The sequence below is a fragment of the Theobroma umbraticum genome, unplaced genomic scaffold (assembly GCF_002168275.2).
Source record: "Theobroma umbraticum cultivar Fairchild unplaced genomic scaffold, ASM216827v3 scaffold_56.0, whole genome shotgun sequence".
NCBI classification, from domain to species: domain Eukaryota; kingdom Viridiplantae; phylum Streptophyta; class Magnoliopsida; order Malvales; family Malvaceae; genus Theobroma; species Theobroma umbraticum.
The window spans coordinates 3,678,902-3,750,990 of record NW_018397256.1 but is presented as its reverse complement, the minus strand read 5'-3'; the positions used below and the strand labels follow the sequence as shown (position 1 = coordinate 3,750,990).

At 32.2% G+C, this 72,089-nt stretch overlaps 4 protein-coding genes and 1 non-coding gene across 9 annotated transcripts; 2 read left to right on the top strand and 3 right to left on the bottom strand.

Annotated features, from left to right (window-relative positions):
- Positions 1 to 16,289: 16,289 nt before the first annotated feature.
- LOC149527509 (small nucleolar RNA R71) lies at positions 16,290 to 16,396 on the bottom strand. The gene has a single exon (XR_016350944.1). It is a non-coding gene; the product is annotated as a small nucleolar RNA R71 (small nucleolar RNA).
- Positions 16,397 to 26,145: 9,749 nt separating this feature from the next.
- On the top strand, positions 26,146 to 29,933 carry RLF (reduced lateral root formation). 4 transcript variants are annotated; one of them, XM_021421494.2, is made up of 6 exons: positions 26,146 to 26,344; positions 27,018 to 27,140; positions 27,318 to 27,711; positions 27,827 to 27,961; positions 29,235 to 29,285; positions 29,635 to 29,933. In XM_021421494.2, the coding sequence occupies exons 2-6, from the start codon at positions 27,099 to 27,101 to the stop codon at positions 29,721 to 29,723; spliced, it is 711 nt and encodes a 236-aa protein (XP_021277169.1). In that variant the 5' UTR covers positions 26,146 to 26,344; positions 27,018 to 27,098; the 3' UTR covers positions 29,724 to 29,933. The 4 variants fall into 4 exon arrangements, with proteins under 4 accessions (XP_021277169.1, XP_021277165.1, XP_021277166.1 ...); XM_021421490.2 differs by having other exon boundaries at positions 26,146 to 26,388; XM_021421491.2 differs by having other exon boundaries at positions 26,146 to 26,388; positions 27,003 to 27,140.
- A 1,497-nt stretch (positions 29,934 to 31,430) lies between these two features.
- LOC110411012 (Peroxidase superfamily protein) lies at positions 31,431 to 34,095 on the bottom strand. The gene is made up of 4 exons (XM_021420998.1): positions 33,872 to 34,095; positions 33,553 to 33,747; positions 32,214 to 32,379; positions 31,431 to 32,106 (listed from the first exon to the last, which is right to left on the bottom strand). Exons 1-4 carry the CDS (start codon positions 34,085 to 34,087, stop codon positions 31,700 to 31,702), a joined length of 984 nt encoding a protein of 327 aa, XP_021276673.1. The 5' UTR covers positions 34,088 to 34,095; the 3' UTR covers positions 31,431 to 31,699.
- Positions 34,096 to 35,545: 1,450 nt separating this feature from the next.
- Positions 35,546 to 44,888, bottom strand: LOC110410450 (Galactose mutarotase-like superfamily protein). 2 transcript variants are annotated; one of them, XM_021420140.2, is made up of 9 exons: positions 44,478 to 44,888; positions 44,204 to 44,332; positions 43,210 to 43,266; positions 42,970 to 43,130; positions 42,700 to 42,840; positions 39,973 to 40,075; positions 39,792 to 39,891; positions 38,951 to 39,198; positions 35,546 to 36,018 (listed from the first exon to the last, which is right to left on the bottom strand). In XM_021420140.2, exons 1-8 carry the CDS (start codon positions 44,568 to 44,570, stop codon positions 38,984 to 38,986), a joined length of 999 nt encoding a protein of 332 aa, XP_021275815.1. In that variant the 5' UTR covers positions 44,571 to 44,888; the 3' UTR covers positions 35,546 to 36,018; positions 38,951 to 38,983. The 2 variants fall into 2 exon arrangements, with proteins under 2 accessions (XP_021275815.1, XP_021275816.1); XM_021420141.2 differs by having other exon boundaries at positions 44,204 to 44,278; positions 44,478 to 44,878.
- A 5,201-nt stretch (positions 44,889 to 50,089) lies between these two features.
- Positions 50,090 to 51,787, top strand: LOC149527508 (uncharacterized). Its single transcript, XM_089782553.1, has 6 exons — positions 50,090 to 50,382; positions 50,486 to 50,680; positions 50,780 to 50,911; positions 51,002 to 51,140; positions 51,225 to 51,329; positions 51,407 to 51,787. Exons 1-6 carry the CDS (start codon positions 50,090 to 50,092, stop codon positions 51,785 to 51,787), a joined length of 1,245 nt encoding a protein of 414 aa, XP_089638679.1.
- Positions 51,788 to 72,089: the final 20,302 nt, after the last annotated feature.

The following is a 72,089-nucleotide window of genomic DNA, read 5'->3' as shown; positions in this document are numbered from 1 at the left end:
CAAGAGCAAATGTTTCATCATCGTCAATGCCTTCCTCTTGGTTATATCCTTGTGCCACTAACCTTGCTTTGTTTCTAATGACATTACCTCTCATCTTGACTTGCTTTCTAAACACCTATTTTGTGCCAACAATTGGGTGATTTATTGGTCTAGAACTAATGTCCACACTTGGTTTCTTTTAAATTGATCAAGCTCTTCTTGCATAGTTAATATCTAGCTTTTTTTCTTTTTCTGCCTTTTCAAAGCTCTTAAGGTCGATATGAGAGATAAAAGCAGAGAATTTTGAGCCCTTTTTTTATTTTGGAAGCCTTCAAAACTGATTCTTCGCTGTTGGGAGGGCTTTTTATACTTGAAAAATCAACTCTGATGGCAGCTAGATAGATTCTGACTGTTGAAAATAGTTTGAGAGCAATTCTAGCCGTTAGTTTGTCTTTTAGCGTTCAGTTCAAACTATCAGATAGAATGTTCTTAGTCGACTAATTATTATCACTTAGTCAACTAAGTCGTCTCTTTCTCGGAACCTAGTTTCTGGTAGTAATCTCTTAGTTGACTAACACTGTCTCTTGGTCGACTAAGTGTTCTCTATTTCACGATTTGCTTAAACCCGCCAACTTTTCTTTTGAGTTTTATCCAACCAACTCGCTTGATTATCCAATTGAAAGACTTCTTGTTTCATTGCTCAATTGTAACTCCTTATTCTTATGAGTTTTTATATTGTCTTTTGAATGATTAACTAATTATTTAATATATATTTGTCCTGCACACTCAAGTAGAAAAGTTAGATATAGATAAATGGGAATGTTTTATTATCATCAAAAACTAATGGAGTCAACAAATCTTGATCCAATCCCTATAGAAAGGATTGAATTGAATCTCCTAAGATTTAAATATGGTTGTGACTAGCTTCATAGAGTATGGGTAATGTCCATGTTCGACTTTTACAAGCCTTATCATGACTCTAAGTCAAGGTGATATTGCCAACATCTTTGCTCACATCTCATGTGACAAGGAGATCACAAAACGCTTGATACCTTGTGATTGTTTAAGTCTCATTCCATACTCTACTACAGTGTTGGGGTGATTACCTCGCGTGAGAAGAATAATCTATAAAGTCAGGTGACAAGAATTATCTGTTCTTATAAAAGTCTCAATAAATAATATACTGAGAGGGGGGATGAATTGGTATTTAAAATTTCTTTTAAAAACTAAATATAAAAATCAAAACTTTGGCAATCAAACATTTCTTCTTGTGTCAAAAACAAAGTGTATGATTTTCATAAACAAGTTTTCAATAATGAATTGAAATGAACAAGTAACAAATCAAGATAAAATTTTTTCTAAGTTAAATTCAACCAAAGCATAAATAATGAATTAAGGTAAAATATTTTCCTAAGCTAAATGCAAGCAATAAATCCCAATGTGGAAAGATTAAAAGCAAGAAACAAGATTTTTGTAGTGGTTCAGCTTTCTTTTATACCTACATCTACTCCTCTAGAATACCAAGAAATTTCAAATCCAACAAGGAAAATGAGGTTTTTATGAGATCAAGCAGAACCTTCATAATAGCTTTTTATAGGATCAAGTGAAACCCTTGATAATTCTACTTAATAGAGTTATTTGATCACATTTTGAGTACTAAATAGGCTAAGTTCTTGAGATATAAGTTTAGAATTAGGTCTTTTTAGTTGTTTTTCTTAATTTAGTTTAAATCATGTCGAGTTGTTTTAATTTAAGTTGTTTTATTTTAGTTTTATATTAAGTTGCTTTTAGTTTAGTTAGCATTGAATTAGTTTTATGCATTTGTAAGTGTACAAATGAAAAGGCTTTAATTGATGAAGAAGAGTGCAAGAATGGCTAATGCTTCTCTCGTACATGTTTTAGTATTTTGAGCATAATTTTCATTCTAGAGGTTCAATTGATGTGATTCTTCAGTCATTGGAAAACTAAAAGACAAGGTTACAAATTTAATGTTTACTACTTTGCCTAGTTTAGTGTTTGACCATTGTGATGAGAAAGTGATATGAAATTTGCTCCCCAGTCTTCCCATTTTCGTTATATAAAAAAAAATTAAATGGTAAAAGAAGATCGAATTGGATCAAAAAATTGAGTGTAAAGTAAAAGTAGACCAGTGAAAAATAATGAACCTTCATCCTATAACGGCATCATACACAACTAGAGAAGTAAGTGCAAAATATAAAGATAGGGAATAGAACAGAACTAGTGGAAAAGTAAAACTAATAACTTAACAAAATAGAAAGATAACCATTCAAAAAGGCATAAACAAGAGAACATTAATGTAAACAAGATGAGGATTAACATCATTAGCTGTTCATGAGAATAAAATAGCATAAAGCATCAAAAAATCCAAAATTGGTCTCCAAGGACCAACTAACATCAATACATAAAATCTCAAAGAGACAAAATGCAAAACAATGTGAATGATTGGTAATGATGAAAATGGCATGACAATGTGGCCATCGAATCCAAGCAAAGCAAAAAGAGCTGAGAGTAGGTAATGTCCCATGTGAGAAGCTTAAGAGGCTGATGGGAAGTGAGCTCGGAATTGCTTCTCAAGCAGTTGCTAGCAGTAAAGTAACTCCCAATTTTGAGCCTCCAAGGCATCCAGCTTGTTAACCACATGAACATCCATAAATTCCATAAAAGATAATAGGCAAGAATAGGCTTCCTCATTGTCAAAGGTAGTGGACATAAGTGGAAAGCTAAGGCCAACACTAAGGTGTACACTCAAATTTGCACTAGGGGTTACACTAGGCTCAACAAATGTGTCCTTGTTTCCTTCATCCCCAACAATATTAGGTTCATGGATGGTTGTTTTGTGAACCCAAGAATGGTTGACATACAGAAATCTAAGTTTGTTGATGGCATGCTCATTGATTTTCGTGCGTATCACATGTTGTTTTGATGGGTCACACGTAATGTTGATGCCCATGGAGTCAATGACGACACTAATATCCATGCCATAGCTAAGGCTTCTTACACTTATTATAATTTTTAACATATCATCAAGTATGAACTAGGCTAGGTTGGCATGGTGGTTAGATTTAATACGATACAGAAATAAAAAATCCTCACTCTTGACGATAGGGTAATTTGTGCCATGAGGGTGAAAAGTATAGGACACTATAAGGTAAAAATAATGGTCATAAAAGGAGAGACTCTTGACACAAGTTGTATTCTTGTCATTAGTGGGAAGGTAGGTGTACACGGTGGACAAAATCTTATTAGACAAGACCCCCTCAACATAGCCCAGGTCTTTTTGACGAATAGCAAAGTTTAAGACAAAATCTAGGGTATGTTAGGCGGTCATGATTTTCTTTCCCATGACATAGATGTAGAACCTATCAATGTGTTTTATGGGTTCGCTATCCTCATAATCTTGAAATTTTGTGATTACATTAAAGTAAAACACCCTAACTAAATCGACATATTAAGTTTGGTTCATTGACAGGTAATTAAGCTAGCCTAGTTCTCAAAAATTATCAAGATATGGAAAAGTAATGCTTTTGAGATAGTTAAAGTTGATTACCCATCCTGTCTTGATGTCTCGCTTGGTGTAATCTTTGTCGAATTTGCTCTCTACGGAAGGGTGAGAAAAATTCTGCTTGAAGGAATAGATGTTGTTGCGCAGTGTCGGTGGCGGTGGTGGTTAGAAAGAGGTGGAAGCATCTGGGGTTGAGACTTGGTGGCGGGAGGTGGTGGATTTGGTGCATTTTGGTCGAGGGGCCATTGAAGTGTTGATTTTGTGAAAAAAGGAATTGGTAGAAATAGTCAAAATGGCTAGGAAGACTTGTAATAAGACCATTTTCACCAAAAAATCAAGAAATTTTCAAAAATTCAAGAAAGGAGAACCTAAGGTTTCAAAATGGGAATTTTGGGAGTTAAGGGAAAATGTAGTGTTTTGGGGGAAAAATGGTGTTTTGATCAATAAAAAGTGGTTATAAATTATTTAATCAGACTAGATATGAAAAAGAACAAAAAGGATTAAAAGGTAGATAGAATTTGGAAGAATGAAAGTCGGGAAATAGGGAGAGAATGAGTTGATAGACTCATAAAACCCCAGAGTGTATCGATATATATACTCTATATCGATACATTCGTGGTAGAATGTTTTATTTTTAGTTATTGGACTAAATGTATCGATACATTATATGATGCATCAATGCATGTTCTTGCATGTATTGATGCATATGGCCATGTATCGATGTCTGTAACACAGGATTTTTATTTTGACTCTTGGACGAATGGTATCAATACAAGGATAGATGTATTAGTACATGTTCTTGAATGTATCGATACATGGGTTAATGTTTCAATACATTAACTTACTATAGCCTTTAACAAATTCATTTTGGATTTAAAAAAAAATCATGATTTGGCCTGGACACTTGGTATAACCAAAATGATGTGAGTTGTTGATTTGAAAACATTTGAAAACAAAGTTTGGAACCAGTGCAAGACTGCCTCAACACTCTTCCATAAACCTTAAAAATTAGATGGCCATGGCATGAATGTAGAGGAATATATATGAATGTGTATACATATTTAACTGAATAACAATCATACAAAAGAGTATTATAGACATGCAAGTTTGCGTTGACACAATGAAGATTCAAGTTTCATGCATGAAGTCATTTCAAACGTCATCCATAATTTGGAGCAAAAGAAACACTATGAATGTTAAAGGAAATATGGGTGCAAAATATGGATGTATACATTCTTGTCATATCCAACAGTAGGCAAAAAATAATAATCAAAGGTAACCACCAGCTAGAGTTATTTTTTATTTTTTATAGTGGATTTATAAGACCTGATTCATTTCTAATTCTACAAAATCATTCCCTATCAAGTGCTTTTGTGAAAATGTCAACCAATTTGTACCTACATATTCCAGGACAATATCTTATTTTTGAACGTGATCTCTATTAAAGTGATGTTTTATTTCTATATGTTTAATCCTAAAGTGATGGATGGGAGTTTTTGTGAGATTTATGGCATTAGTATTGTCACATTTTATAGGAATTCTTTCCATAGCTAGTCCATAGTCTTTTAATTGTTGTTTCATCCATCGCACTTGAGAACAACAACTTTGGACAGCCACATATTCAGCTTCGATGGTGGATTGGGCTACGCTATTTTGTTTCTTTGAGAACCATGAGATCAACATACTATCTAAATATTGACATGTACTTGATGTGTTCTTTCTATCTATCTTATAGCCACCAAAATCAACATTCGAGTGTGAGTGGAGATCAAAAGTGAAATTCTCTGAATACCATAATCCTAGGATAGATGTGTCTTTCAAATATCTAAAAATTCTTTTGACAACACTTAAGTGTAGCTCTCTAGGAGATGATTGAAACCTAGCACATAGACCAACGTTAAAGCTTATGTTTGGTCTACTAGCAATGAGATAAAGCAAGGAACTAATCATAGATCTATAGAGCTTTTGGTCAATAGACGTACCTTTTTTATCCTTGTCAAGCACTATTAAAGTACTTATTGGGGTGTGATATATTCTTATGTTATCCATACCAAACTTTTCAAGTATATCTTTTATATACTTAACTTGACTTATGAATTTGCCATCTTCTTTTTATTTGATTCGTAATCCAAGAAAATAATTTAATTCACCCATCATGCTCATCCCAAATTCTCCTTGCATATTCTTAGCAAACTCTTGACAAAGAACCTCATTAGTAGCACAAAAAATAATATTATGAATATAAACTTGCACAATTAGATTGTCTTTGCCTTTGTTTTTTATGAAAATAGTTTTATCAATCTCCCCTCTATTAAAATAATTTTTGATTAAAAATTTTGATAATGTTTCATACCAAGCTCTAAGAGCTTGTTTTAAACCATACAAGGCTTTTCTTGATCTTAAGACATGATTTGGCAAAGTTGGGTTTTCAAAGTTGAGAGGTTGTTCAGCAGACACTTCCTCATTAATTAATCCATTTAGAAAAGTACTCTTAACATCGATATAGTTTAAAGTTCATATAGCATGCAAAGAAAAATAACATTCTAATTGCCTATAGTCTAGCTGCTGGAGCATAAGTTTCATCATACTCTATTTCTTCTTCTTGACTATATCCTTTAGCAACTAACCTTGCTTTATTTCTAGTTATAGTTTCATTTTCATCCATTTTGCTTCTAAAGACCCATTTTGTCCCTACAATTGGGTAGTCACTCGACCTAGAAATTAACTCCCACACTTGACATCTTTCAAATTGATTTAATTCTTCTTGCATGGCTACTATCCAATAGTCATAATCTAAAGCTTCATCAATGTTCTCAGGTTCAATTGGTGAGATAAAAGCAACATATTCATAAACATTTTGAACTTTAGTTCTAGTTCTTATCCCTTGATTTGGATCTCCAATGATTTTGCTTTGATCAATCTCGTTTCAGACCATTGGATAGCTAGGCTCATCTTCTTTAATCATTGGTTCAATGTTTTGCTCTTCCTTTTGTGGTGCCTCTTCATTTGTTTTGGATCCTTCAATGTTGAGTTCAAATTCTTCAATTTGTTCTTAAAGGATATCTACATCATTATCACAATTTTCCTTTATAGGAAGGAGTTAGAATAATCAAATAATACATGAATAGATTCTTCAACAACTAATGTCCTCTTATCGAGTACTTTATAGTCTTTAGAAGTGAAAAAATATCCTAGAAACATTTCTTCATCACTTATAGCATCAAATTTACCGAGGTTATCCTTTCCCTTATTTAATACATAGAATTTACAACTAAACAAATGAAAATAAGTAATGTTGGGTTTCTTTCCTTTATAAAGTTCATAAGGAGTTTTCTTCAAAGCTGGCCTAAGCATTACTCAATTTATGATATAACAAGAAGTATTAATGGCTTTGGCCTAAAAGTATCAAGGTAAATTTTTTTTGCATAGCATGGTTCTAACCATTGCTTCTAAAGTCTTATTTTTTTCCACTACTCCGTTTTGTTGTAGAGTCCTAAGAGTTAAAAAAATTATTACTATATGCATTTTCTTCACAAAGTTACTCAAAACTTAGGTTCTCTGTTATGTTGTACCATTTCTCATTTTCAACTTTTTTACAAAAGGAAGTGAAGATTTTTAAAGCTTATCCTTGTGAGTAAGAAAAAAAACCCGAGAATCTAGTCATCCACAATTACTGGTCCATAATTTTTTCCACCTAAGCTAGTGGTCCTAATTGGTCCAAAAAGATCTATGTGAAGTAATTGTAAGGTGCTAATAGTGGTTACATCGCTTTTGGATTTAAATGAGCTTTTTTTATGTTTGCCTTTAGCGCAAGCATCACAAAGTTGATTATTTTCAAAGTTTTACTTAGAAAGCCCTATCACAAGATCTAGAGATAGTAGTTTTGAAATTGTGTTCATGCGTTAGCATGTCCTAGTTTCCTATGCCATAGCCAACTATCCTCATTTTTTTTAGCCATGAAACATACATGGTTAGAAGATAAATCATCCAAGAAAACAACATATGTATTACCTTGTCTATGTCTAACAAATAAAGTTTCATTCATTTTAACAATAACAACATGACAAATTAATGATTCAAATATGAGTCTAAAACCTTTATCACAAAGTTGACTCACACTTAACAAATTATGTTTAAGACCACTTACAAATAAGACATTTTCGATTTGAGAAGTATAATTTCGACCAATGGTACCAATACCTTCAATGTGACCTTTTGAGTTGTCACTAAAGTTTACATTTCCTTCATTCTTTGGTCTTTATTCCTTAAAAAATTCTTTAGTTTTGGTCATGTGTCTACAGCATCCACTATTAAGTTACCGTTTTCCTTTTTCTTATGTTTTTGACTTAAGCAAGTGTGCTCCTCTTACAAAGATAAAATTCAAACAGTTGACTTTGATACCTAAATTTTCTTGGGTCTATATGAGTTAGTGTCTTCGGTTCCTTTGAAAACCCACTTCAGCTTTACCACTTTACCACACGGAGGTTTGGTTCCTTTTAGAACCCATACACTTTTGATTTTCTTACTTCTATAAGTGGTAGTTCTTAAAGGACAAGAATGAGTGGAATGTTGTACTTTATGACAATAAATGCATCTAGTTAATGAGCCAAGTGTTTCACTTTCTTTAACAAAGAAATTTTTAAAATGAGTTTGCTTTTACATACCATCATATCCTATTTTTTCTTTGTCAAAGAAAGCTCTTTGTGTTTCTAACATGTCTTTTAATTTTTGTTGACTCATGTTGAATTTGAAAAGGTAGCATGCAAATTCTCATTCTTCTTTTTAGCTCATTTCTTTCAATTTCCAAGTCTTTGACTATATTTTTTAGTTCTATTTTTGTCCTGACTAAGAACTCATTTTCTACTTTAAGCTTGGATATGCTGTTCTTGTATTTCAATGTCTTTTTTTTAATAACAAAAAAAGTCATCATATGCATCTTGTAGTTCATCAAATGAGTATGAGTCTTGATCTAAAGTGCATGAACTAGAATCAGGAGAGGTAGAGCATACCTTAGAGTTTTCCAATGCCATGAACCAAAGGTTGGCAACTTCATTTTCTTCATCTTGAGAGCCATCACTATCGCTCCAAGTGGCAATCATGGCTTTTTTCTTAAAGTTCTTTGGGGCACTCTTCTTGTTTGGACATTCATATTTAAAGTGTCCCAATTTTTTGCATTCATAACATATTTAGTGGCATTTGCTATGTTATCTTTTTGGCATATCTTTTCTAGAAGGTCTCTAACCTTTATAGTTTCTTCTTATGAATTTACTAAACCTTTTGGCTAGCATGGCTATATCCTTATCTTCATCACTTTCATCTCTTATGTTCCTCTCATTTTCTTCAATTATAGATTTTAAGGTTATCCCTTTCTTCTTAATGTTTTCTTTCTTTTCATCATCTAGAGCACTTTTAGTCTCTATGATTTAGAAACACTACAAAGTATCTTTTTGACTAATTGAGCATGTGATAAGTCTTTACCTAAGGCTTTTAATTCTCCAACTATGTTTATGAATCTTTCATACATTTGATTTATTATCTCACTTTCTTTTATCCTAAATAGCTCATAATCATGCGTGAGAAGTCCTATTTTAGATTCATTCACTTGATTTGTTCCCTCATAAGTTGTTCCTAGGGTATCCCAAATTTGTTAGCAATCTCACTCATGGATACTTTATTGAATTCACTAGCACTTAGAGAACAAAGAAGTGTATTGAAGGCCTTGCAATTTGTTTGTATTAAATTTTTTTCTTTATTTTCCCATTTTTTCCTAGTTTTTACAATTTTCTCTTCACTTATTTCCTTAGTGGGAACATATGGATCATTTAAAATGACATTTCAAACATCAAGATCTACTAATTGAATAAACATATCCATTTTTTTCTTCTAATAAGGATAGTTTGTACCTGAGAAGAATGGAAGTCTTTGAGTTGAATCTCTTTCACCAAGAATAGCTGAGGTGGATTCCATCTTGATGTGTTGAACTTTGCTTTCAGATCACTCAAGGTTGTTAGACCTGCAAAATTAGGCCTTGCTCTGATAACAATTGTTAGTGCAATAAGCTCAATGTGATTTAATCCAAGAAATGGATGAATTGGATTATTTTTGTAATTCTTTAAATATTTTTTTTATTTTTGAGAAAATGAGGTTCTCTTAGACCAAATTTTCATTTTGAAGATGATCAAGACAAATGATTTCTTGTAAGTTGAGAGAGTTTGAAAAACACAAATGAAATTAAAGATATAAAAAGGATTATTAAGGATTTTATAGAGGTTCGGCTTTCTTGCCTATGTCCTCTCCCTTAGGTTTATTAAGGATTTTAAAACCACTAGTGAAATCAAGTTTGATGCAATGCCTTTTGTAGATTAAGCACGACCTTACAATGTATTTTATGGTTAAAGCACAACCACTTTACCTTTTCAATTGGTTAAGGTATAACCACTCAAAATAATAAAAAAAGAAATAAAAATGCAACTGAGATGTCTTCAAAAAACTAAATAGCAAATTAAGTACAATTTTTAGTGAAAAAGGAAATAAGCAATAAAGGCACTTTTGATGGTACAACTTGAAGACTTAAATGCAAGAAGAGTACAAAGAGTTGCTAAATTTTAGGTGAAATCTTTTTTTTTTTTGAAGTTGTGTTTTAAAGTCCTCCAACCTTCGTAAATGTTGAAAAAGCTTATATTTATACTTGTTGAAGCTTCAAAGGTAGTTGGGAGTGCATTTAATGTGAAAATAACTGTTCTCCTCTTCATTCAAAGCTCTATTGGTCATATTGTCTCGATACATATGTGAACGTATCAATACATTACCCTTTTAATTTTTCAATTCCCACTATGATATATCATGTCTCAATACATTTGTACATCGATACATTTGAACTTGCTGGAAAGGGTTTTGACATTATGGTTAAATTGTATCAATGCATTTGCCAATGTATCGATAGTTTTAAGACAATGAGTATTCAGTTGAAAATGTATCAATACATTTAAGAAATGTATCGATACTTTTAAGGTAGTGAGCATTTTGTCACATTTCTATCGATACATTTGAGAATGCATCAATAGATTTAGGCTAGAATGCATTTTTCAAAGTGCTCTATCATTGTTTTTCTACTCAAACTCATTTGAAAGTGTTAACGATGTTTAAACTTTATATTTCAATAATTAAATGAATTTTGATCACTTTCATTTATCATTTCAAAATACAGGATTAATTTGAAAGCTTTAGAGTTAATGCGAACTATGTCCAACAGGGTCTAGTTTCTCCTCTCAAACACTCTATTATGTTATGGAGTTCTAGGCGGAGTCCATTATGGTAGAATCCCATGTTTTGTCAAATAATGCGAAAACTCTTAGTTAAGATATTATCTTCCTCAATCTGATCTAAGAGTGAGAATATTTTTTCCTTTTTTTACTCAACCTCAACCCTAAACTCTTTGAACTTTTCAAAAGGTTTAGACTTATACTTCATTAGGTACACATAACCAAATCTAGAATGGTTATTTGTAAACGTAATGAAATATGAATAACCTCCTCTAGCTAGTGTGTTTAAAGGTCCATATACATCTGAAATTATTAGCCCTAGGAGCATACTTGCTCTTTCACCCTTTCTAGTAAAGGGAATCTTAGTAATGTTACCAAGGAGACAATGTTCACAAGTTCCATATGATTCATAATCAAATGGATCTAGATAATCTTGTTTAAGCAATTTGGTTATCCTTGTCTCATTGATATGACCAAATCTACAATGCTAGATGTAGGTTTGGCTATGATTAGACCTGTCAATATGGGCTGCGCCGGCCCGGCCCAACCCGGCCCTAGCCCTTGTGGGCTGAAAAAATATGGGCAGGGCCAGGCCAGCCCATATTTTATATGGGCTACAAAATGTTCAACCCAGCCCACCCCTTGCTAGCCCATGGGCCTGGCCGGGCTAGCCCATTTCTTTCAAAAAAAATTATTCTACTACTCATCAATACAAGTATACAACTATACTATGATTTAGTCCATAAATTAAATATATAAAAACATATTACAAACAATAAAATTATATCAAAAATAAATAAGCAAATACATTACATTAAATATAAATAAAATTTCAAATTTTCAATATTTAGCCCACCCCTTGTTAGCCTATGGGTTGTGTTGGGCCAACCCATTTTTATTTTTTCAAAAAGAAATTATTTTTTATATATTTTACTTGATAAATTTTTTATTAATAAAATTGTTTTATGATTTAATTCATAAATTGAAATATAAAAACATGTTACAAATAAATAAATTACACCAAATATAAAAAATAAATAAATTACATAATAAAGTTTAAATCTTTAACACAAACTACTATCTTATAAACATAAGTATATAACCAAATAATAAAAATTTCAAGACTCATTTATATCCTCCTCAATCTTCATTCTCAAGTAAAACATTTAAATCTTATTTAGACAGCAATGATGTCTCAAGGTCTGAATTATTATCAATTTATCATCTAATATTCATTACCATAAAAGAAAAAGAGATAATAAGTTTTAATTTAAATTTAAATTTTTAATTTGACAAGTGAAGATTAAAGACATTGAAATATATAAAATAAACAATACTATTGGTAACTAAATTATGATTTTTCATAATTAAATATATAAAATTATTAAATTAATTAAAATTATTTTTTGACCCCATGGGCTGGCCCTACCCCAGCCCACATCAGCCCACTGATTTGGTGGGCTAGCCCATTTAGGCCCGATTCAAATATGGACCAAAAATTTTCAACCCAACCCACCACATATTTAATAAAAAATGGGCCGGCCCTATGGGCTCGGTCCATTTTGACAGGTCTAGCTATGATTATCTTTTCTTGCTTTCTTAACATCTATATTGAACATTGGACTATCAAGATCCATAACATAAAGTCCTCTATGACATGTTGTGGATCCATAAAAGATATCATTAGAATGATAATGCAACAATTGTCTTTCATACTAAATTCAAAATCATCATTCTTAGCTACATATGAAACCAAAATGATATTTCTAGTTAATATTGGTACACAGTAGCATTCTTTTAGCTCCAGTATTAAGGTCGATGGTAAAATGAGATCACAAGTCCCAACGGTAATTTATCACATCCTATTTCTAGGACATAACTGGCACATGGACCTATGTGGGTATGGCCCATTAAGCCTACGCAAGCCTTAACTAACAGTGCATGGGCTTGTCATCCATCACATTCATTTACATTTCCATTCACACATACATCACCACATCATTACGAAACTTCTCAACATAATGTGTGGAATCTCATCCATGCATACATAGAATATACAAGTAAATCAACACTCCTACATCATTATGGAACTTCTCAACATAACGTGTGTACTATATTTCATGCAAATTCAATTTTTACAATTTTATTATTTGTGGTCTGGCACACATCCCGTGCCCATATCACTATGGTCCTTTAGCCATAGTCTCAACATTCTCATATGCACCCATTTCCAAGGCTAAACACAATATTCGCAATGACTAACAAATAAAAGTATATTAATACTTATTACATAACTAATTCCCATTCAAGTATTAACATTTAAAAGACTTGACTTGACACGCTGCAAAGTAGTGACACTAGAGGGCTAGAAAGAAGGTTCTATCACACTTACCAAGTATAAGCTGGGATACTACTCCTTAAGTTGTTTAGCCAAGCAATCTATTAATCTGTAAAACAAAATAGGAAAAAATAAAATGTGATTCATAAAGATGCTGTGAGTAGATATGGGGAAAGGGATAAGCCAAAGGGGAATAGTTTTATAATAAACCATAAATTTCAAAATAACATGATAAATATATAAATCCTTTCAACAGATATGAAGGCATAAAAATAATGTCCATATATAAGCTCAACTTACAAATATTTGCAATAAGGTAACCAAAGGTAAATCTCGACCTTTCAAGCTCAACAACAAACAGTCAAATCAAGAATGTGTAATTCATTTAATAACTCATCTCATTATTTCCATATAAACACAATAATTATCAATCGACAAACACAAGTGTCACAATACCCAATATATAAAAAACACGTCAATGCATGCCATAGCAAATTATGGAAGAATGGAAACTTTTGCCCAACTCATCTATGTGGTTTTCTCACCCTTATACCAAGATTCATAAAAAGGGGAAAAGTGGTATGGTGCCCAACTTAGCCTTATGTTATTCTTACCCCCACACTAAGATTAGACCCAATCACAACAAAATCATGGGAAGAAGACACCTACTCAATCCACTCTACAACAAAACCATGAAAAGTGGAGACCTACTCAATCCATTTTACCACAAATCATGAGAAATGGAGACATACTCAATCCACATCATAACAAAATCATGGGAATGTGGAGACCTTCTCAATCCACATTCATAACATTCATATGCAAGAGCAATTCAATCGACCACAATCATTATCTCAACTAATATCTCGTACTTAATAATTCTATTATATAGAGTTATTTTGACACATTTTAGGGGCTTAAGTAGATAGCTCTTTGAGATTTTAGGTTTGATTGTAGCATTTTAGGTGTTTTTCTAGTTTATGTTTGATTACAGGTTGAGTAGTTAATTTAAGTTATTTTAGTTAAACTTTATGTTGTTTTGTTTTAAATTACTTTAAGAGTAGTTATTTCTGGTTTCTCTTATTGCTTTTATAGAAAATTTGATGAAAAAGGCTCATTTGGTGAAAATCCATGCAAATATGTTGATAGCTTCAGTTGTATATGGTTTCATATTTTGACTATATCGAACTATACAGAACTTCAAATGAAGTGATTCTTAGACCACTAGAATGTTAAGAGGAAGGACTATAACTTTTGTGTTAATCATTGCACCCAATTCTGAACGAATCACAGTTCAAATGTTTTTCTAAATTAGCATATTGCAATAGTATGCATAGAATAAACATGATGTTGTATTAGGAGTATATCTTTTACTCCAGAAGTCCAATTGATGTGATTCTTTAGCCATTAAAAATTTGAGAGATAAGGATCAAACTTTCATGTTTATTACTTTTCCTAGTTTGGATCCTATCAAGGTGAAAATCAAGTTGGATGATGCTTGAGAAATACAGTTCTGCATAAGGTAGTAGGGTGACTGAAGCTATGGCATTGAGCTACTCATGGCCGCAGTGCTGAAGGAACCATTGTCACAGCACTAGAACTTTATGGTTGCGGTATTGAGCTAGATAAAGGCATCATACAAAAACTTGAGAGCACAATGTTGTGGTGTTGAAGAAATAGTGCCATGGAACTACCAAAGTCTGTCACGTTGCTATGGCATTACCCTGATTTTCTAAAAATAAAAATTTGATGGGATTTTAAAAATTAGGTTACTTGGAGCTTATTTAAGAGACCTTTTTCTAATGTTTTAAGGGAGAGGCGACAAATAACTATTCTGTAAAGAAAAAGCTAAGAACAAAGTAAGAAAACAAAGGAATTTGAGAAAGAATTAAGATTGCAAAATGTCAATAATTAGTTTCTTTCTCTCTTTTGTGTTATTCTTATTTTCTTGTTTTGAATTCAGGACTAAAATTCTTTGGATATTGTTTTTATCATATATTATGAGCTAAATTATCTTTCTAAGATTATGGTGGATTTCAACATGTAATCTGTATATGTGTTTCTCTTTTATTTACTATGAATAGGTATAGTTTTGCTTATTCAAATATGTTCTTAATGCTTTTGATTGCTTGACCAAAATTAATTTCTATATATAGTCAAATTAGAACACTAGCTTAATGAACCTTAATTAATTGATTTCTATAGATATATAGCGACCCAATTAAGTTAAGTATTTGTGCCAACATTTCAACAGAGACTTGTACATAGCTTCAGATTCTATGTTAGTAAAAGCACCCATGAATGTAAATGATAAAAGAAGTTGGTATCAGATGAAGTGTTGAATGAACCCATAATATTAAGTTTTAATATATTACCTTTGTCTAGTAATTTTAATTTCTATTAATTAATTTAGTGCTTGTTTTATTTTTATTTTAATTAATTTTTTAAAAAATTTAGTTACTTAAATAAGATTAATTTGTCATAAATTTTAGTACTTAGTAAAGATTTAAGAACAAATCTCCATAGGAACAATACTCTACTTCATCATTATATTACTTGTTCGATACATTTACTTGTGTGTGCAAAATTAACAACAAGTTTTTAGTGCCATTGCTTGGGATTTTACTTTCTTTGTTATTTGCTAATATTAAAATTTTTTAGATTAGTCTTAATTTAAGTTTTATTTCTATATTTTGCAGTTGTGTTTAACTACTGTATGAGAAGAGTAAACAACTTGGAGACTATCCCGTGTGATCTAGAAATTGAGCGAACATTTCATAGACTTTGAAGAGAGAAACAACAAAGTGTTGCTACAGTAAATACAATCACTGATCAATAAGGCGAATAGCAAATCCAAGAGCATATAGTAGCTAACAATCATTGATTCAGGGATTCTGCTATTCCTTTGGTACAAGCAATTCCATCGAGCATCTGTAGGCTAGCTATTTAAGCAAACAATTTCGAGATCAAACAAGCTATTATCATCATGATTCAAACCTTAGTTCAGTTTGGGGGCCTTCCAAATAATGATCCTAATGGCCATATATCAAACTTCTTGAAGATTTGTAACACTTTCAAACATGCGATGCATAATTGATGCAATTCATTTAAGGCTTTTTCCTTTCTCATCGAGGGATAAAGCTAAAGCATGGTCAAATGCACTCCCTATTAGCTCAATAAGACAACAAAAATAAGGAATGATATCACATCATTAATGCAGCAAGATTTTGAACCATTGTACGAAGCATGGGAAAGATACAAATAATGACTTCGGCATTATCCTCATCATGGTCTTCCAAAGTGGCTTTAGGTGCAAACTTTCTATAATGGTTTGAGTGGGCAGGTTCGAACCACCATTGATGTCACTACGTGAGGAGCATTAATGGCTAAATCAATTTATGAGGCATATGATTTGTTGGAGGAGATGGCTACAAACAACAACTAGTGGCAAACAAAGCGACCAATGCATAGGAGAGTAGCTAGAATTCATGATGTAAATGCTTTTTCAGCATTATCCGCTCAGGTACTTGTTCTAACTAAAGCTTTAGAATCTTTTGATACTAATAGTGTGCAAAGTCCTTTTGTAGCTTGTGAGTATTGTGTAAATAATCATGCAAGTCATTAGTGTCCAAGCTCAACAAAGACAATGATTTTGTACATAATAGACAGCAGAACAACCCCTATTCCAACACTTACAACCCAAGGTGGAAGAATCATCCCAATTTCTCTTAGGCTAATAATCAAGGTTCATCCTTAACTCTAAGGCCAAATGCACCTCTAGGATTTCACTAGCAAGTCAGCGCATTTATTTTAGAAAAGAAACTATCAGTGGAAGATCTGCTAAGACAATATGTGACTCAAAATGATAACATTATACAAAGTTAAATAGCTCTCATTTAGCGTCAAGCAACATCAATTCAAAGCCTTGAGATTCAAGCTGGTGAAGTTGCCAATTTATTAAACAACTGGCTTCAAAGAACATTGCCTAGTGATACAGAGGTGAATCCAAAGGGAAAAAGTAAGGAACAAATTATGGCAATCACCTTGAGGAGTGAAAAAGAGGTTGAAAATAATGTTAAGCAAGCTAATCTTCAAGATAAGTCTATTGAGAATGAAACGTTGATTGAGACAGTTGACAAGCAAATTCAAGAGAAGGAAGCAAAAGCAACTTTACCACCACTACCCTTTCTTTACCCCTTCAGAAACAAAAGCTTGATAAGCCCTTCCAAAATTTCCTAAGGTATTTAAAAACCTACACATCAACATTCTTTTTGTAGAAGCTTTAAAGTAAATGCCATCATTTGTGAAGTTTCTGAAGGACATATTGACAAAGAAGAGGAAATTGAAAGACTTTGAGACAATTACACTCATTGAGGGGTGTAGCACAATAATCCAAAACAAGCTTCCACTAAAGCTTAAGGACCCAAGGAGTTTTTCTATCTTTTGTTCAATTGGTAATTTTAATTTTTCAAAAGCTCTACATGATTTAAGTGCTAGTATCTCAATTATGCCTTTGTCTGTTGCTAGGAAAATTGGATTGAAGGAGATTCAACCCACTACAATCACCTTGCAACTAGCTGATAGAACGATAAGGTACCTTTATAGGGTGATAGAAGATGTCTTGCTTAAAGTTGAGAAGCTGTTCATTCTAGTAGACTTAATAATACTTGAGATGGAGGAGGATCAAGAAGTTCTGATCATACTAGGACATCCATTCTTTGCCACTACAAGTACACTAATAGATGTAAGAGAAGGCAAAATAACCTTTAGAGTTAGAGAAGAGGTGGTTGAATTTACTAATTTCAATGCAACTAAGAGTTTCAATGCACTTTATATTTATGCTTTTTTGCACATTTCTTTTTAAATTTTATATCAAAGTTTAAATCACATCTTTTACTTATAAACATACATTTATTAAATTAAATACATAAATACTCTTATACTACTCCCATTACTATCAATAACGAATTATTTTCTTTCAAAAATAACACCCGGTTCTCACTCTAATCTATACCTTTATATTAAAACTCTATCTTAAGGGCTTGAATTAGGTGTCATTTGGCCTAGCCAATTGTGTGACATATGGCACTCAATTAGGATAGAAAAAAGCTACTTTGGAAGGCCCTATATTGCTACCACATAGACTGATTGATTGATGTCCATGTGGTTAATCCATTTAGCCTTTCGGGCCTTTAGAACGTGTTTGCCATTCTTGAAAAGGTCAAGGTTTTATTTTTCATTTTATCTCTTACTATAAGGTTTTTTGGGATTTTTGTATTTTTGAGAGGGCTTAGTGGTCACTTCTCATTTTTAGTCTTTAAAAAGTTTTTTTTTTGCCCTTTTCTCCTTTCTTCTGTTTCTTTTCTTTGCTTTAGAGAGGGCTTTTTAGGTCATGTGTCCCATTGATATAGGCATGGCATTTTGGTCTTTTTCTATTGCCATGCTTTTAGATTTTTTCCCTGCACTCTAGGTTTTTCCACCAACCCTCTTTCTTCTTTCCTTTTCTTCATTTTTTTGTTTATGTCTTCTTTTTTTAATTATTATTTTCTTTTACAATTTTATTTTGTGTTCTTTCTTTGTTTCAATGCTTTTTTGGACATTTTCTTTACTTTTTGATTAGTTCAAGTGGTGTTCTTCTTCGTTTCTTTACATTTTGTGTTTCAATTTGCAATTGTTGTTTTTTCTTCTCTTTTTTTTTTGGCATTTCATTTTCATTGTTCTTTTACTCTTTATATCTTTCTCTTCTTCATTTCTCTCTTTTTTCTTACCTTTCATAGCTTTTCACTTCTATGATTTTGATTTCTTCTTTTGTTTTAATTTGTGGGTTTTGTGATTTGAGTGTATTTATTTGTAAGTTCTGCTCTTTTTTAATTTGCTTCATATTTTCATTTTGCAAGTTTTATTCTAATTATTTTCTTTCATGGTCTGGGTTATTTCTTATTTTATTTTATTTTCTATTGAAAACACACAGACAGAATTAATGAAGTAAATCAAACCAAAAAACATGAGGATTCATCTCGTTCTATGAATGGTACAATTTAATCATATGTTATCCTATTTTAAGCTTAATTCTTGTATTTCCTTAATCATTGTTTATTATTCTATTTTTTTATTTTATTTGCTACTCAAAGTACATTATCCAATTTATGTGTGTGACATGCACATGATGTTATTATACAATGCATGGCATAAATCTCGATAAATGTCAAATGAAAACCTTTATTAAGAATATTTCTAGAATGCATCCATCATACTGATGGGACTTAGGGATACTCTCTCACGTAGGGAATTATTTGGGAAAACTCGCATTCGCAAGCTTATCAAACAAATCCCATCATCGAGGTAATCATTTGTGAGTAAAAATAATCTTTTCACATAATACAAACCCTAATACAAATGAAGGCTTTTTATTAAGAACATTCCTTAAGCCCTTTTATCATACTAGTGGAACTAAGGGATATTTTTTCACCTAGGGAATTTTTCAAACAAACTTGCCTTTGTAAGCTTTCTTGAAAAATCCCATCATCGAAGCCTTGGCTTGTGTACAAAATATATCGAGATGCTATGACATTTAAATAATGCAATGATGGTGCATGATGCGCTATAAATTTCAATGTTTATCGTCATTCATACCTTATGTTCATTGTTATTATTATTTTCCATATTATTATTTTCCCTTTTTATTTCATTTTCATTTTATTCTTTTTCTATTTTATTAACTTCTTTTCTTATTAATATTTGAAAAAAAATTATTCAGATTACAATATGGGACTAAAATGGCAATCGACTTTTTTTTTTTTTTTACTTGTCTTTATTATTATTATTGTGTGGGCTTGTTAGCCCATAGCCCTAAATGGCCTTTGTTGAACCCAGTTGATAAATTGAGTCTCAGACCCATTAAATCTTTAAGCCCCACTAAAATGAATAAAGAAACAAAAATGAAATTAAAAAGCAAAAGAATAAAAGTCAGAAAATAAAAAAAAAGAAATCAAGCGTGGACAAAAAAAGGTGTCTATAGTTGCCATACAAGTAAAGAAGAAAATTCTTTTATCTTTATGGTGATTACATTGTTGTTGATTTTTTTTTTGTATGAATTTTTCTGTTTATAAGTTGATTGGGTTTTTGGATTAATTTGTTGGAATGTGTTTGATTAATGTTGTTTTATTTTGCTATACAATCTTGATTTTTGTAGGTTTAAAATAGTTTCCAAATATAATTATTTCAAGTATTTTAAATATTGTTTTTATTTTATTTCTTGATTTCTTGATTTTCTATTTATTCAGGCTTTTATTATTTAGGTTCAAAAAAAAAGCTTTTATTATTTAGGTTCTTTATTATTTTTATTTTTATAATGTTGCTTCCATACAGAAACCAGAAACCTTTCATGTCAGTTTTTAATTTTTTTTTTCTTTTTATCTCATTTGATTAAGTGCGTGGTTATATTTTTACTATTATAGACAATGATCTACTTATACCTTTGCCCATTGTGATATCGAATTCTTTATTTATGTTTCTCTCTTTTAATTTTTTGTTATTCTTTCTATTAATGTTTTTATTTCTTTACTAATTACATTTACAATTTTGTCTTTCTTTTTTTTTAGAAAAATTGCCATACAAGTAAAGAAAAAAAATTCTCTTATCTTCGTGGTAATTACCCATTGTTATTGATTTTTTTATACATGAATTTTTCTATTTTATAAATTGATGTGGTTTTTAGATTAATTTGTTGGAATGTGATTGATTTGTGCTGCTTTATTTTGTATCTTATCTCATATGTATCATATAAGCTTCAATTTTCTTTTATTTCTTTATTTCAATTATCTTTTGTGTAAAGATACATCCATTACTGAAAATATATTCCTTAATTTACATATTTGTCATTATTATTTTTGTAATATATTTATATATAAACTCATTTAATATTTTTATTGTAATTACTTATTGATTATTCAAGAATGTCATAGGTAAGTGTATTTGTACAAAATATAGTAGTCATACTTTTTTTTATGCTGGTTTGAAGTTTTTATGGTGTATTTGTTGGTATCTCTATCTTTTTGGCATAGTGTGCAACTTCTATGGCATTTTTGCTCTATTTTTTCAATTTTAATATGTTTCTTTTATTTCATTGTCACAATTAGTTTGCATTATGATATCTTGTTTAACTTTTAAACCTTTTTTTGTATACATCATCTCTGGAATTTGAGTTTCTTATTGATTACAACTACTGACACCCTTATGAAAGTTTTATAAATTGTGAAGGTATTTCCATCTTTTTTGTGTGGTCTACACTTTTTATGTTATTTTTGTTGTAAATATATCTATTGTTTGGTTTTTTGCTTTGTAAACGTATTTCTGTCTTTTTACTAGGATGTGCAATTTCTTTAATATTTCTGTTGAAATGCTATGTTTTAGGCATTGTTTTCAACTTTTATGGCATTTCTAATGGGAATCATAAACTAAATGAACTTACAAAAAAAAATTTAGTTTGTTGTTGATTGAAACTGTTAAGGCCCTTTTAAGATTTTTATAAAATTGTATAAGTATTTCTATCTTTTTACTATGATGTGCAATTTCTATGATATTTTTGTTGAAATTTTGGGTTTTTAGCACAGTTTGCAACTTTATAAATTTTTTTATGAGAATCCTAAACTAATGAACTTATAAAGAAAACTTATTTGTAGCAGCTTATTGTGGTTTGTAGTTTTTATAATATTTATGTTGGTACTTTTGTGTTTTTTGCATGATATGAAACTTCTATGATATTGCTACTTCCTTTGTAGAAGTTTGGTTGTGTTGCTTCTATTTCATTATCGTAATTGATTTGTATTTCTAAACCTGAATTTTTATCCATCAGTTTTGGAACTTGAGTTTTTTGTTGATTATATTTTGTGATTAGGTTCTCTCTCTTGACAAGTCGAATGGAATTTTGTTAATTGCTAAGACCATCTTTCAATCTGCTTTCTACATTTATAATAAAAGTTACCTTCAAACTTAATTGGTTGATAGCTTACATATAATTAAATTTAATGAAGTTAAAAGCTATTCAAATATTAGCTTATTTTTAGTTTATCTGCTTTTCAAAGTAAAAGCTGGATCCAATAGTATTTTGTAAGAAACTCTAAAAAAAATTTTAAAAAAATAAAATTTTTATAAAAAAAGCTTTAAAAAAAGCGCCAAATATGAGCTTTCTCTTCTCTTTTTTTTTTAAAAAAAATATATGCCAACTTCTCAAGAGAATTATTTTTTTTCCCAAAAAGATCCTTTATCAAAAAATACCCCTTTCCTCTCTCCTTATCAATCTCCCTTTTTTCTCTTCCTTTTCGTAAATCATCTTAGGGTTTTTTTTGTTCTTAAAAAAATTAAAAGAAAAGAAAACACAAAATTCAAAACTGCATTCAAGTATTATTTTTTTTCTTTCTATTTTTTTTTCATTTTTTTTCTATCATTTTTTTTGTGCTTTGAAAACTTTTTTTATTGTTTGATGTTTCTCAGTTTATTTCTTGATATGACAATTATGTGATGTTTATTTGCTCTTAACTTCTTTCTAATGTATATAATATTTGTTGATTATTATCGAAATAATTAATCAAATAAGTCAATGGTTGTTGAGATAAATTAGATAAAAATTGAAAAGTCAATATTTGTACACATTTATGGTAACTCAGTTTTAAAGATTTTTTTCTTTTAGGTATAGGCAATACTACAAGAAATTTAAAATAGACTTTAATTCTTTTGGCAACAAGAATTGCAAAATCCTTGAATTTCTTAGTAGTGAATTTTATATTTAAGCTAACAGTATCCAACAAATGATGTGGCACTTCTTGACAAAATAAATAATCTATTAAAAAATAAAAAAAAAAGATAAAAGCCAAAACAATTTTGTTTATAGAGGGGAACTTTGTTGGTGAGGACATCAAGACCTTGATAGACTTGTATGAAATTAGCGTTGATGATTTCAATAGGAAAATGGACTGCTAAATCGATAGCTAAACGTGATTTTCTTGACCCATTTGGATTCATTATTAATATTACTTTGGATTCTCTTCCTTGAATGTAACATCAATTTTGTTCAATTTCAAAGGTTAAAAATTTCAAGCCAATTTTTAAAAAATAACTACAAATATTTTTTTATATTCTTGTTCTATCTTTTAGCAATTCATAATATTATAAGGGAAATTATATTTTTTTCACTCTTATCTTTTTTTACTTGATTCAATTTTTTTCTTTTGATTTATTAAACATTCTTTATAGTAATTTTAATCAAAATTAAAGTTTATATAAGTTATTTTACCAAATAGCTTATATATAAAAAAGAGCTTATAAAAAGTAAATTTACCAAACAGTTTTAATTTAATTTTAAATGCTATTATATTTCATAATAGTTTTTAAGCTAAAAAAAAGTCAAGTCAAATATGTTCTTACCTTCAAATTTAATTATCTGATAATTTACATATAATCAAATTTAATGAAGATAAAAGCTATTTAAATACTATTTTAAAATTAATTAATGTTTTATTTTTTACTTTGTTTCCTTCCACCTTAATCATTGACTACTTCTTGCCTGCGTGATGGTTTAAATAAATTCAAGTACAAAGGAACCATTTCCACCTCAAGGAAAAAGATCACCACCAAAAAATAAAACCCAAGTATCAATGAGTAGTTTGATTTTGTATCAAAAAACATATAAAAATTGAATGTTTCAGACAACATAAAAAAAAAACCACATTAAGGAATCACCACATTTGCTAAAATGTTTTTTGGTCAAAAGAACCTTCCAGTTCCTATACTATTTAATTTTATTTAATTTAGTCTTTGTACTCAAAATTAAAACAATTTATTTTCTTAATGTTATGAATTGTGTCAATTTAGTCATTTCCCTTAACGACATCCAATTATACCGTTCAAGGATGACGTTAGTGTTAACGTGTCACATTTTAATGACATGACGTTTGAGATGATGACATGGCATGCCACATGACACCAAGTGATGATGTGGTAATACCACATGGCACTATACGATGGCATGGCAATGTTGACGTGGTATTGGCATGCTAACAAGTTAGTACCACATGGCAGATCAAAAAAAGTTTTTAAAAACATTCTATCATGTCATAGTGATTAAATTGAACAAAATATATAATATAGGAACTAAATGAAAAAAAAATTAAGATGTTAAGGGACTAAATTGAAAAAAAATATTTAAAAAGTACAAATCTTTAAGTAGATTATTGATATGCTTATGAATTAGCTAAATATTTAAGTTTAAAAGATTTATTATGTTAATATATATATATATATATATATATTTTCTTACTGAATTATTTAATTATCAAATATGTAAATTAATTTATCTTTTTTACAAAAAATAAGTTTGAATTTTTCCTTGTATAAAAATTTTTTTTAAAAATTTCATAACTAAAGTCAAATTTAGATGAATAACTTGCATTATATTAAAATAAAATAATATAAAATGACTAACTATGTTGATTTAGTTAAAATTTTCACAATTTATAAATACATATTCTTTTGAAATTATTCAACTCTTACCCAATTTACTTTTTATTTAAATTTACTCAAATTAGCAAAATATTTTGATTTAGTTATAACTTTCACAATTTACAAATACACATTCTTTTGTAACTATTTAACTCTTACCCAATTTACTTTTTTATTTAAATTTACTCAAAATTTCTTATAAAATGATTTTATTTAAATTCAAATACCATAATCAAATTCTACTAATTTAAATTTAAATTATTAATTTGGATATCCAAAAATTTTGTTAATAAAATAAAATGGTACCAATATTTACAGTTATATTTAACTTTATTAACCATAAATGCAATCTTTAATATAAGAAATTTCAACTTAAAAAATATAATTTGAAATATTAAACAAAATAAAAATATAAAATATAAATAAAAAATTAGAATGGTGGAGTTCAGATTCTATTGTTGTAACAAGAGGTTTGTCATATCCAAATTAAGCAAGTTAAAATAAAAAATTATTTTTATAATCATCGTTAACTCCATATCTCCGTTCTTCATTTTTTTAAAAGAAAAAACTAAATCAATATATTTTGCTAATTTGACTTTAGCTTAAGTTAAAAACCAAGTTAAATAATTTTTAAATTTTTATACTATAATAAATTGAAGAAAAAAGAATTTATTTAGTCATTTTATATTATTTTACGTTAACATAATATAAGTTATTTATCTAAATTTGACTTTAGGTATAAATTCTTTTTAAAATTGTTTTGATAGAAAGAGTATTCAAACTTAAATTTTGTAGAATGCCAATGCCATATCAGCATTACCACATCATCATATAGCACCACGTGGCATTGTCAAATCATCGCTAAGTGCCACGTGACATGTCATGTCATCATCTCAAAACGTCTCGTCATCAAAATGTGACACATCAATACTGACGTTATCTTTTAATAATAAAATTAGATGCCATTAAAAGAAATGATTAAATTGATATAATTTTTAAAATTAAAAAACTAAATTGCTTCGATTTTGAATATAAAAAATTAAATTGAATAAAATTAAAAAGTACAAGAACTGAAAGGGTCTTTGGATCAATTTTGTTTATTAATATCTTTTTTGCTCTCAACAAATTGTGACTTGGATATTCAAACTACCTTTTAAGTTTTTTTTTTTGTTTTTTGGACAAGGGCAGTGATACTTAAGAGGATAATTACCCAACATGCACCCACTGACCACGCACTCACTTTACTACAATTCAATAGAATGTCGTGTACGAGCTTCCGATATCAAGATACAATTATGCTATTTACTATCACATCAAATTTCACTATGCTATTTTTTGTGCCTTCCTGAAAGTGTCAATCCTCTATAGTAAAAACAATGAAATAACCGCGACATGTACGAGTAGTTTGATTAGTCAAAATATTATTATTTATTTATTTATTAATATTATAATAATCTCGAATCGGATCTGGACTCAGAAATATAGTCAAATACCCAACCCGAACCGCACTAAGCCCTCGGGCATCGTTCTAGTTGCAGTAATAAAAAAGCCGTAATATTGGTTGGCGTAAGGAAGGTGGGTTAGCAAAGAGACAGCCTCTCTTCGAGTTAGGGTTAGGGTTTTCTTTTCTTCATTGGGTTTCCATTTTATCAAGAGATTTAGAAGCTCCCAAACCCCTTTCGTGTAAACGCCTGCATTTCACCTCAAGCAATTTAGCGTCTGCAGCAGAAGCTTTTGCAATACAGGGTTAGCAATCTCTGCTAGTTTCACCGATTCTTCCGCCACCTAGAGTTACGTTTGACTCTCTTCAATCCTTCTCTTGTTCGTTTTCGTTACTTTTTTAAAACCTTAGGAACTTTGGATTGGGATAGCATGTTTCTGCGAAATGGGATATAATTTTATTAGCTTAATTGAATTTTAAACTCAATTAATGTTTTAAGCGTTGTGCTATCATCTCATGTAAACTAGAAAATTTGTAGTTTAATTGAATTGTATCAAAATTATTTACTTGCTTGCTTGGAAGAGATCTAAATATTGGGACTCATGCCTTTACCAATGCAATCCTCATCTAAAGTTTTAATTTGTACTAAAAATAAGACTAAGTTGATATAATGTTATTTATTGGTAGTATCATCATGAGTCAATTTTTGTAACCATTTGTCCTCCTGAGATACATTATTAGGTTGAAGCTAGACGTGCTTTTATGTGTTGGCTTGCCATTCTGTAAGTTATCCTAAATGGGTATTTTCTAGAAGATTGTCTTAGGTCTGTAATTTTTTCCCCCTTGCCAGCTAAGTTCCATTGTTTGTGTGTCATTTGTTTTTTAAAGTAATTTGTTATCAATATTTGTTTAGTGAATGTTATTCTTATATCATCATTATGTGACATTTCTTTGATTATATAGTTTCTGATGTTGTAGAAGAACTGTTGTAATTGTATCACTGGAGAAGAACAAGTGCTTGAATTAATTTAATATCTTTGTAATTGCCTTATTCACGGCATGGACAACGAGAACAATGACAATGATTTTACCTTTTGTCAGGCAAGTTAAAATTCTACATCTTTCATAAACTTAAACTATAGCTTTTTGATTGGCTGTATTGACTCAATTATCAAGAATCAGCTTTATTACTCTATTGTACGTTAAAATAAACTTGAGTACTGGATACTTTTAATTTATTATCAGAAAGTTACGTCAAATCTATGGTTTTTGATTTAGGTTGGCTTGCCTACTGATCAAAACGGTGTGGACACAACGAATCTTGTAGCTGATATTGGTGGTATTACCATCAAAGATGAATTCTCAAATAGCATTGATAGTAGTCAAAATGGTGGTTTTCTCTGGAAAGATAAACAACCAAATAATGCCACCTTGGGAAAGCAGGCTGCTGTTGGTTCTTTGACTGTCAATGTTATAGACGCATCATGTCTGAAACCATCTTGTGAATCATCGAGACAAGTAGCATCTGGAGATGCAGATGCTTCAGGAAAGAAAGCAGAAAAACCTAAAATTTCTACTAGAAAGCCTGCACCTCGGACCAAAGTTCCTTTTGAGAAAGGATATAGTCAAATGGACTGGCTTAGGCTTACTCAAACGCATCCTGACCTTGCAGGTAAGTTGTGAAACGGTTTCTTCGTGAGATTGTTTTGCATTTGCCGTATTCCTTTGAAATTGCATTGCCAACTGCACGTTACTTCAATGTTTTTACCATAAATCATGTGTTTCAGGATTGAAAGGGCAGTCAAATAGGAGGCTTATTTCAATGAGTGAAGTTAAGCAAAATCAAACAGAAGGTTCCATGTGGACTGTTCTGAAAGGACGTGTGTACAATATATCTCCATATATGAAGTTTCACCCTGGAGGTAAGGACATGATTTTCCATTGTGGGAGTTTGAACCCTTGGTGGATTCAACTCCCTGTTCTTTGATAAATTTATCGTATTTTGAGATTTATCTGGCCCAATTATATTATCCGCATTTCTCTCAGGTTGAAGTTGATGCAAATGCATATTGATTGTTTTCTGACAGTCTATTCTCTCTTTTAGTCAAGTGCTTATAGTTTTTGCAGTGTAGGAATGGGCATGTAGTTGAAGATTTATCTGCCTCTCAACTCTGTAGTTTGAAAAAAAAAATTTTCATTTTTTATTTTCTTGCTTTGGTTTTCAATGAAGATGCAAAACTTTTGAATTATACTTTATAAAACTGTTTGATTTTTCATTTTAACTATTGTACCATGAATAGACTCCAAAACTTTTTCATTTTAACTTTTCAAGCTAAATTCCTCGATTTCTTTTTTTTTTCCTCACAAATGAATAGACTCCAAAACTTTCACCGGCAGGGTAAGCACATTTAAATGCGGTCAGGTGCATATGTTGTGGTTAGTTTAATTATATTTTTGGAGTTCTTCCCTAGAATTTGGTCGAAATTTGGGTTAAAGAGCACCAAAGAAGCTAATTATGTGGTGGCAAAACAACTTTTTCTTTAGTAGAGCGATATATTCGTTGTTGTTTAATTTTTGTTGGGGGAGCTGATTGAGGTATCCTGAGGTCTCTCTGCAATATCTTCTCTATATAAAGTTAAACATAACTTTACAATTGGTCAAACTAGAGTTCTATCGAATTGTCTGTTTTTTTTTTTCCAATTTTCATGCTTAAGTATCTTCCTTTTTTGTTTTTGCCTTTTTTCTTTGAAGGCAACCACAGAGGAAACATGAAGATGAGTTTTAAGTGGTGCCTAAGAGAATGAAAAACTAATCTAATTGACATTACTGTTGATTTTGTTGATATCTTTGTGTTAAACTCATTAGCCTTTATTCTGATTCATTAGGGGTAGCTCCATGATAGTTATCCAATGACGATGCTTATTTGATGCCAAGTTCCAGGAAAAGATTTAGGAAATTTCTTGTTGTTGAGGGTTCCTCTTATTGATCATATTTTCCCTTTAAATTCTAGGGTGTTACTCTTGAAGGTTGTTATGTTTGAAGAATTCTATTAGTCATGGTAGCATCATTTAGAATATGGTGTTATTATGTTTTTTTTTTTTTTACATTATTTTATCCATGAATTTTGTAGTTTTATAATAAATATATTGTCTGAACAGGCTTATTAACCTATTTTGACCAAATCACTTTTCTCAGGTGTTGATATGCTCATGAAGGCAGTGGGAAAAGACTGCACAGCTTTATTCAGTATCCTTTTTTTTTTTTTTTTGGAAATTATTTGTTATTTTGGTTGGTCACCCCGATAATGACAAAACTTTATGCATGTTTTAGAGCTCAAATAAATTTAGACTAAGATTATAGTACTTATGTGCATTTAAATTTGACGTTTTCCATTTAGGATTTTTTTTTTTCAATTAGGTGCTGTACTAATTAGATGCTCATACTCATTTGAGATGGTCGTGCAATCAGATATAGGGAGGTCTTATCATCATATCCAAAATGTTCGGATCACATGTCCAAATTTCTTGGTGCAAGTATAAAACTGCTATTTCCTTGTCTTTTGAATGATGGAGGCAGTCCTTAACCTGTCTTTTAGACAAATACCATGCTTGGGTAAACTCAGAATTCTTACTGGAAAAATGTCTGGTGGGTACTTTGGATGATAGTGAAGGCAGTAACAGATAATAAAACTTCTTGGGACTTGGCTTCATCGGCATCACTGCTGCTGAGGGACATAGTGCAGGAAGAGAGTGCAATAATATCCTCTTAAGTGGTCAAACTCATATTATTCACATTTTATACATCTGATTTTGTACAAGATAGTGAATGAAATAAAGTTGTACGTACACATTGTGCAATAATAATATATACTAGCCGGTGATATTTATTTAGTCATATTAACCCCTTGATTTGGTGATGTGTTGGAACTCAATTTTCAAGTTGAATAAACAATTGATCTGTTTGATGTTGACCTTCCCTTCTATGGATCTATGAATTCTTACATTCAGAAATGTTTGCTGGATATGGTTGAGCATGCAAATCTATTAGTCTCTCTGTTGTGAACAGATCCAAAGTCGTCAATCCTTGTGTGGCAGTAAGAGCTAAGAAGATCGTTGTCCTGGCTGTAACATCTATGAACTTGAAGCTTGCAGGCCTGAATTTTCACCCTTTGCTCGAGATGTGAAGGGAACTTTGACAGCATCTTTGGTGGTAAATGCCTCCACCATCATTTGTCCATGGCAACCATTTCGAGCATCTCCAATGATGAATGTGAGGTTATATAACTTGTTCGGGACAAGTCAGAGAAAATGGGCAATGGCATTTTCTCTCCCTGCAAATACGAGCAACTGTGGCATGTCCAGCAGGGGCTTTGGAGCGTTTTGAATCAATGACCTCCACAGCTTTAAGTGATTCAAAGGTGCAGCCCGGGGGTGGGGATGTGAAATCCTCCTGGCGAAAGGAAGTAGGACACCTTTGTAGAGCTCACTGTGGCCGTCGACCAGACCATCTGAAATGTTTAAATAATGATTTAAACGAGTTGAGCTTAGGAAAAGTTCACAGACACTATGTTTGGGCTTTGGACTGACTGAGAAAAAATGTAGACTGGGGGTTTTACGTACACTTCTTTATCTGAAGTATTCCAAGTAACTAACTAATTTTCTCCTTAAAATTTCCACTCAAATTTAGACCATGACGAAGCCAGACAATACGAGGGCAGTGATGATTTTGCTACAAAGTGTGGATTGACATTCTGCCTTAATTTCCAATGAAAATTCTCATTTTTTCAAGGAAAATTAGATCTACAGTTGTCCATTTAGGATGCAAAATTAGGTACATGGAAGGCTACAGACAAAAGTGATTTTATTTAACGGAGAGATTGTAGTACCGAAAAAGCAAAATTAGATTGAAAAGCTTTGAACCTACTACATTTTTTTTGAATGGTTACGATCCTTCACATGTTAGCAGACACACATGATGTTTTGGATAAAACATAACTTTCGAATTGTAGTGAACTCACAAAAAACTAGTTCTTAACCAGCATGTCCTTTCAAATGCAACCATTGATTATCTATGAACACTCCACATCATGAATACACCATTTTTCTGATTCCAAAATTGATCCATTCTTAGTTTCAAGTATGAGCAAATAAACAAAAGAAGAGTAGACAAAAAAGTCAAGAAAAAGATCTTAGTTTATTTAACTTTTGAAGTCTTAAGTTTGGATAAGATAGAGTCGCATAGTCTTGATTAAATCTAACAAGATGAATCCTATATAGTGTATCAATACATCGGATATTTCCGATTACACAATGAATCATTCGAAAATGATATAATGGGATTGCCATTAAACATTATCAGCCTTGATTCCCTAGCTACCAAGGTTGAAGAGTTAAGAGAAAAATTACATGACAGCTAGAAATATAACAAGACGATGATGACTCGGCAATTAATATTTGATCTGCAAAGTAATGAAACAAGTCAAATCATTTTTATTATTTTAAGAGCGAGAAACAATTATGAATTTGACATGAGTGCTATTTATGAGACTTAGAGATGTCGGTGATGTGGCCAATCACATGACAAAAGATAATGGAAATGAGGAAAGATGGGCAGGACAAGGCTAAAGTGAAGGGAAATGAAGCAGTAAGAATTCTCTTTCCCTAGTTTGGTTGGGTGCAATCTCGTCGAATTTCACCTTGATTTCCTGTCAAAACCCCTACACGGCCTAGCTTGGTAATGGCAGCCACAAAAGCATTTTGAAAAGCTGCATTGTTTGAAGCGAAAAGTTTGACAGTGTTTCTTGATCTGCGATCAGTAAATAGTATCTGATCAGAGGTGAAGAGACCCTTTCCTTGCTGAAGATTCTTGTAGTAGACATTGTCGAATATCCGAGGTGTGGTTGGGTCCATGTTGATGGCAATTCTGGGGTCAACATTTCTGGGGCACATTTGCCTAAGCTGCAAAGCGTATGCAAAGTTGAGAGAAGGGTCAATCTTGCTCCGGGGGCTGAAGTTGTAGATTCGATTGGAGAAACGCCCGCAATGGGAGAATCCCAGGGTGTGTGCACCTGTTCAAAACATCACAACCAACCCTAAGTATATGTTCAAAGTTGGGAGGTGAATTAGAGATTGCATGGTTATGACTAAGAAATGCAAGAGAAGGTGAATGGTTTACCTGATAATGCAATCATATCGGTCTGAGTGAGGCCGTGCCTGGCAAACATGGAATTGAGCTGGTCTAAGTTAAAGTCAGGGTGAGGAAGCTGATTTTCAACACTGGCTTTTGTGGATATCCTCCCATCACGTCTTCCCAACTCCACTCGATAATTCGGTCCTCCGGTCTGAACGAAATTAATTCATTAATTTATTAATTAATTAATTTATATATATATATATATATATATATACTTTTTGTCCGCAACAGAAATAACACTTTAGATTAAAATATGACAAGGAGATTTCTTTTAAATAATAACTAAATTCAAATGATATTTTCCTGGGATTTAATAAAAATATATACATAAATTTCTATTAATAAATTAAAAATATGTAAAATTTTCAATATAATTCGATGTTTTAAAAGTTGAACCCATCGCTGAATTGAAAAGCAATCGAAAAGTCAAATGTTTATTGTATTTAACATTTATTTAATACCAAAATCATATTTTAAAAAACACTTCCCTCTCCAATCCGATTTTAAAAACATTGGTATAATTCATATGGCATGTATAAAGGATTGAATAAAAATTAAAGTCTAACTAATTTTTTTTAAAAAATAGAATACAAGTTACAAAACACTTAAAAGGAATTAGATAATTAGAAAAAAAAAAAGGAAGAGCAGAGAATATTACATGCATAATTCATTCTGCAATTCTCAAAAAGAAATTGATCCTGTGAAAAAAAAAATAACAACTAAATTTTCTTTCATTATATTCTAAAAATATATATTTTATAAGTATAGAAAGAGTTTACTCCTCGCAATGATTAGTATACATCAGTATACATGTTCATTAAGAAAAAGATAAATTCAAAATTTAAAGTGTTAAAAAATAGAATTTAATATTCGATATTAAAAAGAGTAAAAGAAGCAAATTATTAATCAAAATTAGAACTAAAAATGTGAGCAAAATTATAAAATTAGCGTATCAATTATAAAGTCTTGTAAAGGTAGTCAACTTATACTCCTTTTATCTCCTAAACATGTACAGTATGCTAATGTAATTTTTAACTATGGCTTCATTTTATTTTAATATATTATTGATTAAAATATGAAAAAAAATACTTTCTAAAATTCTTGAAATGAAGAGTTGTTCATACATATTTATAAAAATTCAATTTAATAAATATTTAAACAATCGAAGATAAAAATTTAAAGAAATTAGGCCATAAAAAAAATCAAATTCAAACATTATTTAGGAGAGGGAATTAGGAGTAAATGTGAAGATGGAGGAGTGAGAAACAAAAATGCATGGTTTGTTGAAAAGTAGAGATAGAAATAAAGATTGCATGTATACCAAGGCTATGACATCTCTAGTGGCAAGAGCTAGAATGTCTGCACATGAAACTTTGTTTCGGCACCGAGGATTACTATCAAGAGCCGCCTTGGCTTTGATCACTGTGTCGAATCCATCTCCCGCTAGGGATGTGTCATCAGGATGATCCTTCTCCGCGTTCCCATTGCCCGCCAGCATCACCGAAGCATCACATCCCTATATGTATAGATACACACACACACACACACGAGAGAGAGAGAGTGGGTGAGTACGTAAGGACAGATACGGGGACGGCCAATAATAGATACAAAGTCTTAAGCAATTAATTCACTTCACTTACACGAACAAAGCAATCGTGGAAGAAGAGCCGAAGAGTTCCGGGAGCTGTGACAAAGGTTTGCTGGAACTTCGTTTGGACTGCAGAGCGGACAATAGACTCAACATTGGGGCATGTTTTTCTATAGAAGTCTGGTCTAAGCCGAGTCTGAGCAGAAGCGATTGTGAAGAGGAGAGGAAGAAGGATACATGAGACAACAATTATGCTTTTGTTTTCCATGACTTAGCTTTTCTTCCTTCACATGGATTGAGTTGGTCCATTGCATTATGTATTTTATAGAGAGACTTTAGAGCGGAACATGGCTGCATATGCACCCTCCATCTGGAGGCTTGAAAAATCACTATATATTGTTATCACGTTCTCAAGCAACATTATTACAAAATATTAAAATGTTTTGGAGCCTTGTGCAAATGATTGGGCCTTGGACAGATTATGGGTCTTTTCTTTATTTATTTGTTTTATGTTTCGGCTCCGGGTTGGGAGGGATAACATGCAAATAAGTTCATGCAGGAGCACAAGGAGATGATCTAAGCCTTCAATTTGGATCTCTATTTTAATTTAGTTTTGTGAAATAAACAACGGGAGAGCAAGGCCAACGCGTGTACAATATGCCAACTCAACTGCATGTTAGTGCCCAACCACTCCCAAAACAAAAGTCCAATCGAAAAGCGTTTAGAGAGGCCAAGAGGCAAAGAAGAATTCCATGTCCTTTTGTTGCGGTAGGCTAGCTGTATATGAATTGTGGAGGCTGTTGATACTCTAGAATTTGCCAATTAACTAAAGATATTGGAATTAAGAGTCGACAGCATCACTATGATTCACAATATCATCTTATCAATCTAAGTCCCTCTCCCATGGATTACGGAAATCGTAAGCCTATTTCCATTATTGTTTACTTCTTTAATCTATATATATATATATATATATATATATATATATTCTGCTGTGGCCTGTTTTGGCCTTCGGATTTCAAAGGCTTTGCCAAATCAGCGGGCTAAGATTCCAAATTTGCAAACGTGCTTCTCTTACAGTCTAAATTGGGTTTTGTTTTTATTCATCTATCTGATTTGATTTCATTCATTTGATTAATTTTTTTTTTAAAAAAATTTTAATTATTCTTTTATTACAATCAATCAAATCTTTCTACTTATATTTTACTTAAAATAATCTCTTGTAAGTAATGATTAATTAATTATTATTAATTAAAATATTTTTAATATAATAATATTAATATAAAAAATAAAAAATATCACATAATTATATCATGATGTCACATTAATATATTACACTATCATTTGTTATGATACATCAATGTCCAATGACATTTTAATTAATAATGAATCAATCATTAATCATTAATGTTTATTTAACTTAAAAAATAAAAATATAAACTTAATTGAATACAATAAAAAATTAAAATTTTATTTAAATTTTCTAAAATAATTAATTTTTTTTTTTTTACAAATTTTAGTTGAGTCTTTCTAAAAACAATCAATCCCTTTTTTTTTTTTTGGTTAAAAAAGATTACCCTTGACCTGATCATGTGATTTACTTAACTCATATCATCAGGTTTTGGAGACCATATAATCTAAAATCCAGTTGTTACATTTCCTATATATAAGCTCTACTATTTTCTTTAAGTTGATTAAAGATACCCAAGGAATTTTGTTCAGAAACTTGTCTCCAAAAGAGAAGAAAAGATAAATAATCCAACAGAATTCAATTAGTAGATTCTTACAAAGCCTGAGCCGCTGTTGAAATCACCACACAGCCCAGCCCGTAGCTCATCCGCAGCTGGAATAACAGTGTCTTTTAACATCAGCAACAACAAGAAGAAAGAAGAATAACAATTGCTCCCAAATACAATAGCAGCAAAGGAACAACGAACTTTTGCACAAGAGGAGACTCCATTGAAAAGATGCAATTTCACATCCACCATACATCAGTAATTCTATTTTAAGCTTTGTTTGGTCCACTGACACTCTCCAAATACTGTCATCCATTTGTACTTTTGGCTAAAAAACAGTCATCGCCGGAGCAACATTATTTGACAATGTCCTAGCTACTCGTGAATCCATTCTTCAACCAACAAAAATCCAGGTCAATAGAATTGTACCGTCCGGATCCATCCACATGTTGCATCATAATACCTGCATGCGCGGTAGATTCCATTAGAAATGACTACTGATTGCTTGATAACAAAGAGGTTCATCAACTTGACTGTTGTAAGCAAAACAGAATCACTTGTAGCTAATACAAAAACAGCACTATCCCTACCTACAAAACATGTTCAGGGTAGTTATAGCCAAAGACAAATACTGCAATGTTCCCTACTTTTAAATAATATAAGAGCACATACATGCAAAAGAACTAAAAGAAACTGATTGAAACCACTACAAAGCCAAAAATTATGGCCACTTAAAAACAGAGAAGTTAATCAACAGCTTGGGACAATCAAATATCTTATATATGTTTAGGGTTTATATACACTGTCAATCAACCACAAAATCACACATCATTAGTAAGTTAAAACACTTTACATCCTTAAAAATAAAAATCGATCATTTATAACATTTAATTATACAAAAAAATAAAATCATTTTTCCTTCTATTTGAACTCACTCTCACCAATTCTCTCAAAGAGAATTTAGATCTAACAAATAGCATTGCAAGAACAGCAGTGGTCAGAGTTCCGAACACATGCCCATAAAACCACAAAGCACATAATTGCACATGCCATTATCAAGAGAGACCTTGGAGATTATGTTGTATCTTGCAAAGCAAATATCACAGAATGTGCCGATTGCATACGGTTCTAACCCTTCAAAACTTGGCTTTCTCTTTCGCTTTATCCCTCCCACGTTTCCATCCTGCTGATGTGCTTCCATTTTCATTGTTGTTAACACGCATTTTCTTTCAAGTGATGATCTGCTTTTAACTAAACCAAGATGCTTAGTAATTCTGATATTTCACATCCTCTCGATAATCGAATCCACTTCATGAGGCAAAGCGGTTCATGACTCAGATGCAAAGGATGCAAGGACTTTCGCATTGTGGTTTATGGACATGTGTTCGTAACTCTGTTAAAATTTCATCTTATAAAATTTAAATTTAAATATTTTACGTCTACAAGCTTTATCATCAACTTTTTATAAAGAATACAGAGGAAGACACAAGCAAGGGCTAGATGCTGAAGAGAATGACTAGCTAAAAAAAAAGCAAAGAGATATTTAGTTTGAGAGCAAGCACCAAGCAATAGTTAAAAAAAATAGAAGCAGCAGTGTCCTTTAACCAAGACTAGACGAAAGAGTGAAAAAGTAAAGTAGAAAGGATTTGGACTTCAAAGCTTTTCACATTAAGAATCTCCACGCAAAAGCAAGTCAGGGAGGTCAATGCACTACCAAGGTAAACAAAAAGAATTACCTTGTCCAATCCAATCACAAATGGAAATATGCAGGTATCAAGGAAAGTAAAATAAGTTGTATTCTTGTTCTTTGTTTGCATTTTCGGATGTAATAAGTTTCTTTTTTAATTATTATCATTATTTTATCAAAGTTTAATAAAGTTTTTAGTTGCAAGTTCTTATATTTATCTATAAGTTTATATTTTTTATAGACAACGTTCTAAATCTGCATCAAGGATTTTCATTTTAGATGTTCATTTTATATGGTTGGCAGTAGTGCTTCATAGTAATTACAAGTTTATTTTTTTTAAGATAAAAAAGTCCCATTTACCGTTTCTTCTCTATAAAGAAGAAAAAAACCCCACAAACACTCATGTTATGTTCGCTTTCCATTTCCAAAAACACTCTCCAAACAAATTTATTGGCTGATTTGAAATAATAGACTATACTGTCTTTTACTACAATAATTAGAAGCCAAACTTCCACACATTTGCTAACAGGCAATACTCAATGAATCAAGTAAATGTGGAGGGAAGGCCAATACTGACATGTGTATGAACTAGACTGGGTGTTTAAACCACAGTAACAGGTTTTGACGTGGTTACAGTTGCAGTTTGCAGATGTTTCAAGTGTTAGATAGATCTCAGGCAACAGGGTTGAGCCTTTTTTTTCCTTTTTCTTAGATGCACAAATTTACAGGGAAAACATACAGATTTGACATTTGGAATTACAAGTCATATATTTCATCAGTTTTGAGTAATCTACATTTGTTCTTGGAGTAGTTCAATAACACCCCTCTATTTACGTCCACTCAAATAATTTTACTAATTTTTTTAATTTGAATTCACCTTATTTTAGACAAAGTAGGTTAAACTCAAGTCAAACCAGTAGTTTATAATTACTTCTTTTTACACTAAGACTCCTTTTTTTTTTTACCAGTTTACACTAAGACTCCTATCCTAAGTAAACCATTCCCCTTTAAGCTTATAGAAGTATAAATAATCAGTCATAACAGTTCATGCACCGATAGCAATGAAACAGAAAAGAAAACTAATTGCTTCCATTTAAGTTTGGTTGTTTTGCTCTTGCATTAGTGTCATTAGGTTGAGACTCCTTTCCTCATTCCTTATGCAACATCCAACATGCATGAGGATCTATGCTCCTAAAGCAGCAGCAACCTGCCCTCATCCAACTTCAGAGAAGAGAGAGAAAGAGGGCAAATAGGTGTAGAACCAGAGAGAAGGAATATAAGGGGCATTGATACAACACAATACTCCTTCATCAAGTACACAAAGTTTACAAGCCACACACTTCCTTGGCCTCAATATCACAACCAGATCAGAAAAAGATCTAAGTTGCATATAAGTTCACATTGCTTGTCACAATTTGAGGTTGAATTTCTACTTGGGCTTGAAAATAAAATTGGGGGGAAGAAGAAAAAAGCATGGAAGTAGCAGAACAGTGTTATTCTTGGTCCATGGCTAGTTTGACTCTTGCATAACTGTGCCAATAGGCACATGAATCAGGCCTTCACCAGAAATGCCAGAAAAAACACTAATGGACCAAACCTTTACATATTGGCATAAGTAACCTATCACCCAATGTTTAGAAAGAGAGAGAGAGAGAGAGAGAGAGATCAGAATTTAGAGTGCTGCTTTTAAACATTCAGCAAAAATTACCTGTACGTAATATTGACCACAGAAATGGATCTTTCAGCTGCCCAGGAGGACTTTCTGAGGATCAAGTTGCCCGCTACAATAACTAGAAGGAACAGCAGAAAGTTCTTGCCTTCCTCTCCATTCCTCACCAGGTTTCAATGTGATAGGTTTCTCAATAGCAGCAGCCTCCACGCAGAGCATATGCTTGTATTCATCATCTCCAAAATCAGCCATAGCCTTTGCCTTTTTATCCCAAGGATTCCACACCACTGCATGCAAAAACAATAAAAACATTAGTGCAAAGAACAGCTTTGGGATATTAACGTGTGAAAGGCATTCCATGCTACCCTTTTTTTGCATTTAATATATGCTGAGAGAAACTAGTGGCAACTGAAGTTCATGATATCTACAGGAACTGGAAAAAAACTCAAGCTGAAGTTCATGATACATATCAAGCATAGATCTGAAAAGAGAAAGAGAAAGTAATTCCCACAACTAGTGGCAATCATCTAACAATAATCTACATATCAAGCATATAGATCTGAAAAAGTAAAGAGAAAGTAATTCCCACAACCGGTGGCAATCATCTAACAATTATCTACTCAAGTTCACAGTCATAACTCATGTTAAAGTATTCTTATGCCCAAGAAAAAAGACAAAGTAGTTCCTCTACTATTAAGTAGCAATCAAAAACATGATAAAGCTCTATTTTTAAGTTCTGACCATGTAAATATGAATTATACTTGTTTATGTGATTGGGAGTATCAACAGAAACATTGCTTAAATATAATAAAAATCAGGCCCCCATGTACATAAAAGCAAGGACGTCAATAAAAAAGCAGCTGGACAAAATAAATCTCACCAGCATCAGGTAGTCCGTCTTTGCGTATTACAAAGGTTCTCTTCTTTTCATGATCCAGAATTGCAATTTTTGTAGGAGTACTAAGGTATATCTTGTCCAACTGTTTAACCACAATTAGAATATGTAAACAGTAAACCAAATTTAAGTGTGAACAGGTGAGAAAAAGTCATAATGAACTCACTTCTGTTTCAAATGTTATTGCATCTCCCTGTTCAGTAAAACGCTCCTTGTTCTGTAAGTTATCCAGATAATCAAGTGTCTCTAATCCTTCAACACGAACTTCACTGAATGCAAGCAACTAAGATATTTTAAATACTAATAGTATGAGCTCATCCACTGCCCAAGAATAATGTACAGTCATGAAATTAGACAATCATCAATTAACATGTTCTAGCATGAATCAGTTTTACCAGTTGAGTTGCAATACCATACTAAATGAGAAGAAACAAGCACCGACTCAATTAGTGCCTACACAATAATTAGTTAGATGAATTAATGAACTTCAAGAGGGTTAGACGTTTGCCAGATTAATTTTGAAGAAGCTGCCACGAAAGGCCTAAACTTTTACAACAATAATGCTTCACAGATCAAACAGTCATGATTCACGAACCAAATTTTATCCTAAAACTCTAAGAGAGTCTGCTATCAGAATAACTCTATCCATAAATTTTATGTGACAGTTTTTTAATTTGTTTGTTTGGGATGGGATAATGTTACACAAGAGCAATAATAAGAAGGATCATGCAACAAACAGGACTTCAGCATTGCTTGAAAATATTTTTAAGAACAGAAAACTAAATGAATGGCAAAAGCAATAACCATATATTTTCACTACGTCTACCCTTCATGGATGAATTAACTTCTCAATCAAAATGAAGATGGGTTCCTCAAATGAGTTACCTTTCACAATAAATTTGACTCTACCATTCAAAGACCAAGAGACCTATTACAAATTAGATCCCAATTTATTTAGGAAAGTACCGGATAACTGAAAACCTTTTACCAATCAGCAACGCCGAAAAAGTTATTAAACAAATGAACTTTAAGGATCATCACTCATTTGTTAAAACAGCTAAGCCTGCACTCAGTCTTTTAAGCTTTCAACACATCAGAGACATGCTTTATTGCCTCAAGAGTGTGGACTAGTCAAAAACCGCAATAAGACTAGTGCTAACCAAAGCAGTTCTGACAAGAAAACATGCCAATATATTAAACTACACCTTTAACACACACATTCTGTGCATGTTGAATAGTCAGTACATTATTGCTCATTCTCTTGTTTTATTCATATATTCATCAACTGGTTTTGCATTTTGTATATTAAATGTTAACCCTACATGACCAAATGTTGTATTTGTAATTAAAATATCCACCTTATAAAATACTTGGAGAAACCTAAAAAGATTGATGGCTTTCTATCGTAGTATGGATAAACCAAGCTTTACCAGATCCATCGTACACCACAGCAAGTGTACGGCTATGTGTATGTAGTACGGTAATTTGATTGGCACGAGGTACGAAGGGATAGGCTACTTCAAATCACTAATTCGGATCATGGTATGGTTGGAATTCTTGTTTGGGTCGTTTTGATAATATAGATGTAACAATATATAATTCTAACATTTATATAAATAAATCTAATATTAACAAATAAATACTTAAAGAAAAATATTAAATTTAAGAATAAATCCATGACTGTAATAATAGAGGTTCCAGAACACAAAGCTAGCAAATAAAACTAAAATCAAATAAAGAAAGAGAAACTACAAAAATAACACTTAAATTACATGATCTAAACCTGATAATTGTATTTTCCTTTTTGAGAAAACTAAGAATTATTGCTGTTACCTTAATATATATCTTATTAATTATGAATGACCAACAAGATCTTTTCTCTCTAAAATAATATAAAATTTTCAACATGTAAAAACTTGGCTTCTTGTAAATACTAGGAGGATCAGGTAACTTTAACATTTAACATGTTTTAAGTTTTTAAACCCTTGAATTAATAGAAATGTCTATTTTCTTCTTGTCATAAGAACATTTGGTTGCTGCTGTCAAGGGTCAAGAACAACAAGTGGATACCGGAGGGGGTCATCGTGGAAAGCAAGTGTGGCTTTAAATGAGCAGGCGGGAGAAAATCTGGTACTCCACTTTTCACAAACTGGATCACGAGCACAACACAATTAGGATGGTCCGATCCAACACGTGATTCAAAGGGGGGTAGGGCAAATTAGTAAAAATATAAACAAAGTTCCCCATCTCCCAACCTTCCACAAATAACAAGTCAAAGGAAACCCAAACCCTACCATTATTGCTCAACGCGTCAAACACAAAACAAGCTTGCAACAATGGAGAGAATTTTAGACCTTCCACAAATAACAAGTCAAAGAAAAACCCAAACCCTACCATTATTGCTCAATGCGTCAAACACAAAACAAGCTTGCAATAATGGAGAGAATTTTAGACCCGTTATCAACTAGAAGTCAGTAGCTCAGAACAGAAATTTCACAACTACTCATAGTTTAGCCATTAAAACTTAATGATAATAAACTAAAATACATAAACTGTGACACTGGGAGAACTAAATAGAAGCTACGAAGAGAACATAAAACCAAATCATGCGATTTTTATCTCAGAAAAGACAAGGTTGCAGTCATGGTGAGAATATTAGACTATGGTATCAACTAGAAGCCGGTTGCATGAAAAGAGATTTAGCCAATTATGATAATTAAATCTTAATGCGAAAGAACTAGAATACACAAATGCGACAATGGGAGAAGATAGCGGAACCTATGAATGTAAGAAGATAAGATTAAAGATATGCAAATATAAATCTGGAAGTAGTCATATCACTGAGCATCATATCATAGACAGGATTAAATATGAAGCAAATCTTTTTATTTACCTGATGTCAGAAACAGAAAAATAAGTGTGATATGCAAATGTGAATGTAAATGGCTTCCCATCAGTATTTGTATTCCTGATGCGAGACGTTAACATTAGATCTCCTCCCGGGCCCAAAGCTACCCTCAGGCGGAACTCATAACTGAGATAGAAAATAAATCCATGAAGACAAGTTAATTTGTCCAACAGAATGAGGAAACAAAGATTTTACTAGGGATCTCTCTACACAAATTGATGATAAAAGATTATAAAAAAAAAAAAAAACCACAACCTGTGAGGCCAAATCTTCATATCTTCTTCAGAAGACCTAAGGATCAAATCAATGTGAGCTTTACTGGATGAGTTTGTTGGAAAGGCAGGTCGATCAGTGTCAATGCTCCAAAATCTATTTCTAGCAAATCCATGCTGCTCAAGAGGACCATGATTTGAAAACTGCAAACACAGAGCAGGTTTTCATGACCAGGATGATCATGGTCAAAACAAGCAAGGACAATAGCAGATATGCACATACTTGAGGGAAGCATATTGGTATTCCTCCACGGATGGCTTTCGGAGGCTTGAATAATGCCTGCAGAAAATGAGTATCTGGTACATTAGATACAAAAATACACATAACCTCTAAATGTTGTCTTCTCAAATGCTTGCATTTGTATATGCAAGTGTTCACTTTTAATGTTTTTTTTTTTTTCTAGGAAGGTTCATCTGTAAAATTTTCAAGTCATATATCATTTTATACTTGATGAACCAAAAACTTTCTTCTCCCTTATCTTCTATTACTACTGAAAGGAACAAAATTGTCATAGAAGCTATGTTCAACGCAAGATTTCATTGGCTGAAGAACATTAAGTTACCGTACAGCTCTTTTTGCCTCAAAATATATAAAGTATTTCATTTCATAATACGGTGCAGGGTTTCAAACAAATTTATACAAGTTTATTCAATTTTTCAAACATGTCATTATTTTAAACTTACTTTTCTGAACAGTGAATCTGTGGGTTCAAATGATTGCAATACGTACAAATCTGCTCTTCATGTCTCAAATGTGGTTCAGAATGATTTACAACCTAGAAAACTGCTAATCCATCAACTATTGCAATTGCTTACAGACTCAAGAGAAAGATCTGGGTTAAACAGGACAACATGGGAAGCAAAAATGCTTTCATTAAAAATGATGAAATACCATAAGGATTTCAGTACCAAAATAGTTTACCGCCGCAAAGGCCTTTACATAAATTAAGCACCCTTCAGACATCCGCACCTTAGAACCATTATCACGGAAAGCATGAATTGCATCTGTTTCCTAACTCACCTAAAACTACAGCCCTGAAACTAACGTGATCCATATTTGGAAGCTTTCCAATGTTTTAAAATCTGGTAGTGAATTAATAAAGTATAACTCACTACTAAAATTTGCTTATGCAATATCACTTATTTCATATTCCAACAATATATTTAAACATCACACTTCATATTCAATAAAGAAAACTACTATCACTGAATAGCACCTTACTACTGACGAAAAGCAACTCCTCTCCATGGTCATTCTTCCAAGATGTCACATGGCCTCCAAACAAATAAACCTGAAAACCCCGCAGCAATAAAAATAAATAAAAAATAAAAAAGAAATTTGATTTCTTGAAAAAAAAAAAAGGAGAGAGAGAAATTCAAGAAACCAGAGAGAATAAAAATTAAATTGAAAGAAACGAAATAAGAAGAGCTCAGATCAAATTGAACAGATCCTGAAACAAAAAAGAAGAACGGAAGTCTTAACAATATTACCTCGGCGGAGCTGCCACGTGTCTCACGGAGGATTATTTTGTCAAGGCCGTTAACACCCTGGGACAACTCAACGGGGACTCTCTCGCTCGACATCGAATTAACTCACTGATGCTTTGAGATTTTATTTATTTCACAATTTAAAAAAAAAAAAAAAGAGGAAGAATAAAAAAGTGCCCGATTCTAAATTGTTCTAAAGAAATCAAAAATCAAATGAAATTCGTAAAATTTGTAGCTCTGCCTTTTGTTTATTCTTGAATTACTATAAGCAAATGTTCAAGTTCAACAGTGTCAAGCTCTCTCTTTTCCTTTTTCTTCTCGTGCTCTTGCACTTTCCTTTCTCTCTCTTTCTTTTATTACTTTTCCCCGCAGATTTTACTCCATAAAGACAAAGCGTTGAATCTACATCGCCACCCTCTGGACGGCTAAACGTTGCGCTAGAAGGGCCGAGAGGGGCCCGGAAGAGAAGTTTAGCTAAAGGCTACATGGCCCAATATCGTAGTTGCCAACCCGACATGCCAGTCACCTGTGCCCACGAAAGTCAGGAATAAGTAGGGCTATGAACAGTTTGGAGAAGAAAAACCAAATCAAACCGGTTGGTTCATTTGGTTTGGATTGGTTTAGTTCAATCCTTGGAGAATATTATCTCATCCAATTCTATAACCGTGTTCAGACCTCTTGTCTTATGTCCAGCACATGAAGCAGATTTTGTATCACTAACTTCCTTGTGGAAGCACACATTAAAGTTACCATCGAACATCTGTTGCACTGCCATTTCCCGTTAAAGTTACCTTGCGTCCATTATGAATTTCTTCATAATTTTTTATTTGTGGCTTATCCTGGCACACGTGGATAGTCGTGCCAAAGTCCAAAATCATACGACCAATCATTGGATTTAGTAGGAGTTAAGCATCTTTCAGAAACCATACTAATATGCAAATTTTAAATCATTGCAATAATTTCATCACGATCATTTTCAATCAGATTTTTAGTATTGGTATGCTTTAATTTTTGTTTTTTCTTGAATTTGCATTCAAGATTGAGATGACTTTTCTTTCAACCAGAGTAACAAGGTCTGCCCTTTATTTTTCTTTTGTGTCAAAATTGTTGGAATCATGATATTTCCTTTTAGTTACACCAAAATTATTGCAAAGTGAAATCTTCTATGGTATGCAACAATTTCCTTCTATAATCATTTCAATTAGGACGTGATTTTCCTATTAAAACCCCCACTTGTAATTGTTATAAACTTTGACTTTTAATCTCCAAGTGTAGAAATCATAACTAGTAAACCATTCCTTTGATCCATGGTAGATAAATTATCAATCATTTTAAATTTAAAAACTTATTAGGTCCTTGTTTTTCATTGTTGTATTTATCTACAATGCCTGCCATATTTCTCTTCGAATCTGAACAAAAGTAAATAAATCATACAACCAATCTAATACTGTGTTGAGAATATGACCTCTATAGAACACATTATCATCCATACTCTTATTCCATTCTGCTTCCAATTCTTTAGAGTCATTGTCTTTTGGTTCGAGAATATCCTTCATATTCGAGTCTAGAACATATGCAATCTTCAAAATAGTAAGCATAAACATTATCTTTTCCTTCCATTAATTAAAATTTACTCCATTAAATTGAACCAGTTTCACAACACTTCAAGATAAAGATTCCATCTTCAAAAACAATTATCTTAAGATTTTTGTTTATCAGACTGATTAGGAGAGAACAAATTCAAACTCAGCTTGATTAATTGAGTACCAGAATAAAGGACACCTTGCTAGATGAATAAGAAAAGAAAATCTAGAAATAAAGGAACAACAAAGGAGAAGGAAAACTCATCGTTTTGAATAAAGGAAGGGAAATTGGATACAAGAGTGAAAACGCACTATTTCATTTATAAAAAAATTTTTTAATCTTTATTTAAATTTCAGTTATGTTTGTTAAATGTAATTATTAGGTACTTTCTCCCTATTACTTTACCTTTAAACACTGTATATATATAAGCTCTACAAACCTTCAATGAGACAACTGAGAAATTTTCTCAATATTTTTTCGCTTTGTTCTTTTCTTCATTGTACTTATCTGCCATTGTATTAGAGGAGGAGGGAATTTAGCTGGCAATCATTGTTTTTCTTGCAATAGCATAGGACATTGTATTAATTGTTGACTGTGTCATTCCTTTTACAACAACTTTTCTTTGGATTTTTGCTACTGCTTTGTCACTCAAGTTCTTTTAATCCCTATATTATTGGTTTTTTCACTAGTTACCCATTACTAAGAATCATTCATTAAGTTGGTAAATTATGGCTGAATCAACACAAAACACAGCTCAAGCTAGTACATAGACCAACACTCAAATTACTCAAATCTCACCAATAACAGATCTCCAATCACCCTATTATCTGCATCACACAAATAACCCTAGATCACTAGTCTTTAACCTTAAGTTGAACATCACTAATTATATTGCTTACAGCAAATCTTTTTTGCTTGTTATGTCTATTAGAAACAAAACAAGCTCCATTAATGATTCTATACCAAAGCCTACAATCACAGATCTTCTTTATTGTCATGGATTCATTGCAACGATCTTTTGGTAGCTTGGTTGCTCAACTCTATTTCCCAACCGATAGCATCAACAATATTTTTCATGAATTCAATGGCAAAAACTTTGCCCAACCAACTAACATTGGTGTATGTAACCTATAGTACACCTTGGGAAATGTTACTCAATGCACTAGAAGATATAGACCCTTGCCCTATTGCCAATGTGGAAAATGTGATCCTAGTTGCTTCAATAGATTTTTAGACCAATACAAGAAAGATATGGTTTTTAGATTTTTTAATGGATTGAATAAGTCATTCTCATAATGGATCCCATTCCAACTGTAGACAAGGTATACGATATTGTTATAAGGCAAAAGATGCAAAGAGACCTGTTAATTCAAGCATAACCAGTGCTTGAGTCATTTGTGATGATGATTACAGTAGATAAAAAGAAGAAGGTGAAGAAAGAGTATACCTATAATCATTGTGGAAAGAAGGGGCACACTAAAAACAAGTGCAATAGACTCAATGACTTTCTAGAAGACTTTAAATTTACTAAGGTGAAACAAAACTTGAAGCAAAAAAAAGTTGTAGTTAACAATGTAGTTACTGTGACTAGTATACAAGGGTCTGAGGACTGTAAAATTGATTAGGAGGAGGAAACTGTTTAAATTGGTTCCATGGCTCATATTTCCATGATTAAGCAATAGCTTAGCAAGTGAATGGAGTTCTTAAATGAAAATGGCATATGCAATAATGATGGTAAAGGTAGTTCACAAAACACTCAGCAGGGAAACCACTTTTTAGTTAACTTTGCCTTTGCATGTATTGTCTCTGGCTATCTTTGCTTCAATACAACAAAAAATTTACCTCTTAGTTTTAAAAATGTAAATGTTGATATGATAAGACAAAGTAATTGGATTGTAGACTTTGGTGCCACTGATCATATACGTTGTTCCCTTGTGGTCATTAATCAGGTTTATATTAGAGAGAGAGTGGGTCATGAGAGAGAGAGAGGGTGTACGGCAGAGCTTCTTTGAATGCTGGAGATCGGAGGAACCTAGATAAACCACATCCAAGGCAAGATGGACAGAGGGCATGGAATGTTAGAGTTTCACAAAGTATCCAGAAGTGGAGGGATAGCCTTTTCTCCATTTTTGTTGGAAATATTAGCCTAAGTGCTTCATAGATTGACATCAAGAATTGGTTCTGTCCTTTTGGCACTATCCTGGATGTCTTTCTTAAAAAAAGGAATGACCATGATAGGGGGAATTATGCTTTATACGCTTCAAAGGAAAGGACGAGATGCTTTAAACCATTGAAAGGGGTGACAATTCCATCATGAACGGTAGACACCTATTAGTGAAGCAAGCAGCCTCGAGAAGGAAATTTGAAAATCATAGAACGGAGGAGATGACCAGATTGAACAGGGTTGATGTTGTAGGGACTACCTATGAAGGTCAGTCCTTTAAAGATGTAGTTAGTGAAAACTGCTTCTCACCTCTAAATGGGAAGGGGTCAATGTCAACCCCACCAAGACGAGTGGAGAAACGGCTCATCTGGAGTTGACATGTGAGGATATCTATGAAAGGGATAATATGCAGTGGGTTTTTTACAACGCCAATGTGGAAAATAAGAAAACGTCACACGATTGAGGAAATACAAACAGACCTATCAAAGGATGGAGTAATGGTTGTTTTAACAATGATCGATGGGGAGCAGGCGCTTGTCACCTTTAACAAAAAGGAGGAAATGGAATTGCTCATTGATTTGTATTGGGAAATCTTCGAACCATGGTTTCAGTCTCTTCAGCCATTTAAAGGGATTAAATGCAACAGTTTTGTGGTATGGCTGAAAGTCAAAAATGTTTCATGGCATTTATGGCATGAAGACATTTTCAAAGCTCTAGGTAACACATGAGGGAAATTCATTTCAATTAACAACAAAACCAAAAGCAGAGGCAATTTTGATGAAGCCATGGTACAAGTAGAGGTGCAGAACCAGGAAAATTTCCCTCAACCTATGAAATTGAGCATACGAGGTATGACTTATGAGATCCAAGCTTCGGTTGAGTTGAATGTGAATGACTCCCAAATTGGGAGGTTATCCCCTCAGCTGGACGGTAACCCAAGTGAAGCTGAACGTCGGTGAACTGCAAATTTAGTGCCAAAAAAGGTGAGAAAAAATTATAGCAATAGCTGTAGTAGTTTGGCCTCGGGAATTGGACCAAAAAAGGTGTTTGATAATCAAATTCAAAATAAAGAGTTAAAGATAGAAGGTCAAAAAAGAACTATCATTGGATTTGTCTGTAAAAAGGTAGAGTGTGAAGGTGGTAAAGAGATTAAAGTGCAGCCATCTACTCATCGAAAAGGAAAAAAAATTTGGCAACTAGTGCTTGAGGAGGCTGATGGAGAGGATTGTGAATCTGGTGAGATTGATGTGATAGGTTTAGGGTCTTATCTCCAAAATATAAAAATGGTAGATGGATGGGCCTATCACGTTGGACCTCCTATAGGGTGTGAAAAGTTGGTAGGGACTTATGGAGTTGACATGGTGGATTGTGAGGGTCGTCTAGTTATCTTACCAAAAAGTGTGGGCCCACTTTTTAAGCATTGGGAGTCTGGCTCTACTAGTAAAATGAAAAGGCCAACCTTGCAGAATTTATGTATGAAGAGAAGCTAAATGGTGAGAAGTCTAGTGGATTAAACAAGCCCATCATTAAAAAAAGTTTAGTGGTGGATTATGGGGAAGCAGGCTTGGCCCTAAGGGGAAAAATGTAATGGTTAGAATAATGAAGTTGTTAAACGAAATGAAAGGATGAGCTTAATAGAGGAAACGACAAAACAAAGTGGTTGTGGTGGATCTGACTCACGAGAAACTTTCAAAAGTGTGGACAAGGGCATAACATTGGCAAACATGGTTAAGAAGATGAAGAAATCTAAAAGCAAATTAAGTTGCAGAATTAATGGAGGCTTAATTGGGAGGGGATTGTTGATGAGAAGTGGAAAAATGTGAAGCTTAATAAAGCCAAATGCGAAAAGATAAAGTTGGTCAACAAAATGGATCTGGTTCGAATTGATGACAAAGGTAGGCTTGAAGGTGCTGCGAAAGATGTACAGGGGAGAATAAAAGCTAAGTGGCCAGTAAAGAGGGGGAAAATAAGCAAAAATGCAAAGGAGGTAGTGAACAGGGAGAGCAATGAAAGTTTGCCAGAGATAATGACTTCAGAGGGTGACGTTCAACTTAGGAACAATAATTTGAAAAAGGAAGGTGAAGCCACTTGGAATACAGCTTGCAAGCTCGGCTTGTATTTCGTTGATAGTAAGGAGGATGTCACAAAGGAATTCACCAGGCTTGAAAGAAGATGATGGCGGAGTGGACAAAGTGAGTACAGGGAGAAGGTAACCAAGTGTGGGACTATAACCTTCCATGATTCTATTGACTTGGAATGTTAGGGGTCTAGGAAAGTGTGAGAAATGGAGAGTCATGGGTAAATTGATCAGTAATGTCGGTCCGAACATGGTCATGCTTCAAGAATCCAAGCTACAAACAACTAGTAATAAACTGGTTGATGCATTGAGGGGTAAAAAAATGTTCAAAGGGGTATGGGTGGACTCAAATGGGGCATCTGGAGGTCTTGTTTCTCTCTGGTAAAAGGACTTTATAGAGGTTGAAGCTAAAATCCTAAATAAGAACTTTATTCTTTTAGTTGCAAATGTAAAAAAAAGAAACTGGAGATTCGAAATCAGTAATATCTATGCACCATCAGATGATAGGTTAAAAATTGAATTATGGGATGCACTTATTGAGAAAATGAGAGATTTTGAGGTCCCATGGTGCTTAGGAGGGGACTTTAATGCTGTTCTAGGGCCTGATGAGAGGTTGGGGCCTTATTCAGATCACAAAGAAATGGAAGCGTTTTAGAATTTTGTTAATACTGCTGAGTTGGTCGACCTTTCAATGGGCGGCAGCAAAATCACATGGGAAAATAATAGGGATGTTGTGGTCTTTAGTAGGCTTGATCGCTTCCTTGTTGATGAGTCGGTGCTCGAGAGATTTCAGTTCATGAGACGGTGGTGTTTACCATCTTCGCTTTCAAATCATAACCTGGTAGTTTTGATAGAGAAATGCATCCAATGGGGTCCTAAATTATTTAGATTTTTTAATCACTAGTTAGATGACAATGGTTTCTAGAAAGTGTTTGCTGAAGCATGGGAGGAAAGCGGCTATAGGATTGGTGGTCAGGGGAAATTATGGCAAAGGCTAAGATCTATCAAACCGGCAATTAAGGAATGGCAGGCAACCAAATGGAACAGCTCTAAAAAAAAATCGCTACTCTTGATGGTGAAATTCAAAAAAAGATGGTTGAATGGCAGAACAGATTGACGAATGCCTCCTTCAGAGAAGAGATTAGAAAAATCAAGCATGAACTATGGGCTCTTTATAGGGAAGAGGAACGTTCTTGGCATCAGAAATCGAGGGTAAGGTGGTATCTCGAGGGGGACCGTAACACTAAGTTCTTCCATTCTTCAGCTTCTGCACGAAGGAGAAGGAATATGATTGATTGTTTAAAGATCAATGAAAGGGTGGTTAAGGATCCACAAGGCATTAAAGAAGAGGTGACGAGGTACTTTGAGAAGTTATACGAGGGTCAAAATGTGGTAGAACTTAGGGATTGGGAAATGGAGATTAAGATGTTGTCTGATAGTTTCGCTCGAAGCTTGGAAGAGCCATTCTCAGAGGACGAGATCAAATAGGCTATTTTTAGCTGCGACAGGAATAAAGCACCTGGTCTAGATGGTTTTAACTTTAATTTTCTGAAAGCCCAATGGTCAAAAATAAAGGTTGAGGTAATGAGTTTATGCATAACTTTTTTATCTCCGGGTGCTTTGATCAGAAGATTAATGGCCCATTTATCACACTTATCCCAAAAATAATAACCCAACTGCTTTGAATGAGTATAGACCAATCAGCTTGGTAGGCTGTGTCTACAAAGTAGTCGCTAAAGTGTTAGCTAATAGACTTAGGAAAGTTATGGAGGAGGTTATGGGGCCGAATCAATTTTCTTTTTTCAAAGGTAGACAAATTACTGATTGTGCACTCATAGCTAATGAACTCGTGGACTACTTGCGCAAGAGTGAAGAGGGGGTGTCTTCTTTAAAGTGAATTTTGAGAAAGCTTATGATAGTGTTGATTGGAAATTTTTACAGTTTGTGATGAGGAAAATGGGCTTTGGGGACAGATAGAGAACTTGGATTAGGTCATGTGTGTCTACAGCTGCTGTCTCGATTTTGGTCAATGGATCCCCGACTAGGCAAGTGAAAATAAAGCGTGGATTAAAACAAGGGTGTCCCTTGTCACCGTTTCTTTTTAATCTTGTTGCTGAAGTTTTCAGTGCCTTAATGAATAAAGCAGTGGCATGTGGTCTGTGTAAGGGCATTGAGATTAGGAACAGTGGAATCATGGTCTCTCATCTTCAATATGTAGACGACATTATGATTTTCAGTACCCCGAATATCCAGAGTGTCTTTAACATCAAAGGAGTGCTATGGTGCTTCTAAGTGATTTCAGGCTTAAAAATCAACTTTCGTAAAAGCAACTTGTACGGAATTAAGGTGGGTGATGTGGTAGAGTCATGAGCTAACATGATACCATGTGCAGTTGGTTCTTTGCCAACAACTTATCTAGGATTTCCACTTGGAGCTAGACACCATTTCATTGCTATTTGACATCCTATGATTGAGAGATTTGAGGCAAAGCTTGCGGGGTGGAAGTCCAAAACCCTTTCTAGTGGTGAGCAAGTTACTATGATCAAATCGGTATTGGAAAGCTTGCCTATTTATTTCATGTCGCTGTTTGAAATGCCGCAAGGGGTCGAGGAAGAGCTTGATAAAATTTAGAGGCGATTCTTGTGGAATGGCTTTAGTGATAAAAGGAGAATTCACTGAGTGGATTGACACTCGGTTTGCACTTCAAAGGAAAGGGGTGGTCTTGGTTTCATGGATCTTCGGTTGAAAAATAGAGCTCTGTTGAATAAATGGATTTGGAAATACAGTGAGGGAAGCGAGAGTCTTTGAAGAACCATTCTTGATGCCAAAATAGGGGGAATTCTTCGAGTCTTATCCCAAGAGACTCGAGTGGCAAATGACTGTCCTCTATGTGGAAAACCATTACTAACCCTCTTACTCATTCGAGGAGTTTTTCTTCTTTGTTATGTGTAGGTATTGGCTTCATGGTGGGCAAATGGTGGGCAATGGTGCCAAAATTCACTTTTGGGAAGATGAGTGGATTGATGGGGTCATCCTTCGTGTCGCTTTTCCTCGAATTTTTGCTTTAGCAACGAATAAATTAGGAAAGATCATCGAGTATGGTACATGAGATAATCAAGCTTGGCGTTGGCACGTCCAACTTAGACAAAATCCATTCAATTGGGAGATTGGAGTGTGGAAGCATTTTATGGAATGTCTTAACCACATACAGCTTGACGAGGAGGTGGAGGATAAGTTGATTTGGAAAAGCACGCTAAGTGGGTGCTACTCCCCCAACTCTTTCTGTGAATTAGCTTTTAGCAGCAATGGGTCCGAAGAGGTGTTGTGGAGAATTGTGGGTGGGGCTTGCTCCACCAAAAGTAAAGGTTTTTGTTTGGCAATTCATAAGAGGAAGAATAGCGTGTAAAGAGGAACTCGTCAAGAGGAATCTGCTTCATAGGGAGGCGGCTATATGTAATGTGTTTAACAATGATTTTGAATTGTGAACCACCTCTTCTTCAGATGCAAAGCTGTTTGGGACGTGTGGTGCATGTGGTTAGCTGACTGGGGCATTTTTACTTGTTTTTTGGGGGATGCTCCTACTTTCTTTTTAGCATGGAATAATTGTCCTGCTAACATTGTTAGGAGAAAAGTATGGAGGATGCCCTTTTTAACCATTGTATGGTCTATTTGGCTTTATAGGAATGAGATGGTTTTTAATGGGTTAACCTGGGATGCCTATAAGGTGCTGAAGATTATCAAAATCAAAATGACATGGTGGGTTAAGTCTAAATGGCCACAGGATAATTTGGACACTCTTGATATTGTGAGATTTTTGCATCTTGTTGCTATTCCAACAAAAAAAGAAAAGGTTAAAGTCCAAGTTCAATGGAAGTTTCCCCTAAATAGGTGGCCAAAATTTAACATTGATAGGGCTGCTAAGGGCTACCCTAGTCCTCTTGGCATTAGGGGTGTGCTAAGGAATGATAAAGGTATGGTGAAAATTCTTTTTTCGAAAACAAAAGGTTAGGGTGATGCCAATCTTCCGAAAATGTTAGCTACTCGAAAGGCTTTAATTCTTTTTATGGTAGCAGATTGGTGTCATCAGTTTGGGTTAATTATTGACACTGATTCTTTAAATGTTGTTAATTGGATCTTAAAACCACTTTCCTCTCCATAGCGCCTTAGAAATCTGGTGTTAAAAATCAAAGCTCTGCTGGGTAAGATTCCTAGATGGTAGATTATTCATATCTTGAGATCTGGGAATGAATTGGCAGACAGCCTTACCAAATTAGGGGTGGAAAGAGCAACAGACCTGTTGTAAGTTCTTCCTTAATTGTCATGTTATGCTTTGTCTACTTGCTCGACTTCCTCACGGGTTTTGATGACTCCTTTATGCTTCAAGATTCATGATTTGTGTGTACAGGGGTTTAATGTGGTCTTAGTTCAGCTTTGCCCATGGTGATATTGGGAGTTTTGAATTTTGTTGTTCTTGATTTTTGCTTGGTGCAGCAAGAGAAGGAAACAAGCATGCTGGTTACATTTCCTTGTCTTACTGACTTCTTTTGTGGTTTTATATTTTGGGCCGGTGGGGATGTGTTGGCTAAAAGGTTATATGTAAATGCTAGGATAAATGGTTTAAAGGGCAAGGTTTCCTTATCTGGTATTTCTGTCTACCAGTTTGTTACCAAAGGGTCAAGACAAGTGCTCTTTCCAGTTTTGACCCTCATCTGTTTGTATATGAAAATTCCTTTATTTATGAATGAACTCTAACTTTCAAAAAAAATATATGTTGTTTCCTTAAGAATTTTATACATGTTGAACCAATGAAAAATTGTTATGTCCAACTACCAAATAATAAGAGAGCACCTGAATCTAACATAGGAACAATCAAATTGAATCCAAAATTAATCCTAGAGAAAGTCCTCTATGTGCCAAAATTCAAGTTTAACCTTATTTCTATAGGTTAGCTTTCCAACCTTTTTAAAACCTCTGTACTTTTACTGATATGCATTGTATTATCCAGGACATTCTCTCATGGACAATGTGTAGGGTTGCTAGGGCCTACACAAGATTGTACTTGATGCAAGAAAGTTTAGAGAGTCAAGATTTTTCAAAGTTTCTTTTTGACAAACTTATCAAATTTCCCTTTACTTCATCTGTTAATGTTTGTAAAACAATGGACAAATGTTTTGATCTTTGGTATTTTAGATTAAGATAGGTGCCTTTGGAAAAGATAAATTTTATACAAAAACAATTTCCAAACATTAAATGTTTAAATGATTTGGTTTGTGAAATCTATCCATTAGCTAGGCAAAGAAAATTGCCTTTTCTTGTGCATGCTCAAAGCATAACAGTTGCTTTTGAACTGATACATGTATACATTTGGGGTCCATATAAGACCCCTAACTTATCTAACTGAAGGTAGTTTCTCACTATAGTGAATGACTATATGCATTTCACTTGGATTTATCCATAAAAAGTAAATCAGATGTGTTGTCAATTATACTAGCTTTTAATAACATAGTTTTAAAGCAATTTAAGTCTTCTGTCAAATTCATCAAATCAAACATTGGCTGAGAGTTTAGAATGACTAATTTTTTTGCTAAAACTAGAATTATACATCAATTGTCCTATGTTGAAACTCTTTAATAAAATGGAATTGTTGGGCATAAGCATCAACATATTTTAATGCTAGCAAGGGCCCTACTAGTTCAGTCAAACATTCTTGTCCTCTTTTCGAGAGATGTGATCTTAACTATAGTTCATATCATTAACAGGGTTCCCACAAAAGGCACTACAAAATAGATCACCATTTGAGTTGTTATACTACAACACACTACCTATATATGACCATTTCAAGGTATTTAGGAGCTTATGCTTTGTATCCATTCTATCACAAAATAGGAAGAAAATGAACAAAAGGGCCACAAAATGTGTGTTTTTGGGATATCTAAATAATATCAAGGAATATAAAGTATATGATCTTTGTGCACATAGGGTCATAACATCCAGAAACATAGTCTTTCATGAATCAATATTTCCATTTCAACATAAATAACATGATATGTAGATATATCCCTTTCATCAAGCACCTGGCATGCATATGAAATGCACTAATGAATTTTATTCTGATTCCTTGAATTATCCATTTCATGAGCATACACCTATTGAGTTTAACCAAAAAGAAGCTATTCCAAATTCAAATACACCTCAAACTTCAAGTTGTAGTGATTTCATACCTATATTGCTAAATTCTACTAGTATGCCTACTATTGTTAATGATTAATATGACACACTTGACAGTCAAGACAATCAAGACACACATGACTTATCTGCCAACTTACCAATTAGGAGAAGTACAAGAATTAAACACATTTCCAAGTATCTAAATGCCTACCATATTGATTTGCCATCACATTCTAGTGCTGTCACTGTGCATCCAATCACAAAATACTTATCTGCCAAACAACTTTCACTTGCACATAGAACATTTACCACATTATTATCACACTTATATGAACCTCACACTTATCATCAAGCTGCAAGCTATTCACATTGGAGAGAAGTTATGGCTACTGAATTAAAAGCTTTGTAGGAAAATGAAACATAGAGCATAATACCTCAACCTTCAAACTCTTATGTCACAGGCTATAAATGGGTGTAACAGACTAAGTTGAATGCAGATGGGAATGTTAAAAGATATAAAGTAAGACTTGTAACAAAGGGCTACAATCAAGTTCCAAGATTTGATTACCAAGAAACTTCCAATCCAGTTACTGAGCAGACAACTGTTAGAGTATTTTTTGCTTTGTCAACAACATTAAATTGCAACTTGTCACAGCTAGATGTGCATAATGCTCTTCTAAACGGTGACTTGGAAGAAGAGGTATATGTAGAATTACCACAAGGGTATGAAGTCTAGAGGGAGAATCCAGAAGGATCTAAGTTGGTTGGTAAACTTCACAAGTCATTATATGGCTTGAAGTAGGCTTCTAGGTACTAGAATTCCAAAATTAATTCATTAATCTTGTAAGATGGTTTCAACCAATCAACTATTGACTACTCTTTATTTACTATGAAATTAAATGATAAGGATTCATTGCCTTACTCTTTTATGTTGATGATATATTGATTGGAAGCACATCAATGCAAGCTATGGCAACTGTGAAACAGTTCTTGAAATTACATTTCAAGCTCAAGGACTTGGGGGGTTAAATACCTCCTGGGATTAGAAATAGCTAGATCTTTTGATGGAATCTCAATATGTCAAAGGAAGTATGGACTAAAACTTCTAGAATAACATGGAATGTTGGGAACTAAAGCAATTTACACTCCCATTGATTACAACCACAAATTACACAAGACTCAAGATGGAGAAGAGTTAGTCAATCCAATTGAATATAGGTAATTAGTTGGAATGTTATTGTATCTCACATTTAGCAGACTATACATATCATATGTAGTCCAAGTCTTGTCACAATTCATGGATAGACCTAGACTTAAGCATTTCATAACTGTTCACAGGGTATTGAAGTATATAAAAGGATCACCAGTAGAAGGTATTTTAATGCAGTCAAGTTCAAATTTGAAAATTACAACTTACCATGGCAATGACTGGGCAAGTTGTCAAGATTCCAAGAGATCAATCATAGGTTACAATGTTTTCATTAGGAATTCTTTAGCCACGTGGAAGTCAAAGAGTAGTCTGTTGTAGCCAAGAGCTCGGTAGAAGTAGAATACTACTCAATGGCATCCACATGCTATGAAGTCATCCAGCTAAAACACTTACTGTCAAGCTTTAGGGTGGAACATAAAAATGCAATAAGAAACTATCTCTTTGTTTTTGTTTTTAAAGTAAATATGTCCCCATTTTTGTTGGAATTAATTATAATATACTAGGATTCAATTAAAGCATTAAGAAAACTAAAGACTACAAATCTAAAATTTTCTCATTAGAGCTTAGAGCAAAGGAGTTTGGTTAAAAGAGAAAGACAATGAAAGAATAATTATTTTTCAAATGAATTAATTCTAACTTTCAATGTCTACTTATAGATAAATTTAGGCTAAACACCCAAATAAACTCCTAAATTATATTAAAAAAGTCAATTAAATTCTTAAATTTTTATTTTTGATCAAATAAGCGCTTTTGATTAACTGTTGACCAACTTTCGTTAGTCAACGATATAGTTGGTACTTTTATGTCACGTCATCTACTACATGATAAGTTGACGTGTTATTTCGATGATGTCACTATCACATAGTAGATGACGTAGCATTAAATATTTCTGATTAGGAATTATATGTTTATCTTTTTACTCATCCACATGTTTAAAACTGATTAGCTTAAGGATCAAGAAGAAAAAAATAAAAATACTAATTACTTTGTTCCCTAATTTGCTTAAGGATTTTAAAAAAACCTAATTACTTTCTTCCCTAATCTTATGGAAATTATATTAAATCATCTGATTTAAGGTTTAAGTCCAAAACTTACTAAATCATCTTAAAAACCCAAAATTAAAATAACCTTAAAAACAAAAAAGAATCAATATTTATCAACTTTTATCAGTTTTCTTTACTTGATCATATAGTAAATTTTATTAAATATCAAAATGATACAAAACACTAATCTATGAAAAGAATTAGTGGAAGACAAAAAGGTAACCCCTGTCATTCCACTGTGAAACACCGAAGTCATTCGCTGACTATCCCCTATAGCATAAGACATTACAAGAAACCACCAAGCCCTTACACCAGATTACAATAACTTTACATATGTAAAACAAAAAGTGTTCAAAGGACCATAAGCAAAATGGTTGCAGCCACTGGAGAATATAATAGTTTTTTTTATCCTTTTAACTAATTGATGAATATCATATGGCATACTGTGGTATACTACTTCCAAGAAAAAAATACATGTGGTATACTTATGGCTGAAATTCCTAAAAAGGATTCTTGTTTACTCCAATTCTATCAAGACCACTAGCCTTGGCCCAAATGGAATTGAATTGTCTGTCCATTATTTTACACAACAATATATGAAAGGCATGGTATAGTAGTATTTGAAACCTTTTTTGAGGGAATTAGATGACTCTTGTCTTTCTTACCAAAATCAATAGCCTTTTGATGGAGGATAGAAAAAATATACATAGTCATTTCCGTAGTCCAACCCATCGTTATCCCGTCCATGACTTAACTCGCTAGAATTTAATCGAATGCTTGTGTAAAAAGAATCTAACTTGTAAGTATAGTGTTCGATCCCAAGGTCATCTAGAGACTTCCAAGAGGTCAAAATTCGATTTAAACAACTACTTAGATTCAATCTAATCCCATAAATGGTATTAATAAAAGCTGTTTAATATGGTTTTTTTTTGTCTCTAAGATTTATTTGATTTTTGATCTCTATGATGATTTAAGAAGTTTTAGATTTAAACCCTAAATTAGATTATTCTGCTCGTTTTGTCACAAAAACATTTGCTCTATCATGTTAAGGAATAAAGAAATTAGGTTTTTTTAATTTTTTTTAAATCCTTAAGCATATAGATTAAAAATCAAAGTAATTTTTTTTTTAAATCTTTAAGCCAATCATTTTTTGGACATATGAATGGGTAAAAAGGTAAATACATAATTTTTAATCAGTCACATTTAATGTCTTTTCATCTGCCATGTGCTAGTGACATCATTAAAATGATACATCAACCTATCATGTGGCAAATGACGTGACATGAAAATGCTAATTGTATTGTTGATTAATGAAAGTTAATCAATAGTTAGAAACAAGGTTTAATTAATTCAAAATAAAAATTCATGGATTTAATTGAACATAGTAAAAAGATAAGGGCTCAATAACTTTTTGATACAGTTTAAAATTTTATTTATATATTTAATCATAAAATTATTATTCATCAAAAGTTATCACTATTTATGAAAAGATCATCATTATTCATAAAAAGTTATCAATTTTGAGTTTTAAATTAATAGAGACCTTTTACAAAAACAATTATTACTATTCATCAAAAGTTATCACCTCTGAGTTTTGATTTGATAAGCACCTTTTTGGTTAATCTCCTTCTAAAATAGTTTTGAAAAACAATTTGTTTTGTATAACTTAGATAAGTATCCTTTTACCTTCTAACTTAGAATCTAACAAGACTATTTCTCCAACAATCACAAGGCTAAATTGCACCATTTATCTATACATTAAGCATCTAGTTTAGACCATGCCATCTTAAACAAAAATTGTATATTCAGAGTCAATTATTATCTATATATAATTTTGAAAATATAGAGTTAAAAATGTCCTAATATTAAAATACAAGACTAAATTAACATCTATCCTATACACACAAATAAATGAAAGTAAATTATAAGTAAATAGGGGGCCACCATTAAAGTGAGATACAATATTCAAATCTTTATATTTTATGAGTTTTCATTTTCAAGTTTTCCTTCTCTATGATTTCTAAGTTTCTCTCTCTAAAATGTTAGGTTTTCAATTGATTTTTCAACTACAAGCTCGCCAAGGTAAGTTGAACAAGTGGTGAAGAATCAAACAAGTTCAAACTCTCAAGGCAAGACTATAAGGTAAGCTTTTCAGCTTGTAAGCCTTGTGTGCTCTCAGATCAAGAAAGAAAGGTAAAGTTATTAACAAATGATAAATTTACTTATACTTTTGAAGAATTTGAAGGTGCTTTCAATGAAATGGTACATAAGTATGACAAAGTAAATTTGGAAAATGAAGAAAGGATTTCAAGTCTCAACATTGAAAATAACTTCTTGGCAAATGTAAACCTTGAGCTAGAAAATGAAAATAAGAAATTCAAAATGAAATTCAAACTGTGTCAAAAGAATCTTAAGGTCCATTTGGTAACAAGAAAATGACTTGCCGGAGGAAAATTTTTTTTGTGTAAAATATTTTATAAGAAAATTTAATATTTTCTATTGTTTGGATAAATTGTCGAAAATATTTTTTGTTATTTGGATCATTTTATGAAAAATATTTTTCATTATGGTGGAGTTATTTAAGTGTTAAATTACAAAACAATATTAATATTTAATTTTCACTAATTTGGGATCAAAATTAAGAATAGAAATGAAAATGGACAAAATCAATAATGATATTTTTCAAATCATTTAACCACATATTTGTAATGAAAATAAACTCAAATTTTCAAAAAAAAATTTCATCTTATCATTTTTTATCATAACTATAAAAATATAAATATATATCAATTGTATAAGATATCCAAAACATATACTTATAAATATGTACTTATTAAATGACGATCATTGAAATATTTTTTGTAATAATTATTTGTAAGATTTATTCTATTTATAAATAAAAAATTTAATTGTATTGATTGATTTAATTAAAAAAATATTTTTTTAATTTAATAGAGTTGTATGATTTAAATATTAATATTTTAAATTAAGTTTTTTAAAGTTAAATATTAATATTTTTATTTTTTTAATATTTTAAGTTAAATATTAATATTCATCAAACTTATAATCATAAACTTAGTATAAAAATGTTTTTATTGTTCTCTAGAAAATGTCTTACGCCCTTCAAGAGCGTAAGACATTTTATGTGGTTAACTTTGTTAACTCATAAAACATTTTACATCTGAAATTAATTTTTCATCTTCCAAGCAAGCATAAGTCTTGAAAACATTTATCGAAAGATATTTTACTGCAAAACAAACAGACCCTTAATGACATAGAAAAGAAAAATGCAAAACTACGAGATGCATTTGAAAATTGCAATAAGAAAATTGATTAAATGGATCTCAAGAGTGACGAAATAATTTTTTTTTGTTTACTTTTTCTAAATTGTTTACTTGATAGAGATAAATAAATATGAGCTTAAAGAAAAATTATATTTAGCTATGACTAACAAAGGATCTAGAGAAATTTAGATGCTAAGAGTCAAGGGAGAATTTGTCTTGTGGGTAAATCAACGGCAAGAAGAAGCAAAGTCTTGAAAATGGACATACAATGAAAATAGGTGATTTTTGTGCCAAAAGTCACTTATCTGTGAAAAATGATTGATTTCATTCTTATATTTGATTGATTCATCTTGGATTAAATAGTATATATCATGTCTTGAATATCATTGATTGAATTTGACTATACGAAGTTGATTCTTGAGTCATATGTTTTTTTAACATGATTTGAATAAATGACATCCTCATGAAAATTTTTATGTAATTGATTGATTGCATTCATACATCATTAGATACACATGCATTCCTTCAATTCAAAGAAAATCATGTACTGAACAAATTTCTTCTATTAAAAGATTTCCTAAATTTGTTGTAACTCAAAATTCACAATCTTTTGAAACTATGAATTACAAGAATCATCACCTTCATTTTGAAAAATCAATTCTCTAATGAGTTGTTTTTCCCTCCTTGACATTCGAGAACCGACCTCTAGTATTTAAAGAATCGATTCTAGTAGTATAAGATTTTTTTAATAAGAAAAACCCTTGAACTTCGAATTTCAAAAGATATGTTTAAAATTTCAAAAGTCACTTTTGAAGGTTGGTTGATCTTGGGAAGGGAAATAGCATAAATCTGTCAGTTAGGGTCGACTACAGACTTCCCATAGTTGGCCCTAGGCTACCAAAATAGCCAAGTTCCGAACTTAAAAGACCCAAAATCGAATCTTTTTCATTTTCTCTCCTTTTTTTTCATTCCTTCACCATTTCCTCTCAAAATTTTACCCCTTTCAAACCCATTCAAATCCAACAATCAATCTTGGATTCTAAGTGTTAGAGGTAAATGATTTCATCTCCAAAAGTTAGTTATGTGATTTTTTATTTTCTCTTTCAAAAACCCAAAAACCTTAACTCCCAAATTGATTTTTTTAAGAACTAGGAGTTATTTGGAGTAAATGTGGAGCTTAAGAAATGCTTCTAGAGCTTTGAAGAAATTGGCCTTTTTTAGTTAACTAGATATTTGGGGTAAACAATAGTACAATCCAACTTCTAAGGTATGGGTTTAGCTCATTATTGAAAAATTTAAGCTTATGTGTTGAATTGCGAACGATTTGATTATTTTTGAAAAAGTTGGCATTTTTTAAAAGCCAGGATTTAATTAGTTTTGTGATTTTTCTATGTGTTTAAGGAAAGATTGAGTCATTTGGGCACGTTTATAAGGCAAAACATAATTCGAAGCTGAGGATTGAAGCTTGATTGTGAAGTACCTTTCATTTGTCAAGGTGAGTGGGAAAACTTTTATCAATAGGAGCATAATGATCAAGGTGCATGTATGCTTCTATAATGAAAATAAATTATGCATGTTCCGTATAAGCCATAAGGATGTCTAGTGGTAAAATACCTAGACTAGAAAACTATTATGAATGATGTGATATGCCTAAAGATAGCTTAAGCTAATGCTGTTACTACGAATGTATACATGATTAGTACATCTAGAAATGCTATGTCTAGATTAGCGAATGTTATGAAATTATGTGAATCGCTTAGAAGGATATGCCTAGGGTGATTATAGAATGTGATATGATAATGATACAAGCTATAATGAAATTAATATGATCATGAGTGACAAAGACTATTAATGATATGATGTATGTACTATCCGTGGATGATTTCGAGCAATGTTATGATGTTGAATAAGCATGTACCATCCATGGATGATTCCGGATGATGAATGAATGAAATGAGGTTGAGTGTGTCCATATTCCTGTGACCATGTATGTTCCGTTAGTAGGGATGGTGGTTTTGTCCTGCCTGTGATTCTCACTTATAGTGCTATGATGTCATCCGTTGAAATTATGCTGGATGATGATTATAGACTTCTTCTTTGTTAAGGTAATGGGACGCAACAAGACTTCATTGTTTGCTTCGGCAATGGGATGTGACATGACTCTATCGTTTGTTGCAGCAATGGAGAGTGACACAATATTCTATGTTGTCCATTAGTTGGCCACCGTACATGACTATGCTACTTCCAGGGATGACCGCTCTATAATATGATGTGATGACTATGTAGTGGCATGCCTTAGGATTTGAAATGTGAATTATGTTATGTGATGTTTATGAAATGATAATTAATGTAAGGGCTTGAGGTAAGAACCATGAATATTTAATTGTAATGTATGATGCAATACAAGCCTATCAAGCTTTAGGGACTAACACTCACATTGATCGCTTATGAGGTAACTGTATTGTATACGTAGACAGTCATATGGTGGCCCAGTTTATACAATAGAGTAAGTTGATACTTAGCGTTGATGAACAGATATGGTAGGCATGATAAACACAGATCACCCTACCCTTTTTCTGCACAATGATGTTTATATGTAACAGCATAATACGGCCAAGATGATGATGTGTTCATGACGAGTGATATTCGACCTGTCTTAATATGAGTGTGTTGAATTTTCTATTGTATGTGCATGTTAGAGGATATGTGTAACTACTATCCTTACACATATGCAATTGATATATGCTCCGCTCACTGCGTATTAGTGTGACTCACCCCCTTTGATTGTATTATGCTAATAAATAGTCACGAGGATCAGGTAGCTTAACGTTGTCGATGTCAGACACGTAATTTTTGGCAAGTGGTATGTTATTCACTATCTATGTATCTCTGCTAAGTCATAAACAAGTCTTATGCTTCCGTAATGTATAAATGGCTGTGTCTTAAATGGATTATGTGGCTATTGCACTACCTATATGATTCCATGTAATGAGATTATTAAAATGATAACAAGCCAATGTATGGCCATGTGGATTTTTATGCTTAAGTCCAGTGTAAGAACATGAACTATGGGGCTATATTATGAGCTATGTAAGTTTAGGCATTTAAATGATAATGGATATGATGTTAGCCAAGAGGCTTCATGTATATGATTTATGCTAATCAGGTTTATGACCGAAGGTTTCCTCGAGCCTCGTGGGCTTGCCCGCCAGGCTAGTGCATGCCGGTCTCAAACTCTCGAAATTGGGTTGTGACATGATGCTTGATGGAATACCTTGTACCAATGGAACAACATAGTCTCTCAATGAGCGATTTTCTTCCATTACTCTCTCTTGAACTTGTCGTTTCCCCTATTGTTCAGCTATTGTATTAAAAGAAGTAAAACCTTGGAAACTTTTTTTTTTACTCTTTGAAATGTCTTTTCAATTTTTGGGTCACAAGAGATAATTTTCATGTTTCTTGTTCTTCTTAAACAATGCCCAATACATGCCTGAAAAACACAAAAAAAAAACCTAAACTAAAGCAATTTTGTTTAATTTAATATCAATAAAATAAATAAGAAATGCAAATCCCCTATAACAGTGTCAAAAACTTGTTACAAAATTTTATACACGTAAGTATACATATCACTCAGGTAATATAGAGGTAAGTTAAGTCTCATTTCCTATGGAGATTTGCTCTTAAACTTATACTAAGTATTAAATTTTTAATAAAATTTGTCCTATCCAAGCACTTGATTTTTAATAAATGTAAAATTTACTACTGAAACTAAACTAAGGATATGAATTTGATTCTACTAAAGAAACTATTACTTTAAAAACATAGGATCATAATGTCTCTCAAAATTTCATTTGAATTAAATCTTCTCTTTTAAACTTAGATTAATAGGGTGAATGCTTAACTTAGGATCCAATTTTATGTACAAGTCTCTGTCGAGATTCTTGCACACATACTCTTCAAAATTAATTCCATACGTCTATGCAATTTAGTTAAGAAAAGCTCATTACGTCTATGTTCTAATATGGTTGCCTATAACATATAGGTCTATGTCTATCCTAAATACGAATTTATTGCGTAACCTCTAAGTGAATCGAACATAAGCTATTTAAATCAATGGTCTATTTTAAACTCTCTTTGTCAAGTTGCATGTAAAGACCCTAATCATTTCAATTGGTGATCATGCAATGAAAACCATTAAACATGGATTTGAATAAACCATACAATACCCATTGATACTAAGTAAAGAAAAATCATATATTCAAAATAAATATTGAAATAAACCATAATCCTAGAAAAAGAATTTAATTCATTATCATTTCTTCAACAAACATCACAATTTCAAGAGAACAAATCATTTCTACACAAAAAGGATAAGAGAGAAAGGAAAAACTAGAATGAAAAACAAGGTTATAGTTTATTCTTAATCTTCAATCATCTTCATTTTGTTCTCATTTCCTCCTTTGTAGAGCCTTTTTCTTTCTCTTTAAACTGCCTTTTTTTTCCTCTGTGACCTTGCTCTTTCAACTGTTGAAAATCACATATTTATAACCACCAAAAAGCACTAAAAAATAAAATCCCAAATACTTGTATTCTAGTGAAACACATCAGAGTGTTATGGCACTCCTCCTCAGCTGATGCAGTTCTAAAGGCTTGAGAATTTGTATGGAAGCAATGCTACTCCTTTGGGCACTGCTGCCTTGAGTCCTTCGATGTCGTTACATTGCTTCATTGTGCTGCCTTAGAGCAAAAGCTACTATAGTACCCCATCTTTCAACATTATTTTCTCCTACCTTAAAGTTGATCTGGGCAAAATGATAAACATGAATGTTGTAGTACTGCCTCTTAAGTTTTCAATGGACTAAGAATCATGTTGATTGAATCTCTTTAGCTCAAGTTAAGCTAGAATTACCGCTATATGTTTAGTGGAAATTTATACTTAGTCTCCATTCCATAGTTCATCACCATTTAACTTTATGCATTTGAAAACCTACAAGGATAAGGACTAAATTAGTATTGGCTTAAAATAAGATTTTTAACGTGAAAACAAAATAAAATTACTTGGATTGAAATAAGTTAACATGCTTTAAACTAATTAACTAAAAACATAAAAAAGTATCTAAAATTGACTTAAAACGCAAGGACTTAACTATTTTAACATCCAAAATATGGCTAAATAACTCTCTATAATAGAGTTATCACTAGTTTACGCCATAATTGGAATTTCATAAAGTAAATCTATCAACCATTTCGCTTTATGGGTGGCAAATGCTGAGGCTATAAATTCAATTGCAATGATAAAGTCCGTTTGGCAATATTGTTCTTGGAATCCCAAGAAATAGCACCTCTACTAATTATGAAAATCCAACTAGTTGTAGAGATATAATTTGTTCTATTATAGTTTCAATTCGTATTTGTAAACCCTTCTAAAACCAAAACTTGAATAAAAAATGCCATAGTTCATGGTACTCTTTAAATATCTCATAACTCTATGAACACCATACCTATGCATTTTACTTGGATTCCTAGTGAATCGACTTAGCATCCTAATCGCAAAAATAGTGTCCGCCTTGTATACACCATGGCATACATTAGACATCCATCACCCTTGCATGTTCATTTTGTGTTAATGGCTTGTCTTTGTTATGTACTAGCCTTAGATTAGAATCATAAGGTGTAGCATACAATCTAATTTACCATAGTTCATTACAAGTTTTTGAACTTAATCTGATTAAGACTTGTTAGGCTATTATTATCTCTCAATATTCTTATACCAAGAATAACATGCTCCATGCCTATATTTTTTATGTCAAAATTCTTTAACAAGAACTTTTTTGTGTCTTCCATTTGTTCCTTGTCAATACCAAATAGTAACATGTCATTCACGTATAAACAAATGATGACACCTTTACCTTTATAGAACTTACTATAGACACACTTGTTAAATTGATTTTTTTTGTAGCTATTAGTTAGCACAATTTTTGGTGCTATTATTTAGGTGCTTGTTTTAATACAAGAACTTTACAAGCTTGTACACTTTTTTTTCTTGACCAAGAAAGACAAACCTTTGATATTTTTCCATATACACCTCTTCATCTAATTCACCAATTAGGAATGATACTTTAACATCCATTTGGTGAGTTACCATTTTATGGATAGATGTAAGTGATATATACACTTTAATTGCAACTATTCTTGCTACCGATACATATGTATCAAAATAATCAATACTTTCGTTTTGTTTAAAGTCTTTGGCCACTAGCCTTGCTTTAAATTTATCAATGGTTCCATCAATTTTTAGTTTCTTTTTGAAAATCCATTTACAGCCTATTGGCTTGGAATCAGGTGGAAGGCTTATCAATTTCCAAGTTTTATTACTCATTATCGAGTTTATCTCATCTTATATTGCTTCCTTCTAAAAAGAAGTATCCTAAGACCTCATTGGCTTTTCATAAATTTGAAGATTCCCTTCATCTTCTACTTTTAAGCATTAACGTATATATTCACATGTTTCTTTTCTTATACCTTTTACTAAGTACACGAAGAAATCAGATCCATATGTCTTTGCCTTTCTAATTCTTTTTCTTCTTCGAAGATCAAGAGTTCTTCACCATTTTTCAAAAGTTTATCAATTTGCATTACTAGTTCTTTAGGTCTTGGAATTGAATTAAACCAAGTTTCATCAAAGATAGCATTCCTTAATTCTATTATCGTATTAACAAAATATTAATCATTGGACTTTATCATCATGAACCAATAAGCTTTACTATGTTCAATATATTGTTTGAATATACATTTAATTCCTTTTCTTTGGTTCTAAACTTTTACTATGGCTTGACATCCCTAAACTCTTAAATAGTTAAGGTTTGGCTTTCTTTTTTTTCATAGCTCATAAGAAGTAACCTTTTTTCGTTTGTTTGGGATTTTATTTAGTTTATTATAAGTTGTTAATAAAGCTTTGATCTCAAATGCTTTTCCCAAATGAGAATAAAAAAGAAAATCATTGACCATTTTCGTAAAAACTCAATTCTTGCGTTTCCCTACGCCATTTTGTTCAGGTGCGTATAAAGTAGTAGTCTCATGAATAATACCTATAGACTTGAAATACTTACGATCATAGTATTAACTTGCACTATCATTTTGTAAACATTTGATAAGCAATTGACACTGCAATTCAACTTCATTTTTATAAATTTTAAATTTCTCCATAACTTCATCTGTAACATGCAATAAAAAAACATGACAATATCTAGAAAAGTCATTTATAAATGTTACGAAGTATTTCTTTTCACTAATAGATGGAGTACTATTCATATCACAAACATCATAATGTATTAATGCAATCAATTTAGAGTTCCTTTCTACTTAAGAAATGAGCTTCTTGTTATTTTAGTAACCATGCATGTTTTGCACATATCATCATCTTTATCAATATTAGGCATCAACTCTAAAGTAACCATGTTATGCTTTCTTCTATAATGGGCATGACCTAATCTATTACACCATAGATTTGATGATGCTACCTTACTATCATAAACACTAAATAAGGCATCAATACAAGCAGAATTAATAACATTTTTATTAATATTAAGGACATGAATCTATTATGCTATAGATTAAATGATGCTACTTTACTATCATAAACATTAAATAAGGCATCAAAATAAGTAGAACTGATAGTATTCTTATTAATATTAAGCTTGAACATGTCTTCACATCAATATCCACTTCCCACATATTATCCACCTTTTGTAAAGATGAACTTATCCGCCTCAAATACTAATTTGAAATCATACTTATACAACAAGTCACCCAACACAAAGTTCTTTTTAACTTCATATACATAGTAGATATTGTTTAGTATAAGTACATTTCTAGAAGTAAACATGAGTTTCACAATGTATTTTCCTTTCACTTGTGTAGTTGAAGAATCTCATGTACAACACAGTTCCATCATTCACCGCTTACAAGGACTTAAAAAAATGCTAACCATTACATACATGTTTAGTTGCACTAGTTTCAATCCATCATGCTCCATCATCTTAGAGAAGATTAACCTCAGAAATTCTAACAACAAACTTCTTGTTGTTCACACCTCGTATTTGTATTTCAAAAGTCTACTTCTCGCCTTAAAGTGTTCAAGTTTGTCACAATGGAAACATGGACTTTTTTTCTTCTTTTTGATATTATGACTTTTGTCATTCATACCAATGAAATGTTTTCTTTTGTTGTATGAAACTAATTTGTTTAATGGTTTGTGTTTAATCACATGGACCTTTGAAGTCTCAAGATTCTTTACTTTAGGATCTTCTTCCTTCTTATATTGATTGACTTCATCTTATTTATGATAATCTCCTTCTATTCAAAGATGATTACCAAGGTCCTAGAGAGACATTTCCTTTTTCTTATATTTTAAAGTCTTCTTAGTGTCTTTTCATGAAAGGGGAATTTTGTTAATTATTGATGACACAACAATAACTTTATCCATGTTAAAATCATATTGCTTAAAGCTATTTAGAATGCATCCAAGCTCATGAAATTGATCCATAATAGAATGATCATCAACCATTTTGAAGTTATTGAAACGACTAATCAAACAATGCATAATAAAATGATCTTTGACAATGTACCTTACCTCCAACTTGTCCCAAAGTTGTTTTGCACTAGCTTCATTTTGGTACATATCGAACAATGCATCTAACATTCTGTTAAGAATGTGTCCCATGCATATGTAGTCATCATTATCCCATTTTTACCTTAAGCGAGTTTGATTCACAAATTCTTCATCACTGTCTTCATCTGGTTTTAGTGTATCTAGAACATAAGCAATCTTGAGAGTTGTAAAAGGGAAATGCATCTTTTTTTGCCACAAAATAAATTTTCCTCTTTCAAAGCAATCTAACTTAACAAATAGGGTTTAGTTAAAATTCAAAAGAACTAGCAAAATTGACTTTAATACATTCTTTAATAGACGTTATCTTTAAGACTTATTTCATCTCACCACTCAATATGCAAAGGAGAATTGTGCAAATAACCTTAAGGATACAATTAATCTAACATCTAACTTTGTCTTGCACTTTAAGAGAGTAGACCGCTAGATACACCCTAGGGTTATAAACTTGTTTAGCCTTAGAGCTTACTTTATGAACCAAGTGAATTATAAGGAATTTAGACTCCTTCGATAAATGATAGGAACTCAAGTGTTAATGTTTGTTTTCTGAATTTTATTCATAACACTTCTCTTGCACTTGATTTTTTGCTCTTGTTTTGTTTGTTTTTTATGTGTTAAAATGATTGGCAGTAAATCCTTTATATAAACTTGTAAGTGTCTTTTTTTTAAGGACACAACTCTCTTATCAAAGTACCTCTTAAAAATACCTTTTCATCTTGCAAGACACAATCTTGGGATAAAGGTATTATTTCAACAAATACCAAATGAAAAGACAACTATTCATTTTATAAGATATAACCTTTTAGCTACAGTATGAAAAGATAGCTTTTCATATCCAACCGTTTGAGTTGCGGTGTTTTTCAATTGTCTCATAATTTTTGGATTTAGAGATGTTTGTCTAACATGTCATTTTTATAAAAGATATAACTATTCACATGAAAAACCACCTACGATCTAATAGTCAAATTATGTCACAATATGTGACATAACCTTTTTAGTGATGTAACTTTCAAATAGTTACAACTTTTATGTGTAACAAACATAATTTTTCATTTACAACTTTTCATACGAAAAGGCATAACTTTTTATTTTGAAAATAGACCAACAAGAGCTATGTGAATATGGTAAGAAATTATGTATTCCTCTTATGTATTTCATTCTTAATGAATAAATTCAACTTAGTTAGCAATAAAAAGAAAATTTGGATCATACAATTCGTAATGTAATTGACAAAAATGAGAAGAATAACGACCTAAAGAAATAGTATGGCTAGTTCCAAATGATTTGGTCCTTTAGGTTGTAAGAATGGGACGAAGAAGATAAACAATGCTACGGATTATATTAACTCGTATGCAACTTCTTCTTTCCCTTATTTATTCTATTTAGTTGCATTTTTCTTCTTATACAAAATAACTAA

Excerpts from the sequence above, each read along its gene's own strand:
- RLF (XM_021421494.2), top strand. The coding sequence starts at position 27,099 with ATGGACAACGAGAACAATGACAATGATTTTACCTTTTGTCAG. Across the intron at positions 27,962-29,234 it reads TATGAAGTTTCACCCTGGAG|GTGTTGATATGCTCATGAAG; the intron begins GTAAGGACATGA and ends CACTTTTCTCAG. Across the intron at positions 29,286-29,634 it reads AGACTGCACAGCTTTATTCA|ACAAATACCATGCTTGGGTA; the intron begins GTATCCTTTTTT and ends CCTGTCTTTTAG.
- LOC110411012 (XM_021420998.1), bottom strand. The coding sequence starts at position 34,087 with ATGGAAAACAAAAGCATAATTGTTGTCTCATGTATCCTTCTTCCTCTC. Across the intron at positions 33,748-33,871 it reads TCCACGATTGCTTTGTTCGT|GGATGTGATGCTTCGGTGAT; the intron begins GTAAGTGAAGTG and ends CTATACATATAG. Across the intron at positions 32,107-32,213 it reads CGATATGATTGCATTATCAG|GTGCACACACCCTGGGATTC; the intron begins GTAAACCATTCA and ends TGTTTTGAACAG.
- LOC149527508 (XM_089782553.1), top strand. The coding sequence starts at position 50,090 with ATGGATCTGGTTCGAATTGATGACAAAGGTAGGCTTGAAGGTGCTGCG. Across the intron at positions 51,141-51,224 it reads CGCTTTCAAATCATAACCTG|AAAGTGTTTGCTGAAGCATG; the intron begins GTAGTTTTGATA and ends AATGGTTTCTAG. Across the intron at positions 51,330-51,406 it reads CGGCAATTAAGGAATGGCAG|AACAGATTGACGAATGCCTC; the intron begins GCAACCAAATGG and ends GTTGAATGGCAG.
- LOC110410450 (XM_021420140.2), bottom strand. The coding sequence starts at position 44,570 with ATGTCGAGCGAGAGAGTCCCCGTTGAGTTGTCCCAGGGTGTTAACGGC. Across the intron at positions 40,076-42,699 it reads TTTTCTGTTTCTGACATCAG|TGAAGTTCGTGTTGAAGGAT; the intron begins GTAAATAAAAAG and ends GCTTGCATTCAG. Across the intron at positions 39,892-39,972 it reads CAATAACATTTGAAACAGAA|TTGGACAAGATATACCTTAG; the intron begins GTGAGTTCATTA and ends GTGGTTAAACAG.